Below are 69,623 nucleotides of genomic sequence, written 5' to 3'. Positions count from 1 at the left end.
GGGTCACAAGGAGTCTGACATGACTGAGTGACTGAGCAGGCACATGACGGGGAAAGATGCAGCACTAGGACGGTAGGACTCTAGTGCTTACAGGAACCTGGCCTCACAGCCAGTGTAGCTCTGAAGGGACTGAGGGACGGGTGATTTGATCTTCTGACAAGTTAAGGTTTCCCATCAGCTCCTATTTGTCCCTCAGACCAGGGATCACAGAGGCCACAAGACAGCTTTCCATCCAGCACTTGACACTTGGCTCCCTCCTGTCACTGGCGTTTCCCAAGGGGCTGAGACCAGCTCAGAAGAGACATGGAGGCTCCTGGGCAAAGACTGTGGTCTCTTCCCATCCTCCCTTTATAGACAGGGTCAGTGACCCAGGACACCTCTGCCAGACTAGAACCTGCCCTTCCCTTCTGTGTAATATTATAGTCAATATCATCTATCCTAAAAAGCTATATGGAAGCCAAGAGGAGACTCACTTGACTTTTAGATCCAGGGTTAAATGTTGTGACCTGTGGCTCTATTGGGATATGTATATTCTAGTATATTCTTTTAAGAACCAATGCATGGTGTCTGAACTTACGGACGGATACTAGAATAACACTTGTACATCCTATGCAGTAGAAATGTTCAACCTTTATGCCCAAAGGAATGAGGTGACCATCACTCATCACCCACCTGCCTTCCCAAGTTCATTCCACTTAATTTGAGAAAGAGGAACAGCACTTGTTACAATTGTGGCATCTCTTTGTCCACGTATTTTACTTACTGCTATAGCCCAACATCTAAACAACACCCAGCACAAGGTAGGCACTCAACAAATCTTCAGTGAGTGAATGAATCTGAAATCCTATGGGCATCATTCAGTCACATGAAGTCATAACCTAGTAAATGTGCTTCCACTTAACAGCCAAGAACACTGTAGATTCAAAAGGAGTATGGGGTAACTTGAATACCAGTCTATTGTCTCCACAGAGCCCTCCTGGGGAAAAGAGAGAAGAGCCTAGATGATTAGAATGGATCGCATCTCCTGTAAGTTACACCAGAACCACAGAACTGAGGGGGCTGGAATGCAGACCTGAAGTCCACTCTCTCATTGTACCGATGGTGAAACTGAGTTCCAGAGGCAGGGCTGACCCGCCCCAGGTCACACATCCAGGTTGCTTGGCTCCCAGGCCCACTGGTGCTTAATCCAACACCTTCTTGGTGCAGATGGGAAAAGAGGGAGAACAAGACGGATGGAGAGTGAGACAAATGGGGCAAACCAGACAGTCATGACAGAGTTTGTCCTGCTGGGGCTACACGACCACCACAACCTAGAGATGGTCCTGTTTGTGCTCTGCCTGGGCATCTACTCCGTGAACGTGCTGGGGAACGCCCTCCTCATCGGGCTGAACATGCTGGACCCCCGCCTGCACACCCCCATGTACTTCTTCCTCAGCAACCTCGCCCTCGTGGACATCTCTGGCACATCCTCCTTCGTGCCTCTCATGCTGGTCAACTTCCTGGAAACCCAAAGCACCATCTCCTTCCCTGGCTGTGCCCTGCAGATGTACCTGACCCAGGCACTGGGCTCCACAGAGTGTGTGCTCTTGGCCATGATGGCGTGTGACCGGTACGTGGCCATCTGCCAGCCGCTTCGCTACTCAGAGCTCATGAACCGGCAGACGTGCACGTGGATGGTGGCACTGAGCTGGGGGGCAGGCTTGGCCAACTCCCTTCTCAATTCCAAACTCACCTGGAGCCTCCCCTTCTGTGGCCACAATGTCATCAACCACTTCTTCTGTGAGATCTTGGCAGTGCTGAAACTAGCCTGTGGGGACATCTCTCTCAATGCACTGATATTAATGGTGGCTTCAGCTGTGGTGACACTGCCCCCACTGCTGCTCATCTTCCTGTCCTACGTGTTCATCCTCACTGCCATCCTGAGGGTGCCCTCTGCTGCCGGCCGGCACAAAGCCTTCTCTACTTGCTCTGCCCACCTCACAGTGGTGGTGATTTTCTATGGGACTATCTTCTTCATGTACTTCAAGCCCAAAGCCAAAGAACCCAACTTGGATAAGTTTATTGCATTGTTCTATGGGGTCATGACCCCCTCACTGAACCCCATCATCTATAGCCTAAGGAACGCAGAAGTGAAAGCTGCCACCATAGCTCTGCTGAGGGGAGATCTCCTCTCCAGGAAAATATCCCGCTTTCCTGTTGTTCTCTAAGTCAATCAGGCTGGTGTGTGTGTGCTGACTTGTTTTCAGTTCAGTTCAGTTACTGAGTCGTGTACTACTCTCTGCGACCCAATGAATTGCAGCACGCCAGGCCTCCCTCTCCATCACCAACTCCCGGAGTTCACTCAAACTCACTTCCATCGAGTCAGTGATGCCATTCAGCCATCTGATCCTCTGTTGTCCCCTTCTCCTCCTGCCCCCAATCCCTTTCAGCATTAGAGTCTTTTCCAATGTGTCAACTCTTCCCATGAGGTGGCCAAAGTATTGGAGTTTCAGCTTTAGCATCATTCCTTCCAAAGAACACCCAGGACTGATCTGCTTTAGAATGGACTAGTTGGATCTCCTTGCAGTCCAAGGGACTCTCAAGAGTCTTCTCCAACACCACAGTTCAAAAGCATCAATTCTTTGGCGCTCAGCCTTCTTCACAGTCCAACTCTCACATCCATAAGTGACTACTGGAAAAACCATAGCCTTCACTTGACAGACCTTTTTTGGCAGAGTAATGTCTCTGCTTTTCAATATGCTATCTAGGATGGTCATAACTTTCCTTCCAAGGAATAAGTGTCTTTTAATTTCATGGCTGCAATGACCATCTGCAGTGATTTTCAAGACCCAAAACACAAAGTCTGCCACTGTTTCCATTGTTTCCCCATCTATTTCCCATGAAGTGATGGGACCAGATGCCATGATCTTAGTTTTCTGAATGTTGAACTTTAAACCAACTTTTTCACTCTCCTCTTTCATTTTCATCAAGGGGCTTTGTAGTTCCTCTTCACTTTCTGCCATAAGGGTAGTGTCATCTGCATATCTGAGGTTATTGAGATTTCTCCCGGCAATTTTGATTCCAGCTTGTGCTTCCTCCAGCCCAGCGTTTCTCATGACGTACTCTGCATATAAGTCAAAGAAGCAGGGTGACAATATACAGCCTTGACATACTCCTGTTCCTATTTAAAACCAGTCAATTGTTCCCCGTCCAGTTCTAACTGTTGCTTCTTGACCTGCATATAGGTTTCTCAAGAGGCAGGTCAAGTGGTCTGGGATTTTTATCTCTTTCAGAATTTTCCACAGTTCATTGTGATTCACACAGTCAAAGGCTTTGGTATAGTCAATAAAGCAGAAATAGATGGTTTTCTGGAATTCACTTGCTTTTACAATGATCCAGCAGATGTTGCTTTAGCCCTGTCCAAATCTTTAGGAATCTATGGACTCTAGTCCGCCAGGCTTCTTTGTCCATGGCATTCTCCAGGCAAGAATACTCCAGAGGATATTCCTGACCCAGGTATCGAACCAGGATCTCTTATATCTCCTATATTGGCAGGTGGATTCTTTACCACTAGCACCACCTGAGGAACTGGTTATACTGTGGTGTGACTTCATAACTGCAGAGGCTTAAAAGCACCACCTGAGGAACTGGTTATACTGTGGTGTGACTTCATAACTGCAGAGGCTTAAAAACACAAAAGTTCTTTTTCTTGCTTATGCTGCAGGCCCATCAGTGATTGGATCGGGGATCTAATTCATCTTTTTCATCCTGTGGGCCTCAAGATGACAAAGCATCTGCCATATGGCACATGCTGGTCAAATGGCATAAGAAGAAGAGAAGATGCCAGAGCCTGTGTGGATTCTTGCAGCTTCCACTCAGAAATGACCTCTTCCTTCCACTTCCACTTCATTGCCCAATGTGAGGTACAGGCCAGCGCTAACACCAAGGGTTGGGGATGCCCACCTACCCCACATCTGGAAGGAGGGGGAGGACTGAGGAATTCCTGAAGACCCTGGTGACAATGTCACCACCCTACAGTCAACCCAGGAGCTACAAGAGATTTCTAGAGCTCCCATTCTCTGGCCAGCTGTGCCTCACTGGCTGCTTCCAGGTTAATCAACCCAGGAGGCACTGCTTAGCTGGCCTGTGTGAGTCTGGACTGGAGTATCCAGCTAGGTTTCCACCGGCCCTCCAAGAGCTTCCTTTGCTCTCAGATTCTGGATTCAGGTTGAGCAGGAGAGATCTGGAAGAGATGGAAAGGCAGAGGCAAGACCGCACGAAGGTGCTGGGGCCCTCACTTGCTGTCAGTGCAGCCCCTCGGGCTCCTGCCAGGCCACCTGCACCCGCTCTGAGGCCCGAGCAAAGGGAGCTCCAATGCAGAGAGTGCCAGCTCCTCCTGGGGTCACGATGTCACTGAGTCCGAGGCAGTGAGGGCCAGACACGGGTTCCAGCGTGTCCTCCTGGGTGCTGGTCTGTCCCCACCTGCCCCTTCACGCCACCCGAGAGCAGCTTCAGATGCGACACCAAGTGCAGAGGCCGAGCGTGGCACAGGCTTCTCCTGCAGCTCCCACAAATGAAAGCACTGTTCTCCACAACAAAGCCTTAATCACTCACACTGGTCCTGCCACTTTGTCCAGATCCTGGCTCATTCGCCACCAAAGAAACTATGTTTGCTCCCCATCATCAGAGCAGGAAGACCACATTCTTCAGCTGATTCTTCAAAACTCAAAAATCAGGCTCTCCACACTGTCAGCCCGATATTCCATTCACCTCTCACACAGTCGACCCCTCGCTAGTGTCTATAAGATGTCGTATCTTGGTTTGTTGCTCATGCTGTTCTCTGGGGAGACCTGGGACTTTCTTTCAAGGCACCTTCGACACCCTCTCTCTGATACAGCCTTTCCTGGCCCTTTATAGGGGTTCACTCCTTTGCGTCCCACAGCACTTTGTTGGAACCTTTCCCTTGGTATCTATCCCTGTCTCCTTTGCATCCATGATATTTCACAACAATGTGGGTACTACGAGGGCAGGACTCTGTGGGGTCCTGTCTCCTCAGCTCACACAGAGCTTTCCCGATAGAGGGTTACTGAACTGAACTGTCACTCAGAAGCCGTCACTTGTCACACCTGGGGACTGGATCCTGTGCTGCTCCAGACAGTCAGGCTCTTAGTCTGAACATGTGGATGGACACGAGTGGGGAGCAGCAGTATCTCCTGGCCACGCCCTGCCTTCCACGAAGTCACCGAGACAACTCAGGAAACAGCAAGGAACCATCATTTGTGGAGCCAGGAGACCAGGGTTCCAGACCTGGTCCAGCTGCTCTCCCTGCAAGGTCTTCCTGCTGGCCCTTCCCCTCCAGGAACCCCAAAGGCACCTCACACTTAAACTGCCCACAGCTGAACTCATCCCTCTGCCCCCAAAGGTCTGTCACCCTCTCAGGGAACAGCACCAGCACTCCCTAAGTCATCAAGCCAGACACCGGGCAGTCATCAGAGAGGTATGTATCTGACACTCACCACCCCACACATCCAATCCATCACCATGGCCCAGAGCATCCACCTCACAGCAGCTCCTGGTCAGTCCTCTCCTTCCTCTGATGCCACTATCACCTCCTCTCTCTCTCAGATAGTGCAACAGCTGTGCCAGACTCTAACATCCACCCTCTGCACTAACTAAAAAAAAAAAAGAAAAAACCTGTCTTAGAAAAGAAGACAAAAACCACACCAATCCAATATTACTACTCATCTGCTTAAATCCCTCAAATGTCACCATTGATCATCTCTCCTAGGATAAAAGCCAGATCCCATCTACCTGCCCAACCTCATCACTGGCTGCTTATCTCCACCCCACTCCACCCACACACACATTCCAGACACAGTTCCCTCATGAATATCAGTCTTTCCTATGCTTCTGTCACCCCCTTGCTGTTGCCTCTCATGTCCAAACACCTCTGGACCTTTAGGTAACATATACTGGACACTTATCACACACCAGGCTAGGCACTATGCCAGAGTTCTGAGAGCTTTCCCGGCTGGGGATCAGATGGGGTGATGGAAATCACAGGTGAGGAATGCAATATGGACACTGGGGACCACAGAGACCAGTCCCCCAGCATCGTAGCATTATGACCACACATTCAATCCTCACTCAATGCCTCCACCCCAGCCCCCTTCCAGAAAGCCCCTTCTGATCCTTCCTTCCTGGGTGGGGTCCCTCTTTCTCAGCTCTGTCTCCCTCTTCAGGTCCTTCTGTGCTCTGCTGACTGTGTCCTGAATCCCAGCTATTTAAATTATGGGTATGAATCAAGAGATTTTAAATTTCATACCTTTTGACCTGACACTTTTACTTCTAGGAGTTCTTTGAGAAAATTACTAGAGGTGCAAATTATGTAAAGCATATATATGGATGTTAATCACAGAGTTATTTGTGGTAACAAAAATTGGTAACTCTTAAAGGGCAACCATAGCGGAATGTTGAAATAAATCCTGATGGAGCCCAATGATAGACTGTGACACAGCTATTAGAAATCTTACTTTTTGAGGAATATTTGATAATTTGAAATGCTCACACTGTAATTAGTAGAAAAAAGTAGTACACGTAACTTTGTACTCAGTATAATCCTAATTTTAAAGGTATTTTTCTTAGGATATATGAATAAGTATGTATCTAGAAAACCAGGACAAAATATTAGCTGACAATTATTTCCTCTGGGAGATGGGATTACAGATAAATACTGTTTTGTTAATTATTCTTTCCAACATTGTTCAATACTTCTAAAAGAACATGACTTTGAACTTAAAAGATAGTATTATTTTTGAGAAGTGGAAGATCGTGTGGCTCCAGATAGAGCACAGAGGAGAAGGCCCCATGCCCAAGGGCAGGAAGTGAGGAAGCACGGATGGTGCCTGAGCCAGGTGGGCGGTCAGGCAGAGAGCATGGAGCTGAGGACATTGGGCTGATGGCAGAGATGGCTGAGGAAGGAGGAGACTGTGGTTTGGTACTTGAGCTTCTGGGTTGTTTGGGTGGATATCGCACCACCGTGAGAGACAGTCTGAGAGATGGGCAAGATGAGACAAGCAGGTTGGAGGAGGTGGGAGGACTGGAGAGAGCATGTTTGGGGCGTCCACAGGGTGGCAAGATGGCCCCAGTCCTGAGCACCTGGAGAATAAGTGGTGACAATCTTCCAATATTTTATTTTGACCTGTACTCTTGAAAAAGTATTCCAAGAGACAAATCATAGTATAATGGGGAAATTTGCAACTGCTGCTGTGTTGTTTAAGGCTATTTTTTAATCCCTGAGCTGTGTCAAGTTGTCATTGTTCCTTGTGAAGGAAAGAGAATGGCATGGGAAGAGAAACAGAAAAGCGGACCTGCAGAAACTCACACAACCAGCTAAAACCCTGACTCCATGTCTGTTGCAAGTGTCCAGGCCTCACCCTGTACAGCAATTCACTTTCCTTAACCTTCCCTGGTGGCTCAGTGGTAAAGAACCCGCCTGCCAATGCAGAAGACACAGATTCCATCCCTGGATAGGAAGATCCCCTGGAGAAGGAAGTGGCAACTCAATCCGGTATTTCTGTGGAGGAAATCCCATGGACAGAGTAGCCTGGTGGGCTACCGTCCATGGGTCCCATAAGAGTCAGACACAACTTAGCAACTAAACTATAACAACAACCTTTCATGAGTGCAGGTTCCCACAGAACTCTTGCGAGAACACACTCCATTTCAAAGTCCAGGACACCCACCTGAAGGACACAGGGTCACAGCCCCTGAGCCTCAGGTCCAAGGAGCAGGGCTGCAGTGAGATCTGGTCTTCAATTCCTGTCCAGGGTCTCTCCTGTGCCCACCTCACCCAGCCAGGCCCTTCTGGGGCACCACAAGTAACCTAGGGTCTCTGAAGCCCCATCATGCCAAGTCTGCAAACCTGTGTCATTGCAGAGTCTGAACTTTAAATTGGGCAGGGACTGCGAGGTCCCTGACGGCAGGGAGCAAGAGAGATGTCTTCGCGGCAGGGGACCAGGAGGCTGGGCCTCGGGGGCTCTAGGCCTCGATCCTGGCCCACCCCAGCACAGTGTGTCTGCTGGTAATGAACTCAGCACTCCCTCACTCTGCTCTCCCAAGCCTTGGGTCACCACACCTGTCATCTGCTCAGCCACCTGCTGATACCAAGGTCACTGGGCCAACAGGTAGGAGGCAAGGAGAATCCATCTAGCATGTTGACTATTCTCATAAAATCTTTTCTAAACATAGAGAAACCAGAATATCTGCTTGGAGAAGGCAACATAATGATACTATAATATCCACTAGTACTTACTGAACACTCACCCTGTGCTAAGCTCTGTGCTAAGACCTTTCACTGGATCCTCAAAATCATCCCGTAAGAAAATGCTACTCTTATTTCTACAGGTAAGGATACTGAGGCTGAGAAAGCCGTGGTAACTGGAAGATCTCAGACTTGGGCTTGGCAGTCTGACTCCAAAGTCCACACTCACTGGCTCTGCCATCACAGTGAGGAGGAGTGACATAGGAATCCAGATATGGGCACTTCTGGGACACAGTAACAGGAGCTTCTTCTTCTTGTGCCCCTCACCTTCCTTTTAAAATCATGTCTGAAGCTTAAAATTAGTATGAAATTGTTCAATATAGATTTACCAGCCAACAAACCTGATATGATATTTACCTGGGTTGAAGTTCCTAGAAAGATGAGGGAATGTTTTGGAGATGGTACAGAGTACCAGAGATCATATATATTGAATGGCTCCATATCACATAAGGAGAAACTGAACCAAGGTCAAACAGGAAAAAGGGAACAAGGGCAAGAATCAAACCTGGATCCTCACTCCCAGGCCGGGGCTCCTTCCATGGCATATCCTGCCTCTCAGGAGGAGTAAAACTGGGGAGAGAATTAGTGACTCTCAGAGACACTCAATATCCTATCACTCTGTAAACCGGATTATCCAGGAAATGATGGAGTGTAAGACCTGGCAGACAGATGCAAGAGTAGTTTCCTGAGTCTGGTGCAAAACACCATCGTGCCCAAACACCCTGCAGTATGTCTGGTCATCCTGGGCGTGCGGTAGGCTTACACAGGGCAGTGGGCTTTGGACAGATAGGATGCATCTTGCTTCTGGGTCGACGCGGTGATCTGCTGGTGTGAGATGTTCTGCTGTGTTCTTCCCCAGCTGTGAGAACTGGTGACGTCCCAGAGGGTGGAGCCAGGGTCTCTAAGGATGACAACCTGGAACAGAGCCCCCTGAAAACCTGCAGTGCTACAAAGTCTGAGAACTAAACCTCCGTCCTGGTAAGTCACTAAAATCATGAGGTTGTGTGTTACTCTAGGAAAACTCTGCCCATCTTTTTTTTTCTCCACTGTAAAATCTTTTTTATTTTCAGACCTTAAACTTCTGTATTGGGGTGTAGCCGATAAACAATACTGTGGTAGTTTCACGTGAACAGGGAAGTGACTCAGCCATAGATACACATGTAGCCATTCACCCCCAACCCCTTCCTGTTCTCCAGGCTGTCGCATAACATTGAGTAGAGTTCCATGTACTGTGCAATATGTCCTTGTTGGTTATCCGTTTTGAATATAGGCAAAACTCAGTTCATCTCAACTGATGGACTAAATGAACTAGAGCTGCTCTCTGTGGTCCCTGACTGAGCCCATGTTGCAGTCCAAGCTGTCAGTAACCTGGAAGCATGGTATTTCCTAAACACAGTATCTCATTTCTTTGGGGTCATAAGCCCATTGCCTCATGTGCTGTTCCTAATTTCTGATTGAATGCGTTCTGATAAGACTCTTAAATTGTAAGGAAACCCACTGCTCTCCTCATTCAGCTCTTCAGAGAAAAGTTCTTCCGTGCAGGAGATGGCACCCCCATGGCTGTGACCCTGGGACCTCCACATGGGCATCCTGGGCCCTGGAATGGAGTGTATCCTGGCAATAGTGCTGTGGGAACCTGCACTCATGAAAGGTTGTTGTTTTAGTCCTCCCAGCAATCACATCCTGCGTGTGCATGTGGGGAAAAGGAAAGGAGGGCAATTTTAAGGTAAGAAATCTGGGATCAGGATTTTAGCAGAAGGAAAGCCCGGGATCTCAAACAGCAGCTCCTGTGTGGGGCGCTGGAGAAGTTGGGGGTTAACTGGACTCAGTCCTTTGATTTCCGTGGCTCGCGGTCTATTGTGTGAGAGGGAACGACACACACAACAAACCAAATGTGCTAACGGCTGTGTGAGCGTCACGGTGTCAGGACGGCCAGTGCTGTGGAGACGTCTGAGAGGTCAGCGCCAGGGAGGAGGTGGGTGTAAAGCTGAGCCTTGGAAGATGGGTGGGGGAGAAAGGGTGCTCCAGCCAGAGGAAAGCAGGAGAAAAGGGAGGGGACAGGAGCCTGTGGGGTTTGTCCACCAGCAGGGAGTGGTCTGCTGAGGCTGGAGCAGGCCAGCACAAAGGGATGTGTAGGAGCTTAGGGCAGGCACAGGCCAGAGGCCGAGGACAAAGCCCTCTGATGACCATGCCATTCCCACCTGGTCTCTCCGATGGAGACAAGGGCGGGGAAGAGAAAAGCAGAGTCAGGTGGTATCCCACCTTTTATCTGCCTGAAAACTCTCCCCACACCTGTATCCAGGGTCACAATTGGAGGTTGCCAGTTCTTTCTGTCAGAGAAGGCAATGGCAACTCACTCCAGTACTCTTGCCTGGAAAAATCCCATGGACCAGGGAGCCTGGTGGGCTGGAGTCCATGGGGTCGCTAAGAGTCGGACACGACTGAGCGACTTCACTTTCACTTTTCACTTTCATGTATTGGAGAAGGATATGGCAACCCACTCCAGTGTTCTCTCTGGAGAATCCCAAGGCTGGTGGAGCCTGGTGGGCTGCTGTCTCTGGGGTCGCACAGAGTCAGACACGACTGAAGCGACTTAGCAGCAGCAGCAGCAGTTCTTTCTGTAGCAACACACCCAATAAACACCAAGTTCTTATAATGAAATCTTAAATTAAGCTGCAGGCTTAATCCAGCCACATGAAGTCATGACCTAGGAGAGATGCTTCCTTTTAACTTCTGCTTTCCTGACCTCAAGTTTTATTTTGTCTTTATATGCCAGATTCAAAGAAAATCTAGATGTTTCTAAAGCCCAGAGAGAGGGATATGACCAAGGTCACCAACAGACAAGGGGATGCCTGTAAACACAGGACTGTACACTTCCGAGGGTAGAAGGCACATCGGCCTCTTCTGTGTTCCCAGCACCCAGCACATAGTAGGTGCTCAATAATAATTTCCTGAAAGACTGAATGAATAAGCCATCACACTCAGGCAGTTATTTACCTTTCTGCCAAACTTCAGCAAGAGAATCCCTACCTTAAAATGTTTACACGGATTAGATTGATGGTTAATGACTGACCCAGGTTAATCAACTACCCTTGTATGTTTCATAAACTCCCTTAACAATGATCTTGATTTAGGTTGGAGAGGAAAAACCAGCACAGACTCTGGGCAGAAGGGCATCATGACAGATGTTGGAGGTCTTGTCTGGGAGGCGGGCAGATAGATCGGGCATGTGCCCATGGTTGAAGGTGTCGTCTCTGATCTGTAGCATTGCTAGGAGACTCATCAGACCTTTCCTCTGTGAGTCTCATCTGGACTACACAGAATCCCCATTTTTCAAAAGGAAACTGAGTCTCAAACCCAAGTGACTTGGTCAACATCACACATCTGGTTAGTGCTGATCCTGTTACGCAGTGCTGGGTTTTTGAAACATGTGTGGACTACCTGTTGAGGGACTGCCCTTGGCAGCACTCACTGTATGAGATGCTGGAAGGAACGTGACCGAGTCTGCTCTCAAGTGGGGCAGAGGAGACAGGTGTGCAGCACAGGAACAAAGATGATGGCCAAGGGCCGTGGGAGGAAGAAGGGAGAGGTGACTCGGCAGGGCTCAAGAGGGAGAGGAGAAGAGATGAACCGTGCTCTGAAGAAGAGAAGCAGCACCTCCACTGGGTAAGAGACCAAGGACCTGCCTACAGAAGGGAACTTCCTGGGCAAAGCTGTAGCTCTGGGAAAAGACATGGTTTATTCAGAAGAGGGAGAGCCCATCGGGCCCTACGATGATAGATGCAATTGAGCAAAAGGACAGGACCTGGAGTAGGAAATGGCAACCTGCTCCAGTATTCTTGCCTGGAAAATCCCATGGACAGAGAGCTTGCTGGGCTACAGCCCACGGGGTCACAAGGAGTCTGACACGACTGAGTGACTGAGCAGGTGCATGACGGGGAAAGATGCAGCACTAGGACGGTAGGACTCTAGTGCTTACAGGAACCTGGCCTCACAGCCAGTGTAGCTCTGAAGGGACTGAGGGACGGGTGATTTGATCTTCTGACAAGTTAAGGTTCCCCATCAGCTCCTATTTGTCCCTCAGACCAGGGATCACAGAGGCCACAAGACAGCTTTCCATCCAGCACTTGACACTTGGCTCCCTCCTGTCACTGGCATTTCCCAAGGAGCTGAGACCAGCTCAGAAGAGACATGGAGGCTCCTGGGCAAAGACTGTGGTCTCTTCCCACCCTCCCTTTATAGAGAGGGTCAGTGACCCAGGACACCTCTGCCAGACTAGAACCTGCCCTTCCCTTCTGTGTAATATTATAGTCAATATCATTTATCCTAAAAAGCTATATGGAAGCCAAGAGGAGACTCACTCGGCTTTTAGGACCAGGGTTAAATGTTGTGACCGTGGCTCTATTGGGATATGTATATTCTAGTATATTCTTTTAAAAATCAATGCATGGTGTCTGATCTTATGGAGGGATGCCAGAATAAGGCTTGTACATCCTATGCAGTAGAAATGTTCAACCTTTATGCCCAAAGGAATGAGGTGACCATCACTCATCACCCACCTGCCTTCCCAAGCTCATCCCACTTAATTTGAGAAACAGGAACAGCACTTGTTACAATTGTGGCATCTTTTTGTCCACGAATTTTACTTACAGCTATAGCCCAACATCTAAACAACACCCAGGACAAGGTAGGCACTCAACAAATCTTCAGTGAGTGAATGAATCTGAAATCCTATGAGCATCATTCAGTCACATGAAGTCATAACCTAGTAAACGTGCTTACTCTTAACACCTAAGAACACTGTAGATTCAAAAGGAGTATGGCGAACGTGAATCCCATTTTATTGTCTCCACAGAGCTCTCCTGGGGAAAAGAGAGAAGAGACTAGGTGATTAGAATGGACCACCATCTCCTGTAAGTTACACCAGAACCACAGAACTGAGGGGGCTGGCTTGCAGACCTGAAGTCCACTCTCTCATTGTACCGATGGTGAACCTGAGTTCCAGAGGCAGGGCTGACCCGCCCCAGGTCACACATCCAGGTTGCTTGGCTCCCAGGCCCACTGGTGCTTAATCCAACACCTTCATGGTGCAGAGGGGAAAAGAGGGAGAATGAGATGGATGGAGAGTGAGACGAATGGGGCAAACCAGACGGTCGTGACAGAGTTTGTCCTGCTGGGGCTACACGACCACCACAACCTAGAGATGGTCCTGTTTGTGCTCTGCCTGGGCATCTACTCTGTGAACGTGCTGGGGAACGCCCTCCTCATTGGGCTGAACATGCTGGACCCCCGCCTGCACACCCCCATGTACTTCTTCCTCAGCAACCTCGCCCTCATGGACATCTGTGGCACATCCTCCTTCGTGCCTCTCATGCTGGTCAACTTCCTGGAAACCCAAAGCACCATCTCCTTCCCTGGCTGTGCCCTACAGATGTACCTGACCCTGGCACTGGGCTCCACGGAGTGCGTGCTCCTGGCCATGATGGCGTGTGACCGGTACGTGGCCATCTGCCAGCCGCTTCGCTACTCAGAGCTCATGAGTTGGCACACGAGCATGTGGATGGTGGCGCTGAGCTGGGGGGCAGGCTTGGCCAACTCCCTTCTCCATTCCAATCTCACCTGGAGCCTCCCCTTCTGTGGCCACAATATCATCAATCACTTTTTCTGTGAGATCTTGGCAGTGCTAAAACTAGCCTGTGGGGACATCTCTCTCAATGCACTGATATTAATGGTGGCTTCAGCTGTCTTGACGCTGGCCCCACTGCTGCTCATCTTTCTGTCCTACGTGTTCATCCTCACTGCCATCCTGAGGGTGCCCTCTGCTGCCGGCCAGCACAAAGCCTTCTCTACCTGCTCTGCCCACCTCACAGTGGTAGTGATTTTCTATGGAACTCTCTCCTTCATGTACTTCAAGCCCAAAGCCAAGGAACTCAACTTGGATAAGCTTATTGCATTGTTCTATGGGATCGTGACCCCCTCGCTGAACCCCATCATCTACAGCCTAAGGAACGCAGAAGTGAAAGCTGCCACCATAGCTCTGCTGAGGGGAGATCTCCTCTCCAGGAAAATGTCTCGCTTTCCTGTTGTTCTCTAAGTCCATCAGGCAGGTGTGTGTGTGCTCAGTTGCTTTCAGTTCAATTCAGTCACTCAGTCATGTCCGACTCTTTGCGACCCAATGAATTGCAGCACACCAGGCCTCCCTGTCCAACACCAACTCCTGGAGTTCACTCAAACTAACGTCCATCGGGTCAGTGATGCCATTCAGCCATCTCATCCTCTGCTGTCCCCTTCTCCTTCTGCCCCCAATCCCTCCCAGCATCAGAGTCTTTTCCAATGGGTCAACTCTTCACATGAGGTGGCCTAAGTACTGGAGTTTCAGCTTTAGCATCATTCCTTCCAAAGAACACCCAGGACTGATCTCCTTTAGAATGGACTGTTTGGATCTCCCTGCAGTCCAATGGACTCTCAAGAGTCTCCTCCAAACCACAGTTCAAAAGCATCAATTCTTTGAACTCAGCTTTCTTTACAGTCCAACTCTCACATCCATACATGACTACTGGAAAACCATAGCCTTCTCTAGATGAACCTTTGTTGGCATAGTAATGTCCCTGCTTTTGAATATGCTATCTAGGTTGGTCATAACTTTCCTTCCAAGGAGTAAGCATCTTTTAATTTCATGGCTGCAATGACTGTCTGCAGTGACTTTCGAGCCCCCAAAAGCAAAGTCTGCCACATTTCCACTGTTTCCCCATCTATTTCCCATGAAGTGATGGGACCAGATGCCATGATCTTCGTTTTCTGAATGTTGAGCTTTAAGCCAACTTTCCCACTCTCCTCTTTCACTTTCATCAAGAGGCTTTTTAGTTCCTCTTCACTTTCTGCCATAAGGGTGGTGTCATCTGAATATCTGAGGTTATTGAGATTTCTCCCAGCAGTTTTGATTCCAGCTTGTGTTTCCTCCAGCCCAGCGTTTCTCATGACATACTCTGCATATAAGTCAAAGAAGCAGGGTGACAATATACAGCCTTGACGTACTCCTTTTCCTATTTGGAACCAGTCTGTTGTTCCATGTCCAGTTCTAACTGGTGCTTCCTGACCTGCATATAGGTTTCCCAAGAGGCAGGTCAAGTGGTCTAGGATTCCCATCTCTTTCAGAATTTTCCACAGTTTATTGTGATTCACACGGTCAAAGGCTTTGGCATAGTCAATGAAGCAGAAATAGATGTTTTTCTGGAACTCACTTGCTTTTACAATGATCCAGCAGATGTTGCTTTAGTCCTGTCCAAATCTTTGGGAACCTATGGACTCTAGTCCGCCAGGCTTCTTTGTCCATGGCATTCTCCAGGCAAGAATACTCCAGAGGATATTCCTGACCCAGGTATTGAACCAGGATCTCTTATGTCTCCTGTATTGGCAGGTGGATTCTTTACCACTAGCACCACCTGAGGAACTGGTTATACTGTGGTGTGACTTCATAACTGCAGAGGCTTAAAAACACAAAGGTTCTTTTTCTTGCTTATGCTGCAGGTCCATCAGAGATTGGATGGGGGATCTACTGCATCTTTATCATCCTGTGGGCCTCAAGATGACAAAGCATCTGCCATATGGCACATGCTGGTCAAATGGCAAAAGAAGAAGAGAAGATGACAGAGCCTGTGTGGATTCTTGCAGCTTCCACTCAGAAATGACCTCTTCCTTCCACTTCCACTTCATTGCCCAATGTGAGGTACAGGCCAGCGCTGACACCAAGGGTTGGGGATGCCCACCTACCCCACATCTGGAAGGAGGGGGAGGACTGAGGAATTCCTGAAGACCCTGGTGACAATGACACTACCCTACAGTCAACCCAGGAGCTACTAGAGGTTTCTAGAGCTTCCATTCTCTGGCCAGCTGTGCCTCACTGGCTGCTTCCAGGTTAATCAACCCAGGAGGCACTGGTTAGCTGGCCTGTGTGACTCTGGACTGGAGTATCCAGCTAGGTTTCCACCGGCCCTCCAAGAGCTTCCTTTGCTCTCAGGTTCTGGGTTCAGGTTGAGCAGGAGAGATCTGGAAGAGATGGAAAGGCAGAGGCAAGGCCGTACTGAGGTGGTGGAGCCCTCACTTGCTGTCAGTGCAGCCCCTCGGGCTCCTGCCAGGCCACCTGCACCCGCTCTGAGGCCCGAGCAAAGGGAGCTCCAATGCAGAGAGTGCCAGCTCCTCCTGGGGACATGATGTCACTGAGTCCGAGGCAGTGAGGGCCAGACATGGGTTCCAGCGTGTCCTCCTGGGTGGTGGTCTGTCCCCACCTGCCCCATCATGCCACCTGAGAGCAGCTTCAGACGCGACACCAAGTGCAGAGGCCGAGCGTGGCACAGGCTTCTCCTGCAGCTCCCACAAATGACAGCGCTGTTCTCCACAACAAAGTCTTAATCACTCACACTGGTCCTGACACTTTGTCCAGATCCTGGCTCATTCGCCACCAAAGAAACTATGTTTGCTCCCCATCATCAGAGCAGGAAGACCACATTCTTCAGCTGAGTCCTCAGAACTCGAAAACCAGGCTCTCCACACTGTCAGCCCGATATTCCATTCACCTCTCACACAGTCGACCCCTCGCTAGTGTCTATAAGGTGTCGTATCTTGGTTTGTTGCTCATGCTGTTCTCTGGGGAGACCTGGGACTTTCTTTCAAGGCACCTTCGACACCATCTCTCTGATACAGCCTTTCCTGGCCCTTTATAGGGGTTCACTCCTTTGCGTCCCACAGCACTTTGTTGGAACCTTTCCCTTGGTATCTATCCCTGTCTCCTTTGCATCCATGATATTTCACAACAATGTGGGTACTACGAGGGCAGGACTCTGTGGGGTCCTGTCTCCTCAGCTCACACAGAGCTTTCCCGATAGAGGGTTACTGAACTGAACTGTCACTCAGAAGCCGTCACTTGTCACACCTGGGGACTGGATCCTGTGCTGCTCCAGACAGTCAGGCTCTTAGTCTGAACATGTGGATGGACACGAGTGGGGAGCAGCAGTATCTCCTGGCCACGCCCTGCCTTCCACGAAGTCACCGAGACAAGTCAGGAGACAGCAAGGAACCACCATTTGTGGAGCCAGGAGACCAGGGTTCCAGACCTGGTCCAGCTGCTCTCCCCGAAAGGTCTTCCTGCTGGCCCTTCCCCTCCAGGAACCCCAAAGGCACCTCACACTTAAACTGCCCACAGCTGAACTCATCCCTCTGCCCCCAAAGGTCTGTCACCCTCTCAGGGAACAGCACCAGCACTCCTTAATCACACAGCCAGACACCGGGCAGTCATCAGAGAGGTATATATCTGACACTCACCACCCCACACATCCAATCCATCACCACGGCCCAGAGCATCCACCTCACAGCAGCTCCTGGTCAGTCCTCTCCTTCCTCTGATGCCACTATCACCTCTCTCTCTCAGATAGTGCAACAGCTGTGCCAGACTCTAACATCCACCCTCTGCACTAACTAAAATTGAGAAAAGAAGACAAAAAACCATACCAATCCAATATTACTACTCATCTGCTTAAATCCCTCAAATGTCACCATTGATCATCTCTCCTAGGATAAAAGCCAGATCCCATCTACCTGCCCAACCTCATCACTGGCTGCTTATCTCCACCCCACTCCACCCACACACACATTCCAGACACAGTTCCCTCATGAATATCAGTCTTTCCTATGCTTCTGTCACCCCCTTGCTGTTGCCTCTCATGTCCAAACACCTCTGGACCTTTAGGTAACATATACTGGACACTTATCACACACCAGGCTAGGCACTATGCCAGAGTTCTGAGAGCTTTCCCGGCTGGGGATCAGATGGGGTGATGGAAATCACAGGTGAGGAATGCAATATGGACACTGGGGACCACAGAGACCAGTCCCCCAGCATCGTAGCATTATGACCACACATTCAATCCTCACTCAATGCCTCCACCCCAGCCCCCTTCCAGAAAGCCCCTTCTGATCCTTCCTTCCTGGGTGGGGTCCCTCTTTCTCAGCTCTGTCTCCCTCTTCAGGTCCTTCTGTGCTCTGCTGACTGTGTCCTGAATCCCAGCTATTTAAATTATGGGTATGAATCAAGAGATTTTAAATTTCATACCTTTTGACCTGACACTTTTACTTCTAGGAGTTTTTTGAGAAAATTACTAGAGGTGCAAATTATGTAAAGCATATATATGGATGTTAATCACAGAGTTATTTGTGGTAACAAAAATTGGTAACTCTTAAAGGGCAACCATAGCGGAATGTTGAAATAAATCCTGATGGAGCCCAATGATAGACTGTGACACAGCTATTAGAAATCTTACTTTTTGAGGAATATTTGATAATTTGAAATGCTCACACTGTAATTAGTAGAAAAAAGTAGTACACGTAACTTTGTACTCAGTATAATCCTAATTTTAAAGGTATTTTTCTTAGGATATATGAATAAGTATGTATCTAGAAAACTAGGACAAAATATTAGCTGACAATTATTTCCTCTGGGAGATGGGATTACAGATAAATACTGTTTTCTTAATTATTCTTTCCAACATTGTTCAATAGTTCTAAAATGAACATGACTTTGAACTTAAAAGATAGTATTATTTTTAAGAAATGGAAGATCACATGGCTCCACATGGAGCACAGAGGAGAAGAGCCCATGCCCAAGGGCAGGAAGTGAGGAAGCACCCATGGAGCCTGACCCAGCTGTGCGGTCAGGCAGAGAGGTTGGAGCTGAGACCTCTTGGGGACATTGGGCTGATGGCAGAGATGGCTGAGGAAGGAGGAGACTGTGGTTTGGTGCTTGAGCTTCTGGGTTGTTTGGGTGGATATCGCACCACCGTGAGAGACAGTCTGAGAGATGGGCAAGATGAGACAAGCAGGTTGGAGGAGGTGGGAGGACTGGAGAGAGCATGTTTGGGGCATCCACAGGGTGGCAAGACGGCCCCAGTCCTGAGCACCTGGAGAATAAGTGGTGACAATCTTCCAATATTTTATTTTGACCTGTGCTCTTGAAAAATATTCCAAGAGACAAATCATAGTATAACAGGAAAATCTGCAACAGCTGCTGTGTTGTTTAAGGCTATTCTTTAGTCCCTGAGCTGTGTCAAGCTGTCATTGTTTCTTGTGAAGGAAAGAGAATGGCATGGGAAGGGAAACAGAAAAGTGGACCTGCAAAAACTCACACAACCAGCTAAAACCCTGACTCCATGTCTGTTGCAAGTGTCCAGGCCTCACCCTGTACAGCAATTCACTTTCCTTAACCTTCCCTGGTGGCTCAGTGGTACAGAACCCGCCTGCCAATGCAGAAGACACAGATTCCATCCCTGGATAGGAAGATCCCCTGGAGAAGGAAGTGGCAACTCAATCCAGTATTTCTGTGGAGGAAATCCCATGGACAGAGTAGCCTGGTGGGCTACCATCCATGGGTCCCATAAGAGTCAGACACAACTTAGCAACTAAACTATAACAACAACCTTTCATGAGTGCAGGTTCCCACAGTACTCTTTCGAGGACACACTCCATTTCAAAGTCCAGGACGCCCATCTGAAGGACACAGGGTCACAGCCCCTGAGCCTCAGGTCCAAGGAGCAGGGCTGCAGTGAGACCTGGTCTTCAGATTCCTGTCCAGGGTCTCTCCTGTGCCCACCTCACCCAGCCAGGCCCTTCTGGGGCACCACAAGTAACCTAGGGTCTCTGAAGCCCCATCATGCCAAGTCAGCAAACCTGTGTCATTGCAGAGTCTGAACTTTAAATTGGGCAGGGACTGCGAGGTCCCTGAGGGCAGGGAGCAGGAGAGATGTCTATGTGGCAGGGGACCAGGAGACTGGGCCTTGGGGGTTCGGGGCCACTATCCTGGCCCACCCCAGCACAGTGTGTCTGCTGGTAATGAACTCAGCACTCCCTCACTCTGCTCTCCCAAGCCTTGGGTCACCACACCTGTCATCTGCTCAGTCACCTGCTGATACCAAGGTCACTGGGCCAACAGGTAGGAGGCAAGGAGAATCCATCTAGCATGTTGACTATTCTCATAAAATCTTTTCTAAACATAGAGAAACCAGAATATCTGCTTGGAGAAGGCAACATAATGATACTATAATATCGACTGCTGCTGCTGCTGCTAAGTCGCTTCAGTTGTGTCTGACTCTGTGCGACCCCAGAGACGGCAGCCCAACAGGCTCCCCCATCCCTGGGATTACTGAACACTCACCCTGTGCTAAGCTCTGTGCTAAGACCTTTCACTGGATCCTCAAAATCATCCCATGAGAAAATGCTACTCTTATTTCTACAGGTAAGGAGGCTGAGGCTGTGAACACCATTAGCACATGGCAGAACTCAGACTTGGGCTTGGCAGTCTGACTCCAAAGCCCACACTCACCAGCTCTGCCATCACAGTGAGGAGGAGTGATGTAGGAATCACATATGGGCACTTCTGGGACATTGTAACAGGAGCTTATTCTTCTTGTGCCCCTCACCTTCCTTTTAAAATCATGTCTGAAGCTTAAAATTAGTATGAAATTGTTCAACATAGATTTACCAGCCAACAAACCTGACATGATATTTACCTGGGTTGGAAGTTCCTAGAAAGATGAGGGAATGTTTTGGAGATGGTACAGAGTACCAGAGATCATATATATTGAATGGCTCCATATCACATAAGGAGAAACTGAACCAAGGTCAAACAGGAAAAAGGGAACAAGGGCAAGAATCAAACCTGGATCCTCACTCCCAGGCCGGGGCTCCTTCCATGGCATATCCTGCCTCTCAGGAGGAGTAAAACTGGGGAGAGAATTAGTGACTCTCAGAGACACTCAATATCCTATCACTCTGTAAACCGGATTATCCAGGAAATGATGGAGTGTAAGACCTGGCAGACAGATGCAAGAGTAGTTTCCTGAGTCTAGTGCAAAGCACCATCGTGCCCAAATGCCCTGCAGTGTGTCTGGTCATCCTCTGGGCATATGGTAGGCTTACACAGGGCAGTGGGCTGTGGACAGACGGGACGCATCTCGCTTCTGGGTTGGCGCAGTGATCTGCTGGAGTGAGATGTTCTGCTGTGTTCTTCCCCAGCTGTGAGAACTGGTGACATCCCAGAGGGTGGAGCCAGGGTCTCTGAGGATGACAACCTGGAACAGAGCCCCCTGAAAACCTGCAATGGTACAAAGGCTGAGAACTAAACCTCCGTCCTGGTAAGTCACTAAAATCATGACGTTGTGTGTTACTCTAGGAAAACTCTGCCCATCTTTTTTTCCTCCACTGTAAAATCTTATTTTATTTTCAGACCTTAAACTTCTGTATTGGGGTGTAGCCTATAAACAATATTGTGGCAGTTTCAGGTGAACAGGGAAGTGACTCGGCCATACATATACATGTAGCCATTCACCCCCTTCCTGTCATCCAGGCTGTTGCATAACATTGAGTAGAGTTCCATGTACTGTGCAATATGTCCTTGTTGGTTATCCGTTTTGAATATAGGCAAAACTCAGTTCATCTCAACTGATGGACTAAATGAACTAGAGCTGCTCTCTGTGGTCCCTGACTGAGCCCATGTTGCCCAAGCTGTCAGTAACAAGGAAGCATGGTATTTCCTAAACAGAGTATCTTCTTTGGGGTCATAAGCCCAATACATCATGGGCTGTTCCTAATTTCTGAATGAATGTGTTCTGATAAGACTCTTAAATTGCAAGGAAACCCACAGCTCTCCTCTTTGAGCTCTTCAGAGAGGTGTTCTAGCATGCAGGAGATGGCACCCCCATGGCTGTGACCCTGGGACCTCCACATGGGCATCCTGGGCCGTGAAATGGAGTGTATCCTGGCAATCGTGCTGTGGGAACCTGCACTCATGAAAAGTTGTTGTTTTACTCCTCCCAGCAATCACATCCTGCGTGTGCATTTGGGGAAAAGGAAAGGAGGGTGATCTGAAGGTAAGAAATCTGGGATCAGGATTTTAGCAGAAGGAAAGCACGGGATCTCAAATGGCAGCTCCTGTGTTGGGGACTGGATAAGTTGGGGGTAAATAGGACACAGCCCTTTGATTTCCGTGGCTCACGGTCTATTGTGTGAGAGGGAACGACACACACAACAAACCAACTGTGCTAATGGCTGTGTGAGCGTCACGGTGTCAGGATGGCCAGTGCTGTGGAGACGTCTGAGAGGGCAGCACCACGGAGGAGGTGGGTGTGAGCTGAGCCTTGGAGGATGAGTATAGAGAGAAAGGTGCTCCAGCCTGAGGAAAGCAGGAGAAAAGGGAGGGGACAGGGGCCTGTGGGGTTTGTCCACCAGTGGGGAGTGGTCTGCTGAGGCTGGAGCAGGCCAGCACAAAGGGATGTGTAGGAGCTGAGTGCAGGCACAGGCCAGAGGCCGAGGACAAAGCCCTCTGATGTCCATGCCATTCCCACTGGTCTCTCTGATGGAGACAAGAGCAGGGAAGAGAAAAGCAGAGTCAGGTGGTATCCTGCCTTTTATCTGCCTGAAAACTCTCCCCACACCTGTATCCAGGGTCAAATTGGAAGTTGCCAGTTCTTTCTGTCAGAGAAGGCAATGGCAACTCACTCCAGTACTCTTGCCTGGAAAAATCCCATGGACCAGGGAGCCTGGTGAGCTGCAGTCCATGGGTTGCGGAGTCAGACACAACTGAGAGACTTCCCTTTCACTTTTCACTTTCATGTATTGGAGAAGGAAATGGCAACCCACTCCAGTGTTCTTCCCTGGAGAATCCCAGGGACGGAGGAGCCTGGTGGGCTGCGGTCTATGGGGTCACAGAGTTGGACAAAACTGAAATGACTTAGCAGCAGCAGCAGTTCTTTCTGTCGGAGAAGGCAATGGCAACCCACTCCAGTACTCTTGCCTGGAAAATCCCATGGACAGGGAAGCCTGGTGGGCTGCAGTCCATGGAGTCGATAAGAGTTGGACATGAGTGAGCGACTTCACTTTCACTTTTCATTTTCATGCACTGGAGAAGGAAATGGCAACCCACTCCAGTGTTCTTGCCTGGAGAATCTCAAGGATGGCGGAGCCTGGTGAGCTGCCGTCTCTGGGGTCGCACAGAGGCAGACACGACTGAAGCGACTTAGCAGCAGCAGCAGTTCTTTCTGTAGCAACACACTCAATAAACACCAAGTTCTTATAATGAAATCTTAAATTAAGCTGCAGGCTTAATCCAGCCACATGAAGTCATGACCTAGGAGAGATGCTTCCTTTTAACTTCTGCTTTCCTGACCTCAAGTTTTATTTTGTCTTTATATGCCAGATTCAAAGAAAATCTAGAAGTTTCTAAAGCACAGAGAGAGGGATATGACCAAGGTGACCAACAGACAAGGGGATGCCTGTAAACACTGAGGACTGTACACTTCCGAGGGAAGAAGGCACATCTGCCTCTTCTGTGTTCCCAACACCCAGCACATAGTAGGTGCTCAATAATAATTTCCCGAATGACTGAATTAATAAGCCATCACACTCGGGCAGTTATTTACCTTTTTGCCAAACTTCAGCAAAAGAATCCCTACCTTAAAATGTTTACACGGATTAGATTTATGGTCAATGACTGACCAAGATTAATCAACTACCCTGGTATGTTTCATAAACTCGCTTAACAAAGATCTCGATTTAGGTTGGAGAGGAAAAAACAGCACAGGCTCTGGGCAGAAGGGCGTCATGACAGATGTTGGAGGTCTTGTCTGGGAGGCAGGGAGACAGACCCAGCATGTGCCCATGGTTGAAGGTGTCGTCTCTGATCTCCAGCATTGCTAGGAGACTCATCAGACCTTTCCTCTGTGAGTCTCATCTGGACTACACAGAATCCCCATTTTTCAAAAGGAAACTGAGTCTCAAACCAAGTGACTTGGTAAACATCACACATCTGGTTAGTGCTGAACCTGTTATGCAATGCTGGGTTTTTGAATCATGTGTGGACTGTTGAGGGACTGCCCTTGGCAGCACTCACTGTATGAGATGCTGGAAGGAATGTGACTGAGTCTGTTCTCAAGTGTGGCAGAGGAGACAGGTGTGCAGCACAGAAACAAAGACGACAGCCAAGGGCTGTGGGAAAAGAAGGGAGAGGTAACTCGGCAGGGCTCAAGAGGGAGAGGAGAAGAGATGAACCGTGCTCTTAAGAGGAGAAGCAGCACCTCCACTGGGTAAGAGACGGAGGACCTGCCTACAGAAGGGAACTTTTTGGGCAAAGATGTAGCTCTGGGAAAAGACGTGGTTTATTCAGAAAAGGTGGAGCCCTTTGGCCCCTATGATGATAGATGCAATTGAACAAGAGGAATGAAGGACAGCTGGGTTAGGAAATGGCAACATGCTCCAGTATTCTTGCCTGGAAAATCCCATGGACAGAGGAGCTTGGTGGGCGACAGTCCATGGGGTCATGAGGAGTTGGACACGACTGAGTGACTGAGCAGGTGCATGACGGGGAAAGATGCAGCACTAGGACGGTAGGACTCTAGTGCTTACAGGAACCTGGCCTCACAGCCAGTGTAGCTCTGAAGGGACTGAGGGACGGGTGATTTGATCTTCTGACAAGTTAAGGTTTCCCATCAGCTCCTATTTGTCCCTCAGACCAGGGATCACAGAGGCCACAAGACAGCTTTCCATCCAGCACTTGACACTTGGCTCCCTCCTGTCACTGGCATTTCCCAAGGGGCTGAGACCAGCTCAGAAGAGACATGGAGGCCCCTGGGCAAAGACTGTGGTCTCTTCCCATCCTCCCTTTATAGAGAGGGTCAGTGACCCAGGACACCTCTGCCAGACTAGAACCTGCCCTTCCCTTCTGTGTAATATTATAGTCAATATCATTTATCCTAAAAAGCTATATGGAAGCCAAGAGGAGACTCACTCGGCTTTTAGGACCAGGGTTAAATGTTGTGACCTGTGGCTCTATTGGGATATGTATATTCTAGTATATTCTTTTAAAAATCAATGCATGGTGTCTGATCTTAAGGAGGGATACCAGAATAAGGCTTGTACATCCTATGCAGTAGAAATGTTCAACCTTTATGCCCAAAGGAATGAGGTGACCATCACTCATCATGCACCTGCGTTCCCAAGCTCATCCCACTTAATTTGAGAAAGAGGAACAGCACTTGTTACAATTGTGGCATCTTTTTTCCACGAATTTTTCTTACTGCTATAGCCCATGGAGAAGGCAATGGCACCCCACTACAGTACTTTGCCTGGAAAATCCCAGGGATGGAGGAGTTTGGTAGGCTGCAGTCCATGGGGTCGCTAAGAGTCGGACACGACTGAGTGACTTCCCTTTCACTTTTCACTTCCATGCATTGGAGAAGGAAATGGCAACCCACTCCAGTGTTCTTGCCTGGAGAATCACAGGGACGGGGGAGCCTGGTAGCTGCGGTCTGTGGGATCACACAGAGTCGGACACGACTTAAGGCACTTAGCAGCAGCAGCTATAGCCCAACATCTAAACAACACCCAACTCGAGGTAGGCACTCAACATATCTTCAGTGAGTGAATGAATCTGAAATCCTATGAGCATCATTCAGTCACATGAAGTCATAGCCCAGTAAATGTGCTTCCTCTTAACACCCAAGAACACTGTAGATTCAAAAGGAGTATGGGGAACTTGAATACAAGTCTATTGTCTCCACAGAGCCCTCCTGGGGAAAAGAGAGAAGAGACTAGGTGATTAGAATGGACCCCATCTCCTTTAAGTTACACCAGAACCACAGAACTGAGGGGGCTGGCTTGCAGACCTGACGTCCACTCTCTCATTGTAATGATGGGAAACTGAGTTCCAGAGGCAGGGCTGACCCGCCCCAGGTCACACATCCAGGTTGCTTGGCTCCCAGGCCCACTGGTGCTTAATCCAACACCTTCATGGTGCAGAGGGGAAAAGAGGGAGAATGAGATGGATGGAGAGTGAGACGAATGGGGCAAACCAGACGGTCGTGACAGAGTTTGTCCTGCTGGGGCTACACGACCACCACAACCTAGAGATGGTCCTGTTTGTGCTCTGCCTGGGCATCTACTCTGTGAACGTGCTGGGGAATGCCCTCCTCATTGGGCTGAACATGCTGGACCCCCGCCTGCACACCCCCATGTACTTCTTCCTCAGCAACCTCGCCCTCATGGACATCTGTGGCACATCCTCCTTCGTGCCTCTCATGCTGGCCAACTTCCTGGAAACCCAAAGCACCATCTCCTTCCCTGGCTGTGCCCTGCAGATGTACCTGACCCTGGCGCTGGGCTCCACAGAGTGCGTGCTCCTGGCCATGATGGCGTGTGACCGGTACGTGGCCATCTGCCAGCCGCTTCGCTACTCAGAGCTCATGAACCGGCAGACGTGCACGTGGATGGTGGCGCTGAGCTGGGGGGCAGCCTTGGCCAACTCCCTTCTCCAATCCATTCTCACCTGGAGCCTCCCCTTCTGTGGCCACAATATCATCAACCACTTCTTCTGTGAGATCTTAGCAGTGCTGAAACTAGCCTGTGGGGACATCTCTCTCAATGCACTGTTAATAATGGTGGCTTCATCTGTCCTGACGCTGGCCCCGCTGCTGCTCATCTTCCTGTCCTACGTGTTCATCCTCACTGCCATCCTGAGGGTGCCCTCTGCTGCCGGCCGGCACAAAGCCTTCTCTACCTGCTCTGCCCACCTCACAGTGGTGGTGATTTTCTATGGGACTATCTCCTTCATGTACTTCAAGCCCAAGGCCAAGGACCTCTACTTGGATAAGCTCCTTGCATTGTTCTACGGGGTCGTGACCCCCTCGCTGAACCCCATCATCTACAGCCTAAGGAACGCAGAGGTGAAAGCTGCCACTATAGCTCTGCTGAGGGGAGATCTCTCCAGGAAGATGGCCCCCTTTCCTGTTGTTCTCTAAGTCTGTCAGGCCGGACAGGCTAGTTACACTGTGGTCATGACTTCAAAATTTCCGTGGCTTTAAACCACAAATGTTTTTCTTCTCGCTTACGCTGCAGGTCCTCCAAGGTTGGTTGGGGGATCTGACTCATCTTCTTCATCCTCTGGGCCTTAGGGTGATAAAGTAGCTACCACATTACTGGTCCAAATGGCAAAAAGGAAGGGGAAAATGACAAAGCCTGTGAGGATTCTTAAAGCTTCCACTCAGAAGTGAGGTGTTACTTCCACTTCCACCGCATAGGCCAATGCAAGGCACAGGCCAGGGAGGATCACAAGGGAAGGGGATGCCCACCTGCCCCACATCTGGAAGGAGGGGGAGGACTGAGGAATTCCTGAAGGGGCTGGTGAGGACCCCAAACCCTACAGTTCACCCAGGAGCTACTATCGATTTCTACAGCTGCCATTTTCTGACCAGTTGTCCCTCACTGGCTGCTGTCAAGTTAATCACCCCAGAGAGTGCTGTTAAGCAGGCGCGTGGAGACTCTGGACTGGGGCATTCTAACTAAGTCAGATCCAGGCCTCACAGAGCTTTCTTTGCTCTCAGGTTCTGGGTTCGGGTTGAGCACGAGAGAATCTGGAAGAGATGGAAAGGCAGAGGCAAGGCCACGTTGAGGTGGTGGAGCCCTCACTTGCTGTCCGTGCAGCCCCTCGGGCTCCTGCCAGGCCACCTGCAGCTGCTCTGAGCCCTGGGCGAAGGGAGCTCCAATGCAGAGAGTGCCAGCTCCTCCCGCGGGTCACCAGTGTCACTGAGTCCAAGGCAGTGAGGGCCAGACACGGGTTCCAGTGTGTCCTCCTGGGCGCTGGTCTGTCCCCACCTGCCCCTTCACGTCACCCGAGAGCAGCTTCAGACGCGACACCAAGTACAGAGGCCGAGCGTGGCACAGGCTTCTCCTGCAGCTCCCACAAATGACAGCTCTGTTCTCTACAACAAAGCCTTACATCACTCACACTGGTCCTGCTACTTTGGCCAAATCCTGGCTGATTCACCACCCAAGAACCTATGATGCCTCCCCCTTACCACAGAAGGAAGACCACATTCTTCAGCTGAGTCCTCAGAACTCGAAAACCAGGTTCTCCACCCTGTCAGCCCGATATTCCATTCACCTCTCACACAGTCGACCCCTCGTAGTGTCTGTACTGTGTCGCATCTTGGTTTGTTGCTCATGCTGTTCTCTGGGGAGACCTAGGACTTTTTTTTCAAGGCAGCTTAGACACCATCTCTCTGACATACCTTTCCTGGCCCTTTAAAGGGGTTCTCTCCTTTGCGTCCCACAGCACTTTGTTGGAACCTTTCCCTTGGTATCTATTCCTGTCTCCTTTGCATCCATGATATTTCATATCATGGGAGCCTCAAGGGCAGGACTCTGTGGGGACCTGTCTCCTCAGCTCACACAGAGCTTTCCCAACAGAGGGTTACTGAACTGAACTGTCACTCAGAAGCCGTCACTTGTCACACCTGGGGACTGGATCCTGTGCTGCTCCAGGCCATCAGGAGCTTAGTCTGAACGTGTGGATGGACACGAGTGGAGAGCAGCAGTATCTCGTGGCCATGGCCCTGCCTTCCAGGAAGTCACCAAAACAAGTCAGGATACAGCAAACAATCCCCATTTGTGGAGCCAGGAGACCAGGGTTCCAGACCTGGTTCAACCGCTCTGTCCAGCAAGGTCTTCCTGCTGGCCCTTCCCCTCCCCAAAGGCACCTCACACTTAAACTACCCACAGCTGAACTCATCCCTCTGCCCCCAAAGGTCTGTCACCCTCTCAGGGAACAGCACCAACACCCCAAGTCACCCAGCCAGACACCAGACAGTCATCAGAGGTGTCCTCTCACCCTCACTGCCCCACACATCTGATCCATCACCACGGCCCAGAGCATCCACCTCACAGCTGCTCCCGGGTCAGTCCTCTCCTTCCTCTAACGCCACCATCACCTTCTCTCTCTGAGTGTGCAACAGTTGTGCCAAACTCTCTAAAATCCATCCTCTGCACTACTTTAAAAAAAAAAAAAAAAAACCTGTCTGAAAAAAGAAAACAGAAAACCACACCAATCTGATTATGCTACTCATTGGCTTAAACCCCTCCAATGATACCATTACCCATCTCTCCTAGGATAAAAGCCAGATCCCATCTACCTGCCCAACCTCATCACTGGCTGCTTATCTCCACCCCACTCCACCCACAGATACCTTCCAGACACAGTTCCCCATTAATATCAGTCTTTCTGCCCCTCTGTCTCCCCCTTGCTGTTGCCTCTCATGTCCAAACACCTCTGGATCTTTAGCTAACATATATTGGACACTTATCACACACCAGGCTAGGCACTATACTAGTGTTCTGAAAACTTTACTGGCTGGGGATCAGATGGGGGATGAAATCTCAGGGGATGTATGGGATATGGACACTTCTGACCAGAGAGGACACCCTTTCCACGTCTCAGCATTATACAAAACCCTTGGGACTTGGCTGTGACCTTTGTGGAAAGAGAAGAATATCCAAAATGACAAAAGATTACGTTTCTGGCACAGGGGCAAAATGGGGGTTGAAAAAGGAGCTACAGTCTTGTGATATATCTTGCACATCTGAGATTCGTACCAGCTCATCCCATCTCCTGAGCCCTCAGCTTCCTTCCCTGTTGGGTGTGGGCACCACAAAGGAGGTCTGTTTCACTGATTTGCATCATCTCATCAAGTACACACACACACACTCACAACTCTGTACTCCAAGCTGCTGCAGCCTGACCCAATAGGGCAAAAGCCTCAGGAAGCTGCTCCAGCAGCTCATGCCAGCTGGGCTGCGTCACCCATGCCCCTCTCCTCAGGGTCCATCTCTCCCTCCTCTTCCCCAGACCCTTGCCCACAGGAAAAAGGGCAGCACAGAATCAGGAAATTCTTCATTGGAGACACACCAGACTCCACCTGTATCACGCCAGGGTACTAGCACCCCCAGCCCAGTCCCCGCCCTGTCTGTCCTGCACCCCCTCGCAGTGCAGCACGGCCCTGACACTGCCCCCGGGAAGGAAGCCAAGGCCAGAGAGGCTGAGCTGCTGGGAGACAGGGGACTCAGCTTCCCCAAGATGGACTCCATCTCCTTAGGGACAAAGCTGTGTCCTGTTAGGGCTCTGTCTCCACATCCTCAGCAGGTTCCACACCCTGGGCAGGACCCCTCAGTCCTGAGGGGGCTTGGTGGCCCTGCACAGGCTCCAGTCCTGAAGATGCTGGAGGTCTCCTGGCCCTCAGGAAGTTGCCAGGTCCCCAGAAGAGTTCCATGTCCTTAAGAAAGACTCCATGTCCTCAAGAAACACAACTTGTCTCTTAGCCCTGAGAGGGCTCCATGCTCCCAGGAGGAACCCCAGGAAGGGCTCTGTGTCCTGAGGAAGGGTTCCAGTTCTCCCAGGGCCGGCCCTAAGCCCCTCTCAGCTGGCACAGATGCTGCTGACAGTGGCCCCTCCCGGGCCCACAAGGCCCAGCTCCTCCTGCTCATTGATGCACAGCTGGTACCCGCAGCCCCGAGCCCGGGCTCCAGAGGGGACCCGGCGGTCAGTCTTGGCACGAGGGGGCAGCAGGAAGCCCACACTGCCAGCGATGAGCATGTGCCAGATGCTGTGAATGTAGAAGTAGTTGTCTCGGGTCTCCACAAAAGCATACAGCAGGATGGCACTGCCTGCGATGAGGCTGCCCGGGCACAGGCAGAAGAGCCAGCGGCGCCATGTGGGCGGGTAGCAGTGCCGGCGGCGGACGCTGCGTACTGTCTGGGGGAGGCAGAGAAGTGGGGCTCAGGGACGACTCTGGAACCTAGGCCAGAGCCGGTCGCTCTCAGGTGTCCCCTGAGCCCTGGTGGTGACCCTCGGCGTCTGCCGAGACGAGTTCGGCTCTGTAAGCAGCAGAGTGATGACAACAAGGTCCGGGCCCACCTTAAACTGGAAAGTGGATACCCAAGTACCTGCACCCAAGTCCTGCTGGGACCTCCCCTCCCCCAGCCCTCCCAGCCTTACCCAGGCTGTGGCCAAGATCCCCAGAGCAAAGAGACTCGGTCCAAGCAGGTTCCAGAGTCCATGCCGGTCAAGCTGCAGAGCCATGGACAGCAGCATCGCCCCCAGCAAGTATAGCACCTAGAGAAAGAGGTCTCCAGGGGCTGGGCCAGGGTGGTGAGGGTGCTTGGCCATGCCCCCGGGAGAGGTCGGGAAGTGAATTTCAAATAGATTTGGGCAATGGTTGTCCCCCAGGGCCCTCTCCAGACTGACCTGCTTGACCACAGGCTGTAAGCGAGCCATGGCAATGACAGTGACCCACACGGACATTAAGGAGCCCAGGAAGTCACAGAACTGCAGCACATCATAGTCCATGATGCAGAAAACCACAATGCCAGGCTGGTCACAGGCATGGTAGAACTGGAGGAAGAAAGGACAAGCATTGAGAGAACTCAGGGCAGAGGGCCAGTCTACAAAGCTGGAGAAACAGGCCATGGGGTGGAATGCTGTTGTCAGAAAAGCAGAGGGCAGAGGGAACCAACTGAGCAGAACTGGGGAATGCCTGACTCCCCACCCCTGAGAGTATGGTAGAGGCCAGTCTGTGTCCTATTGCATGTACCCGACAGCCCTGAACCTCAGCCTCACCTTCCTAATCTTCCTGCTTCCGGAATGTCCTGTCAGAGCACCAGGCCTGGGGGAGGCCAGGACTCTCAAGCTCAGGCCAATCCTTGCCTATAGTTCCCTGTACTCACACAGGGTCCCACATGTAATCCTCAGCCTGACCCAAGCTCTGGGGCTGGACTCTGATCTCCTGGTCAATCCAAACCCCAAGCCTCATTTGATAGTTCAGACTCTTGAGTTATGTTTCACCTTCAGATCTTGGACTAACTGGTCCTCTGCATCCCTTCCCACCCAATAACATGGAGGCAGGAGGCAGTAATTAAAAAGGCAGTCTCTAAAGCCATGGAGAAGAGCATGGCACCTTGGGGAAGGGACAGTGTTCACCTACCCTACACTGTGGAAACACAGCAAAGAATAGAGTACTAAGGAGTTTAAGAAGGGAGCGTGCTGGGGACACAAGTAGAACTGGAATAAGCTCTCTAATATTCTATGACTGATCTACAACTGATCCAAGTATACTAAAAGGTCAAAGAGATTGTTTAAGTTGCAGATAACCCATAGGGGTAGAGTTAATTAAAGCTTCAGGGTGAGGTGAACAACATGATCTACATTTCACCAGTCCTGACCAGGCCACTGTCACCTCTCAATGTCCAAAATGCCATCAGTAAAGTCCATCACTGACTCCATCATGCAGCACAATTTGTTAGAGGAACCAGCCAATAACTTGTGGCAGCTCACTTCATTAAAACTCCTCAACCTGGAGGAGACAGCATCTTGTCATCATATATTCTACGCATATGTCTGTCTCTTCTACCTGCAGTGCTTCAGCCTGCTTTGTTATTCATGGAGCAGAATTCATTATCGATTGCCATGGCACCCATTCATTGCCATCTCTAACCAGAAGACACAATTTATAGTAAATACGGTTAAGCAAACTTCACTGGTGTAACCATTTACCCATAACCTAGAAGCAACTGGCTGTATCAAATACTGGAATGAGCTTCAACATTCCAAAAACTAAGATCATAGCATTGGTCCCATCGCTTCATGGCAAACATTGACAGACTTTATTGTCTTGGGCTCCAAAATCGCTGCAGCCATGAAATTAAAAGATGTTTGCTCCTTGGAAGAAAAGCTGTGACCAATTTAGACAGCATATTAAAAAGCAGAGACATTACTTTGCCAACAAAGTTCCATCTAGTCAAAGCTATGGTTTTCCAGTAGTCATGTATGGATGTGAGAGTTGAACCATAAAGATAGCTGAGTCCCGAAGAATTGATGCTTTTGAACTGTGGTGTTGGAGAAGACTCTTGAGAGTCCCTTGGACAGCAGGAGATCAAACCAGTCAATCCTAAAAATCAGTCCTGAATATTCGTGGGAAGAACTGATGCTGAAGCTGAAATGCCAATACTCTGGCCACCTGATGCGAAGAACTGATTCATTGGAAAAGACCCTGATGCTGGGAAAGACTGAAGGCAGGAGGAGAAAGGGACGACAGAGGATGAGGTGGTTTGATGGCATCACCGACTCGATGGACATGAGTTTGAGAAGCTCCGGGAGTTGGTGATGGACAGGGAAGCCTGGCATGCTGCAGTCCATGGGATCACAAAGAGTTGGACATGACTGAGCGACTGAACTGAACTGAAGGCTGGGTTATATATGGTGGCACCTGGGAGAGACTACCCTGAAAGTCTGGAATACTCTCCTATATGTTTGGCACACAGTATGTGCTCAATAAATGTTAGTCATCTTATACTTTATATCATGTATATTCATGGGATAATATCCCCACACTAACAGACTTTCCCCTACACAAAAAAATATCTATGTTTATATAGCACTACTGTTGTCTCACAGAAAATTGTGGACTAAATTTTAGGTTAATATTCCTTTTGCATTACCAATAAAAAGAAGTGGTAGAAATAACACGGAAAGACTGGGAGGTTTAAGAAAACAAATTCAGACTACAAACTGGCTTCCATTAGTATAATCTGACATCTTCCTCAATTTTGGCCATCTCTTTACTTATAAGGTAATTTTGGAAAATTATCCTAAATTGTTCTTCTCTGTGGATTTTTATATTTTTATAACATAACTATATAGCTCATCTAATGCTCCAAATAGAGTATCCTGGCACTACAGAATTTTAAATTGGAGATGCAAATATATTCATTCTGTACGAAGATGGGAATATTTATACTCAGGATAGACTGAAACTTACTGCTGTTCTCTTGTTTTCTGCTTCTGTTTCCTCTTGGAAACATCATGGCATTTTGCCAAGGGCCACTGAGAATGACTGTGCTGATGTGAGGAATAGAAGAGGAGGTGGAATAATGAGTAGGTGGGCTTGCAGCCAGGATCTCAGTAATCAGCAAGGAAGGCTGCCGGGGCCCCAGAATGCCAGCTCTGTCTGGGTCTTATGGGATCCAATTATGAGGTCTCTAGCACTGGGAAGGACATGTGGCTTGAGCTGTATGAGCAAGAGATGTACAACCTCCATGTCTGATACATTTTCCCTGTTCTTTCTAATATATGGCTTGTTTATAATTTCTGACCAAATTATAAGCCAAATTATAAGCCAAATTATTTTTGGCTGGCTCTCCTTTAAGAGTTTAAGAACTACTAACCTGAGGTCATTAGTATCCCCACATACTCCTGGGCTTCTGAGAAGCTAGATTCAGGTTGGGAATGTATGTACGCATGCTCATTGCCTGGGGCAAGGAGAGCCCTACAGCTCAGTGGTGACATGAGAGGGACCAAGAGGCAGGCTGAGTGATAAGTCCAGTTTCTCCACTCACCTCAGGCCTTAACCAGAGTATTTAAACTTTCCTCATCTGCAAAAAAGGGATGATAATAATAATAGCAGTACTTCTCCATTGTTACAGTGCTATGGGAAGGATTCAATGAGCAGTGTCTGACACACAGCATGTATCAGCAGATGTGTTTTTTCTGTTATCGTTATCTGAACTATCAGTTCAGTTCAGTCACTCAGTCATGTCCTACTCTTTGCGACCCCATGAACTGCAGCATGCCAGGCCTCCCTGTCCATCACCAACTCCCAGAGTCCACCCAAACCTATGTCCATCGAGTCAATGATGCCATCCAACCGTCTCATCCTCTGTCGTCCCCTTCTCCTCCTGCCCTCAATCTTTCCCAGCATCAGGACTATCAGCTACATACAAAATCAAGTGCTGGGTTTGTAGCCCGTTTTGTCTTTTTTTAAAATACATTTACATTTTGCACTTTAAACTCCTGGATAACAAAGCTACTGTCTGCTCCCAGGCCCTGGACAGGAATCAACACACTACTCCCAGGTGTAGACTGTCCTGGATTTAAGACAGGAGAAGACTGCCACCTCCGGTGCTGGTGCTGACACCTGCAGTAGGACCGATGGGTCCTTACATGGAGACTGCTGAGGAATGAATGAAGTCTACGCTGAATAAAGAACAAGAAAGAGGGACTAGAGGGATCCTGCCTGGGAAAACGGAATCACAAGTAGCTCTACACTTTGGCACACATGGGAAAAGAGCAGGAGTTAGAGCAGGACTTTAGGCAACCCCTCAGAGCCAGTATCTTCTCCGTGATCATTTGCTTACTGCCTTATTTACAAAAGTGGAGGCATTGTTCATGGGACCAGGCACTTTTGGCCCCCACAGTGTTCCTACTAGGGGAAGGTCTTTTCTTTTCAGGATGATATGCCATCAAACCCAGATGATGAGGAGTCATCTGGTACTAAACACCCTGGGGCCAATTTTCAGGATGCCTTGTGAAGTGCAGGAGACTGGATAAACTCTCCTCACATGCTCTAGGCTCCTGACTCACTTAGATGTTCTTACTAATTGTGAACCACATTATATCTGCACACAACTAAGAATATACTGGTGAAACTGCTGTTGCTGGAAGATTTGGTGAGCAACAATATAAAGGGCATCTGGCAATAAAGAAGAGAGAGGAGAATATTTAAAATAAAAGTATAATGGAGCATTGTCAGAACAGGTCTAAAAGGGGGGGCATTCAGACAAAACTGGGGTGTGCCATTCTCATGCAGCTTAAGAGGCCAAGGTCTCACTGCATGGCACAGTTACAACCACTGTTCCTCACCTATAGAGAAGTATCCAGGACCTTAGAACATGACCCCTCAGTCCCCACTTCCTCCTAAGATGACAGGTAGAATTTTTGTGATTTGGACAGAGGTCTGATCTATTAATACTGGACAACAGGGAGGCATGTACTGGTTTCTGTGATATCCTTGTTCCTAAGAAACATGGAAGCCTGAATCCATCTAAGACGTTTGCAGTGCTCATAGGTAGGCACTGTACATCACAAGATGCCAAGAGCCCACGGATGAGATGAACAGATCCCTAGATATAAGCATCTCAGGGGAATTGTGTAGACACAATTCCGTATTGTAGGTCTGAGCTTCTTGGCTAGCGTGTTGAGGTAAAGGTCCCCTCACCCCTTAGAGTGGACAGGTAGGGTGCGGGACGCTGAAGACCCCATGCTGCCTGTAGTGGCGTTATCTTAAGTCGCAAACAGCCTTGTTCATTTATTCCCATGTGTCTTATAAAAATTATCGTGTTCTATGATAGGAAGATATCATATCTATTATCGCATGCCATGATAGGAAGCGGTGGGGAAGCCCTGCTGTAGAGGACAGTGAAGAGAGACAGCTCCAAACCCCGGGAGGCCCATGGTGTAAATGTAGACCCTCATCCACCACCACCGCTAAGGACTCGGTGCAGACACTAATGGCACCGCATACCGTGGAGAAGAACATGGTGAAGGTGTAGACAGCCGCTTCCAGCACATATCGGCTCCGAATGGCCAGGACCACGGGTGGCAAAAACATGAGGTTGCTCAGGCAGAGCAGTAGTGTGGACAGCAGCTGGAACCCGTAGGTGAGCGCGTCCGCACTGTCCGTGCAGCCCCAGCCCCGCCATCCTGCAACGGGACAGGCACAGGGTGGAAGAGGTCAGAAGGCAGCCCAGGGTTCAGCAGACACTCCTGCTGGCCCTTCTGGTCAGGCCCTATGTCACTGCCAGGGAAGGGTACCCTGACCCCGTACCACCCTCTCCAAACCCTGCTACATAGGTTACCACCTCCCTCCCTCCCGCCCCAGGCGGGCTCCCTCACCAGCCCAGCCTGCTCACCGGCCTTGCACTCGCAGGCCGCGTACAGGTAGTTGTGCGTGCGCAGCAGCTTGCACTGGCCATAGGGCCCGCAGTCATCTACACACGGGGACAGGAAAGTTCGCAGCCGCACCTCCGCGGTCGCGTTTCGGCATCGCACGAACCTGCGCACAAACTCGCCGTCACCTGGCGCTCAGGCGCATCCTTCAGGGCCCCACCACCGAGGCCCCGCCCTGCTCACCGAGGCCCCACCCCACACAGGGAGCGCAAGGTAAGGAACCAGGTCCCCGTCTGCGGAAACGGGATTCTCAGCCTGGCCACTCTGGAGGCGGCACTGACCGTGAGCAGGAAGCCGGCCAGGGACTCTGAGGGGAGAAGGGAGAAGCCAGTGTGGGGTCAGGACCTAAAGAACCCTCACCCGCCTGCCCTCAGTTCCCAGACGCCCTAGCCCATCTTTCCTCCATACCCTACCCCTGCCCTGGTCTTCCAGCCCCTCTTCTTCCCCAGTTCCTCACCCTACCTTTGGAACAGGTCACTGCGGCATCCCCCAGGCTCAAGGGCACCTCATGAGTCAGGCATCCAAACACTGTCACATTTTCCTGGCGCAGGGAGCTCTGGGCAGGCAGATACAAACATGAGGCTGCCATATCCTCCAGGTCTTCCCACCACCACCCCCAGATTCCTCCACCTCTTAACCCTTCCCTAGAAACTCCTCCAGGCCCTCACCTAACACCCCTGGTCCTGTAGGTGCTCCCACAGGAAGCACACCCACCCCCTTCACTCTAACAACCAAAAAATGGGGAAACACCATCACCAGATCTTCCATAGCAGAGATCTTTCAAAGACTGATGAGAAGCCAAGGCCACTTCTAAACCCTTTCTTTGGACAGAATTGTTTAAATTCTGCCTAGGCAAGAGACAGCACCCACTTTTTCAGTCCTACCTAGCTTTTTTGGGGGGGTGGGGGGAGAAGAAGAGCACTGTTGCTGGATGTAGAAACTAGCTGTAAAAAAGCTCTGCAATTGTGCAGCTCATAAATCATCATCACATCTTCACATAAACCTGAAAGCAGGAAGTGTGTAAAGATACACACGATTCCTCAGGTGAAATGATTCTAGGTACTAGTGGTAAGAGAACACCTGTAGGACTAAATGTAGCAACCTGGCTGGGATTGAAAGAAACTGGATATCCACAGGACTAAATGAAAAGGGTTGTCTACAAGAATAAAGGTAACAGGATCTCATAAGCTCACCTCATTCAAGAAGGATTTGGGGCAGCTTATTAAATACAAATAACAGGCCAGAATAAATGCATGAGGGAAATTTATACATCAGGATAAGAAAAGAAAGTCTGTACCTAGATGTGAGCCATATATTTGACGCTGACTTTTAAGCAACCAAAGCAAGGAAATGTGAGTTCATCACTGCTCTCAGCCCAGTCTTGTTCAGTGCTGAAAATAATGACTAAGAGGTTTAGAAGTGTGTGAATTATACAAAGTAGTAAAGACCCACAGTTCAAACCAATGTTAGGCAATGCCTCAAAGATGAACATTTGAGTATGAAAATAAGGAATGTCTTGGGGTTGAAGAATCAGCTCTGTCCTAACCAGCAGGAGCACTAGAAATGTGAGTCCACGCGATAAGTTAATCAGGGTCTTGGGAGAAGCACTGCACCCAGAGGGATGGTTCTTAGTTAAATTCATATCAAAGAAGCACTGTGTGCTGCCCCGTCTCCAATGCTTAGCTGCAAGAGTGAACTTCATGCAACTTGCTCCTAACTTCCCTCAACGCAAGCCCAGAAGACACCAAAGTTTTATTCAGCAAAAGCCATTCTGGTGGGAACCAGAAAATGTCCTCTAGGTATGCAGTTCTCTGTTCCAAATGTCCAGTTCTTGATGCAAGGGAAAACATCAAAATGCTTGGAGGGAAAGATCAGAGTAGGTGTACCAATATACCTCTCAGAATAAATAGAACAGGTGCTCTGAGGTATGTAGTTGTGTCATGGCATGCAGATGATAGAATGTAAGCAGATGCCCTTTAGAGAAAATAAACAAGAATGCAGACAGTGACAGGGCAAGACAGTAGGGGAGGCAGGCCTCTCCTTTCCAGAAACAGAGGAAGAGAATGCGTGAGGCTGGGCTCTGACACAGGCTCTACAGTTTCAAGGTCAAATCGAGGCTTCACTGTCATTGCCTAAAGGCATGGCAATAAGCAAACACAAAATATGTACAGTCTTAGCCAGAACACCGTCAGAGAAAATTTGAGTATGAAAATAAGGAATGTCTTGGGGTTGAAGAATCAGCTCTGTCCTAACCAGCAGGATCACTAGAAAGTTCTGAGCCATGTCCCACAAAATACCACCTCAAGTCACAAACCAGGTATCAGATGGACTGATAGGAAAATGGTCCCTGCCCCAGAGCTGAGGAATAGTAAAGTTAAAATGATTAATGATTCTTGGCTCAGGGAACAGTAGATAAATAATTAGATCAATGCCAACCCAAGACAGTTGCCAAAGGCCTGAAAGGGCTCTGCTCTCAGCCCAGTCTTGTTCAGTGCTGAAAATAATGACTAAGAGGTTTAGAAGTGTGTGAATTACACAAAGTAGTAAAGACCCACAGTTCAAACCAATGTTAGGCAATGCCTCAAAGATGAACATAAATTCTTCCATTCAGGTTAAAAAGTGCACTGCAAAAATACAAGATAGGAATTGGCAGCTGTTCACATTAACCATGCTCAGAGCATGAAGATGTGTGTGGTCCTTGGTTACAACTAGATAAACACATCAGTTACTGTGGATAAGGACTAGGACATATAACCAAAAAGCTAAGCAGTTGTGTTATGGGGGATATCTTCCTCTATTTTCCAAAGCTTTTATATGTGATCCTATCATTTTTATAATAAAAAAGCAAATATATCTAATTGTTTTGAAGCAAAAAAAGGAAGTAAAGAAAAACGATCCAGAGGTCTTAGTCTACCACAAGCCTCAAGTGAGGCAGCAGCTGAAAGAGGTACCTTGATCTCAGGCTGCACAAACACTGCCTGCCACCCAGGTCAGACCACCTGGGATCACTTGTTTCAGAGGCATGATGACCAGAAGTATGACCAGAGGAGACAGCAGAGGAAGAGAAGTCTCAGATGCGGAGGTTGTTCAGCTTTGGCAAGGCTGAGAGGCATCTGAAAGACTGGACAGGGATGCAGCAAATGTACCACACTAACATAAAATGTAAGTAATAGGGGAAACTGCGTGGGGAAAGAGGAGGACTCAATTTACTTTCCTCAATTTTCCTGTAAGCCTACAACTACTCTGAAAAATAAAGTCTATTAATTTTTTTTTATAAAAGGACAGGAGTAGACTACTGGATATAACTTCTAGGACAAAACAAAGATCAGTGGGCAAAAATCCATGGAGACAAATTTTGATGGAATGCCAAGAATGCTTCTAGCAATCAGAGCTGTCTAAACATGGACTGCATGGCCTCAATAGGCGGTAAGCTCCCCATCACAAGAGATACGTGAGGAACAACGAACACCTGCCACGGAGAGAGGCCTTTAGTGAGTGGCAGGTAAGCCTACAAAACGGGAAATCTGGATCCCTCTGAGCTGCCCTGGCTGACCCAGCCCATTTGCAGTAAATGCTCAGAGCACATTTATTGACCAGAAGTGGGCTGAGGCATAGTCTCTAACCATAAACTGGAAGCAACCTGGACGGGCTTCCTGGAGGAGGTAAGGGCCCCTTCACCCCTGACATCTTCTCCTTCAGATTCCCCCACAGGACCACCTCCCTGCTCTCCACAAAGAGTACCACATTGAGCTGGAGCTCCAGGCTGAGCACACCTCCGCTGTCCAGCACTGGCAGCAGCCTCAGGGCAAACACGGCCGGGCGCTCGGGAGGGAGGGCCACGCTGGGGCCAAAGAAGATGTAGAAGTGGACGGAGAAGGTGTCCAGTTCATTGCGCAGCGTCGGGCGTACCGGCCAGCAGTGCTCAGGTGGGGATGTGGCCCCAGGCCCCTCGGCAGGGGTCCTGAGGGATGGTGGCTCTGGGGGCAGCGGCTGGTTGCCCAGTGACTGGGGCATGTTCATAGCAGCTCCAGGGACCAGGGCACGGGACAGGCTGGGCTGTGGGCACTCTGTGGGGCAGAGGAAATCTGAGCCGTGGCCTGCCGCCCTCCCAGTCCTGCAGCCCTACCACACACTGGATCTGAGCCACACAGGGTTTAAGAGAGGGTGGGGAGGGAGAGAACTCAAAGCAAATATCCCTGTGGCGTTTGGCATCTAAAGTCACAGGACTGGGTCCAGGCACTTTCTAGTGGTCACAGCTAGTGGCATGTCATGTTGGAGGGACTGAAGGTCATCTCTCCCTCCCCAGTGGCAGTGAGGGCAGTGCTGAAACGGATGATGGACCCTCTCACTGGCCTGCAAGGGCTCTGGCAAGAACCATGTCCCAAAGGTCCTAGCTGTCCCTGCCTGCCCCATTACACTGGGAGGTTAGATCAAGGAGAGTAAGTCCCTTAGTAAGCCTAAGTCAGGTACCAAAAGTGACCTGAAGGCCTTCTCATGACTTGAAGCTCCAAGTGGGAGGGCTTTGGGGAATAAGGGAGCTGGATGGTGCTGGGGAGGTCATAGGGACATGGCCGAGGACCAACGAGCACAGCCATCACGCCTGCCTCTTCCCAGCCACGATGTCAGCACAGGCCAGGTGGCTGGGGCAGGTGCAGGGCTTCTGACCTTGCAGCCACACGCACAGCTGGAAGCGGACGGTCCTGCCAGGGCCCCGGGATGGTGTCTCCACACGCACGTAGACCCAGTGCCCCCAGGGGGGCAGTGCCAGCTCCAGCTGGCATACGGAGGCTCCTCCACAGGCCACAGAGCTTGAGTTGTGCAGGGGTGGGGCCTTGGGACGTAGGCGCAGTGTCAGGGGGCAGGCGGATGCCCCACGGCCCCCCACACACACCAGCTGTGCTGAAACTCTGTAAGTGAAGCTGGGCACGAAGACCCTGGGCAGAGGGGAGGGTGGAGATGAGAAAAGACAGGGTACAGAGAGGTGAGAGGGACACAGGATGAGGGGAACACTGGGAAGAATGGAGAGGTGGAGGACAGGAGAACAGGAGGCCTTTTCTGGTCTTCCCCTCCATGCTAGGGGAGAGGGAGGGGTCAGACCCACCCTGGGGTTCTGGGTGGCCCAGCAGTCCAGGCTAGCCAGGGAGAGCGAAGGATCAGCAGGCAGACTGAGGCCAGGGAAGGAAGATGGGAAGGGCCCGGGTTGGGGGAGCACTCGACTTACTTGTACAGGGCTGAGCGATTGTGGGCGGAGAGGGTCTGCTCGGAGGGTCTCCCAGGCACCAGCACGGCCACGTCCAGCAGACGCCGGACAATCAGCTGTGGCTGGAGGAGGTACTGACACTCATCCTGGAGACCCTGAGGCACAAGCAGGGGTGGCAGGAGGGGAGAGACCGCAATGCACTACTAAAGCGAGGCCAAAGCCTGCGGAGGTGGGACAGACCTCTGGCCCTCCTGCTTCTGGGGCTGTGACTACGGTCTCTCTAAGCTCTGGGTCCTTCCTTGGTCTGCAGGGTCTTCTATGATCCTCAGGATTGGGGTTTTGAGGGCCTCAAACCCCACTGAGGTTTAGGGGCTCAAATCCAAGCCCCTCCTGACAGGCCCTGCCTGCCCTTCCTCTAGTAACCCCTCCTGCACACCCCCAGACAGCCCATCAAGGTCATTTCAAACCGCCCATTCACCTACCAAGCCCACAGGAATCAGCACTCTTTGGGTACTAGCATGCCCCCCAAATAAAGTTCCTTAAAGGCCTCCAGTCCAAACCTCCCCCCTTGCCCCATTTGAATCTCTCATTTCCTTTATTTTCTACCTGCCCTCCCCAAGTGTTAATACCTGTCCAGCCTCTGCTTTAACACCCCCAGGGAAGAGTCACCCTACCTCCGCAGGCAAATTCCAGACTACAGGTAACTTGAAAACAGAAACCTGGTCTTATTTTTGCTCCTCCAGACACAAAGCCTAATGTAAAGTGCACACCTCACAAATGAATGTTTGCCGGATAAATGAATAAGTGAATCAACCCAGCTGGGGCAGCTGTGACCTTTCTGAAGCCAAAGCCTATCTTCTGTCTCCCCATATCGTTCTGCCTCAGGGGCCCCAGATACATCCGCTCCTTCTGTCTAAGCCTGGGTTCCTTCTGTCACTGGAGGAGAACCACCACGTCTCCCCGAGCTGCTCTTCTGGATAAAATCACTAACACTTCTCTACTCAGGGGACACCACCCGGGCCCAGGCAGCTGCAGCATCTCCAGTGAGGACGGGCTCGTTAGTTCCAGCATTTGCACTTCTCTGGGCCCTCAGTCCTAGCAGTTCAGGGGAGCAGGGTGGCGGGGTGGGGGGGGCCTTATTAGGTTTCTCTCATCTTCTTGACAAACTGCCTTACACTAGCCCAATAAACTAGAGGCCACTGTTCACTTTTGTGGTTCTTCTGACCAAGACACACCATTAGCCTTGATCTGGGACAAGAATTCCAGGCTCTGACATCCTACTGAGTTCCCTGTCATGGAACAAGCCAGCCAAGGCTTGTTTGTTGACTTGTAGCAAAGATCCACAAGGCTGGAAAGGGGCCTTGATGGGTGCCAGTCCGGAACACCTTATTACCCTCTGCCTGGAATTTTCCTGTGCCTTTTTTATCACTGCATTCCCAACACCTATCACACCACCTGGCACATACTAGGTGCTAGAAAATACCTGCTGAGTTAAAGAACAAGCGTCAAAAGAGGTCCCTTCAGAAAGCTCCTGAACCCACCTTGTTGCTCAGAAACCTCCATCTCTGCTATACAAAGCAGATGTCCCTCATCTTTGGTGAGGACCAGAAATACTCTCATGAGTTATTTCACTGAGCCCACTTCCTAAGGTAGGAATCACCACCATAGTATCTTGCGGTTAATGACCCTGAGGGTGGGGACTCACACTTCAGGAGATAGCCCCCATCCTTACTAGACGGTCCAGAAGGAGGAAACACCTTGTTCCATGTCTTGCTTGCTGTTGGCCTAACAAAGGATCAGTGGACATGACCTCTCTGGTTAAGATGTGCTTCTTCCTGAAACTATATTGTGTGCATGTCTAACACCTCCCTTATTGTGGACGCAAGTGTTCAATCAGTGGAGACCAGGGAAGGTGCACGAACCTTCACCCTGACACAGAACCACAGAGAGGGCACCAGAAGTCAGGTCTCAAGAGCTGCCAAGACAAAAGTCAAGCGAGAGTATCCAAACTCAGTCAACAGCAGCAGTCATGGAGGGAGCAGGGCCAAAGTGAGGCAGGTTGAGAAACCAGGAGGGCCCAAAATGAGAAGTGGAGTGAGAAGTGATCTGAAAGAAGCTAGCGTGGAAGACCCTCAGCTGATTCCTAGATTGTAGTAGTACAGGTGGGCTAAGTTTCTACAGAAGCACCTGAGCTTCTGGGTGAGGCTTGCAGGCTGAAGATGCCCAAAGATCTTGGTCTCTGTGGCCATCTCTGTGGGAATACTCCAGCATTCAAGACAGCTCCAGCCCACAGTTAGCTGGCACCAATCAACATGGAAGCAAATGAGCGCTGGACAGATGGCAGGGGGCAGGAGTGGAAGCAAAGAGGCCACTTAGGAGGTTACTGTGACGGCCCAGCAGATGGCTGAGGGAAGGTGCTAAGAGTGAACAGAGAAGTAGATGTATCCAGGGCATGCTTTAGAAAGAGAGTCTCAAGACTTTTTCTTTATGGATTAGTTGTGTGGAAATAAGGGAAAAAGAAGAATCAAGTATGACCCCTAAATGTGGGGCTTTGAGCAACTGGTGACTAGCTGTGCCACTTACTGAGAAGATTAGAGAATGAAGAGGCTTAGACTTGGGAGAAGTGAATTAGGAATTAAAGAGATTCCTGACTTCAGGCTTTGTTTGGATATGTACTTGATAAGTTTGAGATAGGTCTTAGACATCGGAGATGTCAAGTAAGCCACTGAGTATAAAATCTGAGATACAAATAAATTAGGGCTCACTTAAAACTCTTGGAAGACATGAACTTATAGGTGGTATTTAAAACTACTGTGCTGGAGACACTTAGTAAGAGAATGGAGAAATAAAAAGGAGTTATCCCAGGACCAAGCTTTGGGTACCACAACACAAACAGATCAAGCAGAGGAGAAGCCAGGAAAGGAGACAGAGGAGGGGGTGGTGGGCAGGAAGAAAACCAGGATGGTTCTATAAAGTCACAAAGGACAAGAGAAGAAAATATTTCAAGAGGAAAGAGGTACTAGGTAATAGCTAGTTACTAGTTAACTCTGGAGAGGGAACGTGGAGACCGAAAGGGGATGAAGGGAAGAGGAAGACTTACTTTTCACTGTATGCCTTTTGTACCTTTTGAATGTTGTACCAGGTGCATATATTACCTATTTGAAATACAAATAAAATAATTTAGGAGGAGGAGGAAGAACAGAAGGAAGACGGTTAGCAGATCTGAACCCCTTCGGTTGAGATGCTGAGTGAGCCACACTTAAGTTCGAGCTGGTGGAGTCAACTGAATTTGCTCCTTTTCTTTCCTTATGGTTGTTTTCATTATTTTATCTGCTTTCATTTGCTTTCAAATCTTGGAGCTGGGAAGAGGAAGCATTCAAGGAGAACCGTGCCCCAAGCATTTGGAGAACTTCTCCTAATAAGGCATTTGGGTGCCAGATGTTACCCAAAACCCAAAGGCCAGCCTTTCAGGACAGACTGGCTGGACACCAGAGGATGAACACATGCTCCAACACAAGACAGGCAAGGAGATGGAAGGCAGAGGTTAAGACAGAAGAGGTTGACGGAAAGAAGGAGAAATGATACTGGTTTCGGAAACACGAGTTTGAGATGGCAGAAGGGCAACAAAAATTTGCCAAGCCCCTACTATGTGCCAGGCTCTGTGTTGGGTGCTAGGAACACAGTAACAAAGTAAAAATAACACACACAAAGGCCCACAGAAGTGTGGGACCAGAGTCCAGGAGAGTGGCCTGGACCAGGTAAGTCACCTTCCTTTTACAACATGTTAAGGCTCCCTATTGCTCTCAGGATAAAGCTCTAACTTCTAGACCCTTCCTGATCTGACCCCTGTTCACCACTCCAGCCCCCTCACTCACCCTCACACTGAACCACTTCAGCCCTCCCTTCTCACCTTCAGCCCATGCTACTCCCAGCACCTGGAATGACCCCTTCCCTGCTTTCTCAAAATCAGATCTCACTTCCTAACAGTTTCTTAAAACCTAAAACCACCTCTCCACCACACCACCCAGCTGAGTTATAAACCTCTCCTTTGTCCTCTTAAAATGACTTCCATATCTCACTAATATACATCTTATTTATCTGTATCTCTAGCACCCAACCCAAGGCCAGTGATAAAGCTGGTGTGCAAAGACTAAGGTCTAAAGGGAGCTCATCCCCAAAGCTGAGGAACACTGCTGCCTTCTTACTGCCGGCACCCTTCAGTCCCCACCCAGGGATATTCCTGAACCCACATAATTTCCTGGGGTTACTAAGCCTCATGGGAAGTCAGGACCATGGGACAAAGAGGAGGCAAGGCAAGAAGTTGGAGCTCTGCAGGAATGCCCTGGACAACCCTCCAATAGGCTTGCTTCTAGAGAATTAACCAGAGAACTTAAGAACCCTTACAGGCCCAGGACTTCCCTGGTGGTTCAATGGATAAGAATCCACCTGCCAATGCAGAGGACATGGGTTCAATCTGGTCCCAGAAGATTCCACATGCCTCAGAGCAACTAATCCTGTGTACAACTACTGAACCCAAAAGCCACAACTACTGAAGCCTGTGCTCTGCAACAAGATAAGCCACCACAATAAGAGAGGCCCATGCACAGCAAAAAAGTGTAGCCTCCACTCATCACAGCTAGAGAAAGCCCGTGTGCAGCAGTGAAGACCCAGCACAAGCAAAATAAATAAAAAATTTTAATACACTTTTAAAGAAAGAATCCTACAGGCCCATATGAGATTCCAAAAGATAATCAAATTTTTAGAGGAAACATAAAGAAGATCCTTGGCCCCCCTTCCCCCAGCCTCTAAAACAGGGCTGACTGGAGAGCTCCAGCTGTCATGGGGTCCACTCGCAGCTGCCACTCCCGGGTAAGGCGTAACTGTGCCCGTTCTCTCTCTCACCACACCCAGAGATCTCTCCTGGCTAGGACTCCGGCTTGCAGTACCAAGTTCCTCAGGCCCCACTAGCTGTCTCTAGATGCACGTGGGCACATCAGGCCTGGTTCTGATCTCGCCTAACCAGGCTTCAGCTCCCACAACTGCAGCCCAGGCCTAGGTGCCAGGTTCCTCTGGTTTAATCAGAAAGGTTGTTGGGTAACTACAGCATGGCTCCCAAAAGATTTTCTCATCTCACAAACAGAGTCAAGGATCACAGCTGGGATCACAAACAAGCTCTCTGGGATTTGGCCAAAGACCTAAGAAGATATTCCTCCTAATGTAAGAGACCTTGGATCTGACAGGAATCAAGAACCTAGAGCCCAGAGCCACTTCTGGGCAAGTTCCCAGCATGTTCTCACCCAGAGGGCTTCCAGGCCTGGAGAGGAAGTTCTCCCATCCTTCACTCACAGGAAAACCTATCACTGAGGGCTCAGCCTGAGTTCCCATCAGCCTGCATTCCCATCTCTGGCAACAGTAGGGCCAGCACACTTGTCCCTGTGTAATTCTCAGCTCATTCAAAAGCACTGTAACACCTCTGAACGCTGGGCCTCAGCGGGAGGGGAAGGGGAGTCTGACAGTCCAGAGCGCCTGTCCTCAAGGAACTCACCCTGGAGAGAGACAGCTGGTCGAATCCTCACCTGACTGGGGATTTCTGCTCCTCCCAGTTCTCAGAGGCCAAACCCCACTCACTTTCTTGTTCTCTGTGTCCTGTTCTTTAAATCCTGCTCAGCTCACGCTTGTGCTTCTGCCGTTACCGCTGGCACCACACACCTGGCCATCCCACTCTGACATGGCCACCGTGTCCCAATCTCCCTTCCTGCTAACAGACAGGAATAAGAAATCCTCTCCCTGTGATGAAGAGGGCCAGCCTGCCCAGTATCTGAGAGTGGCAGGAAAACTCAGCAGCATTTCCTTCCCTTCAAACCACAACAGAGAAGCGACCTGACCTTGACCCCACAATACTGGAGACTTTAAGAAGCTCTGATCTATGCAATCACTGATATTTGGGAGAAAGGAGGGCAACAGTCAGGTTGGACACCAGTTGCCCAAAGCCTCCTCTTAACAGGAAAAGGGCTTGCCTATCACTGAGTATTCTCTTACCCTCTTCATAAGGTTGTAGGGGCTGAAATTATGATAGAAAAGGAACACGTACTCCCAGAGGGACTAATGACTGGGCTGCAGCCTACAAGACTCTGCAGGGCTATCACCAACCAAGACGTAGAACAAGACTAGCCTTGGGTTTGTGCCGCAGCATCTGACCAGTCCCTGGCTGGCTTCTGACCACCGTGATTAACCCTGCATCTTCCAATAGGAAGGGACACCACTCCCCAGTACCAGGCTTCTGATGGCAGGCTCTGGACTTTCCCTCTAGCTTACCTGGACCCACGGTGTCTCCTAAGGCTCCCAAAGTGCCTCCTGCAGATCATGGCCTCTGGCCCACCAGGTGACCTGCTGACCTCTAGCTGTGCCCCACCCCAGCCACCCTTAGGCTGTTTTCACACTGGCACAAGGCTGGAATGCCAAGTAGCCCAGAGATGGAGAAGCAGCTCTGGCCCCTCCTGCCCTGGACAGCATCAACTCACCTTGACAGAGATGTGGCCATGGGCCTGGGGAAGGTGGGCAGCCAAGAACCAGTCCCCAGGTAAGGGGCTGCTGACGTTAAAGATGCCGGAGGTGCGGTTGGGCAGTGTCCAGCTGAGAGTCAGTGAGAAAACCCCAGGCACAGCTGTGTCCCCTGGGAAGTGTGTGTGTAGGGGATTGATGACAGGGGGTGCCCCAGACCGGAAATACCTGGGGGACCAGAATGAAGAGAAAGGGAAAGCAGGCAATGGGGTAAGAGATGGGAAATGGGGAAAAGAAAGAAATGTCACTCACCACCAGTAAAACAAATGGATTCCCTCTACTGACCCACACAATAAAATGGTTCCAGGTCAGGGGTCAGACATAAGGGGAAAAAGATCAGCTTGGGCATTCATGTAGTCATACAGAACTCAGGAATGGTCATCAGACAGAGGTCTTGGCCTTCAGCCAGTCACACTTCAATCTGGACGAAGGCCAGGGGTCGGGAGGGCAGCTTAGATACTCATAAGGTCTCATTTTAGGGTGGAGAGTGGCCTGGGGTTGGCACGGGATGGAGTCAGGCGGTTAACTCAGACACTCACACGGTCACACTTTGGTCTGGGCAGTGGTCCCCAAAGGTCCCTCCCTGCTCTTTGAAGATGATGAGATTCCACACAGCCAGGAACGTGTCTTCAGGCACATGGAAATGGAAGAGCTCGGTGCTGGCAAAGGAGCGGAAGGGACTCAGCTTGCGGGGTGAGCAGGTGGAGTAGTCAGTCAGGAAGAGGCCTCCTGGGGAGCAGACGGTAGAGAAAGGAGCAAAGTAGGACAGGCCATTCCCAGCCAACCCCAGGCCCAACAGGTTGCACCCCCCAAACACCCACTCAACAAACTGGGTCTCCTGCTGCCCTTGCCATCACCTGCTTTAACCCTTACACTGACCTTGGGGGAAATGACCTCTCTTTACAGGTAAGGAAATAGGCTCAAACCTAGACCAAACGGAGGACTCAAACCTTGATCTGTCTCAATCCAAAACCAGAACGCTTTTTATAATCCCCACAGTTGCCCCTCACTTAGAAGCCATTGTTCTCCTCTCACCAAGCCTAACAAAACAGGTGTGGATGGTGGGCACGAGTGCGTGCGTTATGCATGTGCGTGTGCCTGCACACAGTGGCACGGGTTCCCAGGCTACTGAGCAGCCTGGAACTCCACCTGTGGGCTTGGGAGTCAGCATGGGACTGTGAAACTTCCTTGTTATTTTCTTCCCCTTTCTGTTCCCCTGTGGTCAGGAGCAATAAAAACTCTCAGAAGCTTCACAAGAGCTGTCTGTACACTGGCTCAGGGCAGCAGTGGGGAGGGGAAAGTGTGGTGAGGCTGCAAGGGGCCTGCTTGGGTGGCAGAGGCAAGGACAGGAGCTGGCAGGCCACACAAGAGCCCCAGCAGAGGAGTAAAGGAGAAGACAGCAGGGCCTCCGGGATTCAGAAGGGAGGGCTGGGGACACTTCCTGGAGGTTGGCCCAGGGAAGCAGTCAAGTGGTGAGACAGTAGAATCTCAAACTGCTTGGGAACATTCATATCCAGCGAAGCCAGGGGTGGGAGGTGGGGAGGATGTGGTCCTCATAGCTGAAATGCCTAGATACCTGATCATGGCCATTAGGAGCAGAGTGCAACAGGTGAGCAGGACAGTCTGGTGTAAGAAACTGCCAGGCAAACACACAGGCACCAGGGCTGCTATCACAGTGAAAAGAACCCAGTGGCTCAGCTGGATAGAAAAGGGTCCAAATCAAAAAGGGCTCCAAAGGACAACAAGTTCTGGGGAACCTGACTGCTCTGCAGACTGAACACCAGCCCCAGCAAAGCCCAGAAGGATGCCCTCAGGACAGATGAGAAGGTCAGGGACTTTAGCAACTTTAGAACAAAAGTAAGGGCAGTGGGTAAGGGAGACCCTGAATGGATTTTTCAGCCACGGAGGAAATACCCATGGGCCTTGCCTATGCTGACAGTCTCTCCCTCTGGAGATGGGAGATATAACTCCAAAATGAGGCATGTGAAGTATCAGAGAAAGAAGCATCTGGAAAGGGAGGCTGCTGATGGAGGGAGCGAGCACAGGTCAAGGTTGGCCCTACTGAATTTCAACAACCTCAAGTCACCCTGCAGACAGCCATCCTCTGTAGGTGGAGGTCACTGGCCCTAGATGGGCCTGTGCTCTTCAAAAGTCGCAGTCACACCCAAGGCTAGTCTGTGCAGTTCAGATCACATAATTGCTCTCAACTGTCAGCAAGAAAGACCTGCCACCTTGCAAGCTGAGCACTGCCCAGGAACTGAAGAGGCTCACAGAGCAGCAGTGATGTATTCAAAAGGGATGAAGGGAAATGAAACAAGTGATGGGAAAGAAAGGTTTCCTAGGAGCCCTGGCAGTGACAACGGTGAGGCAGAAAGTCAAGAGCTGAATAGCCTGGATACTATTATTACAGGAAAGCAGAGTACTGAGCACCCCCTGCTGGAATTAGGAAAGGGCTCCTCCTTCTCCTTCTCAAGGCTGGTACTAGGGATGGGTCGTTGGATGGGCCATTGCCAATGTTAGAAAAAATGGTGGCCAGGCCCCCCAGTGCAGGTTCTCAGAGAGCTGATGGTGAAAGTAGCTAGTGACCTTTAGGAAATAATGGACAGATATGCACAAAGAGCCCTGTGATTAAAGGAACAATGGCATGGCCTGCAAAACTGAGGAACTAATTAAGCCACCCGCAAGTGGCTAGGGCCTACAGAGGTCACAGAATAGGCTGGTGGGAAAGGGGAGTAAAAGCAGCTGGGGATGCCAGGAGGAAACGAGAAGTTCTGAGGGCAGATGTTTGAGAAAGCACCTGGAGCCCTGTTCACTGCAGGCTTTGGTTTGGGGTGTCACTAGGCCTACAGCTCTGTGTCCCAGAGGAAGCAGGCGGAAGGCCCTCACCAAGCTCAGATGAACCTGTCCTGGATGCACCAGCGCTTCCAAATGAGGCTAGGGTGATTTTCCATCACCACCTGAAACACACAGACACACACCCGTGGGCTCAGGCTGGCCCTGCTAGTGACACAAAAAGGTCTTTTCCTGTAATGGCAAGGCGTGCCTGGGTTATGCAACTGCAGTCAGACAAGTCCAAGGTAAAGATCCAAGGGTGTGCTGAGACTGACAGTGCCGTCGCAGTCCCGTGACACTGCCGGTCCCTGCTCAGGGAAACCTCTCCCCATCACCAGGTCACAGAGCACCCCTGCAGGCCAGTGACCATTAACTGTACTCAGGGCGGCCCTGCCTGCTGTGCGGCCTAGTCAGTGCTCTTTTTCAGCCTCATTACAATCCTCCCGAAGCACTGGAACCTGCTTCTGGGCAATCATGTTTTAATCCACATCTTTCAACTTTCTATAGCTCTGTGACTGATAATCACCTTCCTCTCCTAATGGGCTCATGAACAAAGAACCTGGGGTGGCAGGGATAGAAACTATGAACTGGGCTCAACAGAGTGGACTTCCCCTCACCCAAACTGAAAAACTGACCTGGCTTTTGTCTCGGCTGAGTGCCCACTCTGCCAGCAGCAGTAATCAACACTGAGCAGTTACCAGCACTGAGCCCTTTAAGGAATCTGACTGGGGGCAGATGGGTTACTTATATATATTGTGGGAGGCACCCAACACTGCCTCCAACCAAGGAGCTATCCACTTGGAGGTGACACTTCAGTCATCTGTCTGCAGGAGGAGCAAGAAGAGCTGAAGAGGAATGTGCATGGGCCACAACACATACCTTTCCCTCCCACAATAACACAGACACTAAGGACACACAGGCTCACACCACACAACAAACGTATGCCTATGCTTACCAACACACAAGTGTGTACACACTACATATGCCCAGCATTCCCACAGATCCCACAGGTACACACACAGACACATAAGCACCCAGATACCTGTGAGAATCCACACAGAGCTTACACCTCTGCAGGAGCAGTGACCTCTGGCATGCATTGGTCTCCTCGAGATTATACTCTGAATGCAGCCCGCTACCTCCAGCTGCTCTGCTAGCTGTTATTGCCAAAGACTTCCTCAGGCACCTCCTCATCCCCTCTAGAGTGCTACCCACCAGAGACGGCTGGGGGCTGGGGCCATGAAGACTCTTTATTACGGAGCCATCCTTATGGCACATGTCCTACAGCCGGGACCCCCTCCTCTACCCACCTTCCACCCATTAGGAAGCTGGTTATCTCCTTCTCCTGTCCCAGTCACTTCCCCTGGGCTGACAACTGGCAGATGAGGAAAGTTTGTGGATGAAGCCCCCTTGTGGGCAGACAGGGGAGAAGACAGGTTGTGCTTACAGCCTTTTTGCACTTGGATCTGTTTTCCTATTGGGCATATATTACAGTAAAAAACAACACTAGGACAGGGTCGGAATCAGGAAGCCGTTTTCTAGCCCCACACTGTCACTGTCAACACATATGACCTCAGGTCAATTGATCCCTTGCTGTGCCTCAGTTTCCCTATCTGTAAAACAGTCTCCAAATTTCAACCCTGCTCTGAAAGTGTCAGAAATAATTCCTAAGCAAATCAAACTTATTTGGAGCGAGTTTCACTACAAGAAGAAAACTCATTATAATGGCAACTAACCCGTGGCCATCTGTTTGCTACACATTATTTTCAAAACTGCTTTCTTAACCCTGCTTCAATGTATGCCCAGTACGTCAAAGGTTTAGGCCAGATCTTCCCACACTTGACTAGAAGTTCTCTGTTGGGGGACACTCACCCCCATCAAACTTCACGAGCCGGTACAAAGCACTCAAGGCTTCCTTGGAAGAGTCAAAGTGGAGTCCAGATAGACCCCCAGAAAGAAAACCATGCAGTCTCTGTCAGCCACCTGCTGAGCTCAAGCCCACAGCTGCCACTATTCTGACCCTGCCAATTCCTCTCAGTTATGTAAGACTTCTCTCCTCCTCCCTATTTCTCTCTGCTTCTTCCCCAGCCATCTGGTTGCCAACGTCCCACCTCTCCTGAATCCCTCCAGTCCACCCCTCCCTGCCAGAACCCCATCCCTGCCTCGTTCTTTCCTGCTCTGCACTCACCAGCCCCTGGGCCAAGGACAGACAACAGCAACAGCAGCAGTAAGGCTGACGGCAGCTGGAGCCCAGACCTGAGTCGAGGCTGGTAGAGGGGCGGGGTATGAGAGTGAGAGGTGGGCAGTGGGAGAGACTTGGGTAAACACAGAGATGAGGGCACAGACGGGGATAAAGAGTTGGGCTGGGCTGGACACAGGGACTTATGCAAGGGTAGGGGGTGTGATGGAAGGAGGGGCTGTGATGGGGACTCGAACAAGGGCAGGCGTTGGGACCCGGGCTTAAGCAAATTTTGAGAATGGGGTTGGCACAGGGGCCGGGCTGGGATATGGGGAAAGAGGTGAAACAGGGCCAGGGACTGGGATGGGGCCCAGGTCAGGGACTGGAGGGGGCGCCTGAACTGGAACCTGGATCTGGGCATTCGCTGGGACCCAGGCGGGAACTGGAACCGATTTGGGAAGCGGGGCGAGGGCGGGGTCGGGGGCCAAGGCCCAGAACGGGATAGGACAAGGGGCCGGGACAAGGGCTGAGCCATGGCCCGGGGCGGGGGCGGGGCCGGACAGGCCAGCGCGGGCGCTCGCTGAGCTGACCCGCGGCTCCGCTCCCACCCCCCGGGGGTGGCCTCCGGTGTCCTCGCGGGCCTAGGGCCGGAGTCGAGCCGGCTGGGGCCAGGCCGGGGACTGGGTAGGAGTTCAGGCCTGGGCGACTCCGGGCTGCGCTGGACAGGCGATAACCAGGCCCCGCGGCTGCGGCCTCCGCCTGACGTTGTACGACGCTCCGCCCTCCGATTAGGTCGATTGGTCCTTCTCACTAAAGCCCGCCCCCGGCCCTATTCTATTGGTCTCCTACTTGGCCCCCGCTGGGCTCGAGGACAGACTCCGCCCCAATCCCTGCTACCCGAGTCCCCGCCTTTCTCACCCCAGCCACTGAGTCCAGACACCCCCATGAGGTCCTCACAACCCTCACTGACCAACTCACAGACATCTCATAGGAACCCTACAGAGACCTTCACAAACCCAGACACCCACGGACGTCCCCACAGATATCCGCAGACCCTACTCAGAGACTCTCAGAGTCTCACAAAGATCCCGCAAAAAACCACGCACAGAAATCCGGCAAAGCCCCCTTAACAGAAGTGAACCCTCTAGGTTTGTCCCCTCCAGATCAACGCAGCCCCTTAGAAGACCTCACTCACCGAGGAGGTGACCAGACTGCTGTTGCCACGGTGACTACTAAACGTTCCGGTTGCCCTAGTGACGGATCCTCCACTCCGGGGCAGGGTTCCAGAGGCTTCAGTCAAGCCTCTCCCTCATTCGGCCCTGCACCGCCTCGTCCCTTCCCCTCCCCCACTTCCTCAGAACCGGCCCGAACTCCCTCACGAATTTCTGCAGGTGTCCAAGTCCCTTCCTCAAGCTGTAACTTGTAGGCAAGGGCTCAGCACACAACGCCTGCTGCCAGGGCTAGTCCACAACCAAGCGCCTTCTCTCCCTCGGGGCCAACACCTCCCCGTCCCGCTTCAGACAAGATCCTGACCTAAAGACTTGTAACAGAAGAGACAAAGCCTAGAGGTATGTAGTCTCTCAAGTGGCCCTCCTCCAAATCCGCATCCCACTTCCTCCTAATACCTTCCTGTCCCTTCCCACCTGACTCCAACCCCCTCCCATCCTCTGCTTTTCATTCTTATCCTCTCCCTCCCCCACTTTTCTCTACTCAGGTCCCTCCTCCCCCTTTTTCCCTTTCTGTTCCTCCCATCCTGTGGTTATTCACTCTCAGGACCCCTTTCTCGTTTTGCTGAATGTCTGGCTACCTTCCACTCCATCATCCTACTTCTCCCCCTACTTTCTGACACAAACTTCCTCTTTGGAAAGGCCCTGATGAGTTTAGTTCAGTTCAGTTCTGTTCAGTCCAGTTTCGTCGCTCAGTCGTGTCCGACTCTTTGCGACCCCATGAATCGCAGCACGCCAGGCCTCTCTGTCCATCACCAACTCCCGGAGTTCACTCAGACTCATGTCAATCGAGTCAGTGATGCCATCCAGCCATCTCATCCTCTGCCGTCCCCTTCTCCTTCTGCCCCTAATTCCTCCCAGCATCAGAGTCTTTTCCAATGAGTCAACTCTTCCCAGGAGGTGGCCAAAGTACTGGAGTTTCAGCTTTAGCATCATTCCTTCCAAAGAAATCCCGAGGCTGATCTCCTTCAGAATGGACTGGTTGGATCTCCTTGCAGTCCAAGGGACTCTCAAGAGTCTTCTCCAACACCACAGTTCAAAAGCATCAATTCTTCGGCACTCAGCTTTCTTCACAGTCCAACTCTGGCATCCATACATGACCACTGGAAAAACCATAGCCTTGACTAGACGGACCTTTGTTGGCAGAGTAATGTCTCTGCTTTTGAATATGCTATCTAGGTTGGACACAACTTTCCTTCCAAGGAGTAAGCGTCTTTTAATTTCATGGCTGCAGTCACCATCTGCAGTGATTTTGGAGCCCCAAAAAATAAAGTCTGTCACTGTTTCCACTGTTTCCCCATCTATTTCCCATGAAGTGATGGGACCAGATGCCATGATCTTAGTTTTCTGAATGTTGAGCTTTAAGCCAACTTTTTCAGTCTCCACTTTCACTTTCATCAAGAGGCTTTTTAGTTCCTCTTCACTTTCTGCCATAAGGATGGTGTCATCTGCATATCTGAGGTTATTGAGATTTCTCCCAGAAATCTTGATTCCAGCTTGTGTATCTTCCAGCCCAGCATTTCTCATGATGTAATCTGCATATAAGTTAAAGAAGCAGGGTGACAATATACAGCCTTGACCTACTCCTTTTCCTATTTGGAACCAGTCTGTTCCATGTCCAGTTCTAACTGTTGCTTCCTGACCTGCATATAAGGTTTCTCAAGAGGCAGGTCAGGTGGTCTGATATTCCCATCTCTTGAAGAATTTTCCACAGTTTATTGTGATCCACACAGTCAAAGGCTTTGGCATAGTCAATAAAGCAGAAATAGATGTTTTTCTGGAACTCTCTTGCTTTTTCCATGATCCAGCAGATGTTGGCAATTTGATCTCTGGTTCCTCTGCCTTTTCTAAAACCAGCTTGAGCATCAGGAAGTTCACGGTTCACGTATTGCTGAAGCCTGGCTTGGAGAATTTTGAGCATTACTTTACTAGTGTGTGAAATGAGTGCAATTGTGCAGTAGTTTGAGCATTCTTTGGCATTGCCTTTCTTTGGGATCGGAATGAAAACTGACCTTTTCCAATCCTGTGGCCACTGCTGAGTTTTCCAAATTTGCTGGCATATTGAGTGCAGCACTTCCACAGCATCATCTTTCAGGATTTGAAATAGCTCAACTGGAATTCCATCACCTCCACTAGCTTTGTTCGTAGTGCTGCTTTCTAAGGCCCACTTGACTTCACATTCCAGGATGTCTGGCTCTAGGTCAGTGATCACACCATCGTGATTATCTGGGTCGTGAAGATCTTTTTTGTACAGTTCTTCTGTGTATTCCTGCCACATCTTAATATCTTCTGCTTCTGTTAGGTCCATACCATTTCTGTCCTTTTTCGAGCCTATCTTTGCATGAAATGTTCCTTTGGTATCTCTGATTTTCTTGAAGAGATCTCTAGTCTTCCCCATTCTGTTGTTTTCTTCTATTTCTTTGCATTGGTTGCTGAGGAAGGCTTTCTTATCTCTTCTTGCTATTCTTTGGAACTCTGCATTCAGATGCTTATATCTTTCCTTTTCTCCTTTGCTTTTCACTTCTCTTCTTTTCACAGCTATTTGTAAGGCCTCCTCAGACAGCCATTTTGCTTTTTTGCATTTCTTTTCCATGGGGATGGTCTTGATCCCTGTCTCCTGTACAATGTCATGAACCCCAGTCCATAGTTCATCAGGCACTCTATCTATCAGATCTAGGCCCTTAAATCTATTTCTCACCTCCACTGTATAATCATAAGGGATTTGATTTAGGTCATACCTGAATGGTCTAGTGGTTTTCCCTACTTTCTTCAATTTAAGTCTGAATTTGGCAATAAGGAGTTCGTGATCTGAGCCACAGTCAGCTCCTGGTTTTGTTTTTGCTGACTTATATAGAGCTTCTCCATCTTTGGCTGCAAAGAATACAATCAATCTGATTTCGGTGTTGACCATCTGGTGATGTCCATGCGTAGAGTTTTCTCTTGTGTTGTTGGAAGAGGGTGTTTGCTATGACCAGTGCATTTTCTTGGCAAAATGCTATTAGTCTTTGCCCTGCTTCATTCCATATTCCAAGGCCAAATTTGCCTGTTACTTCAGGTGTTTCTTGACTTCCTACTTTTGCATTCCAGTCCCTTATAATGAAAAGGACATCTTTTGGGGGTGTTAGTTCTAAAAGGTCTTGTAGGTCTTCATAGAACCGTTCAACTTCAGCTTCTTCACCATTACTGGTTGGGGCATAGACTTGGATTACTGTGATCTTGAATGGTTTGCCTTGGAAACGAACAGAGATCATTCTGTCATTTTTGAGATTGCATCCAAGTACTGCATTTCGGACTCTTTTGTTGACCATGATGGCCACTCCATTTCTTCTAAGGGATTCTTGCCCGCAGTAGTAGATATAATGGTCATCTGAGTTAAATTCACCCAGTCTGATGAGTTTAAGAAATGATAAATGTAGTATTTGGGGAACATGGACCAAAGTAGAGAGCAGGAGAAGGTAAGGCTGGAATCCTTAGGCAGTGCTTCAAATGATGACAGGCCTTGAATGTCAGGGCCAAGAAATTTGGACCTAATCCTTAGGCTGAGTCATTTGATTGTTTTTAGGCAAAGGAATGCCATTTCAGAAAGGTCTCACACCTGGGTCATTAAGAAGGACTGACACCCTTTGTACCTGGGCTTCCCAGGTGGTACTAGTGGAAAAGAACCCACTTGCTGATGCAGGTAGACATGGGAGATGTGGGTTCGATCCCTGGGTTGGGAAGATCCCCTGGAGGAGGGCATGGCAACCCACTCCAGTATTCTTGTCTGAAGAATCCCATAGACAGAGGAGCCTGGCAGTCTGTAGGGTCACATAGAGTCAGACACAACTGAAGTGACTTAGCATGCATGACCCCGTTTGGACATCCTTCCAAGATAAATTAGGCACACCCCAGTCTCCACAGCATCCTGGGCTTACCCCAGCACAACACCAACTCATTTGTATTGTCATTTTGGTTAACTGGTCTCCTTTCTAGATTCTTTCAGCTGAGTCCAGTGCCTGAGTAAAAGTATTAAGATTAGGCTCTTTAAAAGCATAAGTTACATAAATCAATGAAAGAATGGACGATTAGATTAATATGCTAGGAAAGGCAGCAGAGGAGCAAGGGTATTACATAATCCAGGTAGAAAACAATGAGAATTTGAACAAAATGGGAGGGAAAGGAGAGGAGAGAATGGACTTGTGGGATATTTAGAAGATAGGAAATATAGTCTTTGGTGCCCATTCTAAGATGTGGGCTGAGAGGAAAGGAGAAGACCATGATAATTTCCAGAGTTCAGTTTTGATGACCTGTGGGACATCAATTTAGCAATGTCTAGCAGACAGTTGGGTATGACTGTGAAGTTCAGGGTCTGAGCTGGAAATATGGATTTAGGGGTCATCAACATATAACTGGAAGTAGCTGAAGCACTGAACATGAATGACATTACCAAGGGCAGGGAGGGGTCCTTGGACAAGACTAGACTGTGGTCACTGCATCCTGCACTCTTGGGAGCAAACCCCCACTTTGCCTTGGTCTTCCCAGTCTCTAGAACTTCACAGCCTGACCTCTATGATCCTAAATTACACCCAGAACCCTGCTCTCGGACTAGCCAAGATGCTATGTTCAGGATCCCTTCTCTGCTACCATCTACTGATGGGATTCTGACTGCTTCAGACTTTCAGTACGCAGTTTGGGTCTAGGCACATGGGTGAACCTCCTAGCACCAAGCCCTGGCCCAGAGCTCATCTGGCTTCCCCCAAGTCATATCTCAGGTGCATTAAAAGCTTTATCTTAATTCCATAGCCCCCTGTGAATCCTGACTTGCAGACCCTCTAATCCTAACCTAATGAAACATGTACCCTGTTCTACCGCTAGATGGAAGCAGACAAGGTCACAGAAGAGCCTCATACCACCTTGGATGCAGAAGAGAGCCTTTCTTCAAAGGACCCCTCTCCTGAGGACTCACAGGAGCCCCCTATCCCTGAAAGCCCCTTAGAGCCCGCCGTCTCTGAAACCCTGTTAGAGTCCCTTGCCTCTGAATCTCCTGTGTTGCCCTCCACTTCCCAGACCCCTTTAGACATCCACACCTCTGAAGCCCCTGTAGAGCCTTCCGCCTCTACCACCCCTTTAGAACACTCTGCCTCTGAGGTCCCTTTGGAGACCCTTACCCCTGAGACCCAGTTGGAAACCCACATCCCCAAAGTCCTAGATCAACAACTTGCTTTTCAGACTTCGTCACTAGGCCATGCCTCCCCTGATAATCCAGAGGAAGATTTCTCTGAGTCTTCCTCCAGCGAGAGCTCATGGGCAAAGAGGTCCATCCACACCTCTGAATTTGAAGGCTTTCCAAAGCACTCCCTTTCAGGCTGTCCATCCCAGGTCTACTTGGACACATCTACAAAAGTGAAGGAAGAGGAAGAAGAGGGCGAGAAAGAGATGGATGTCGCTGACAGTAATACTCACGCAGCTCAGCCTGAACACCGGCTGGGCAAGAAGGGGAAGAAAGGAGTCAGCCGTAATTGCTCCTGCTCATTCCCCTTTTCTCAGCACTGTCTTTGACCTGCCTCAGGAGGAGGAGATTGGGTTACTCTGTGACCTGGCCCCTTCTCTTAGATTTGGGGCCTCCTCACTTCGCCTTAGTTACTTAGCCTTTCCCTCCCCAGGTTACACCATCCACCCAGTGGTCCCTGCTAAACAGGCAGACCTGGTGGGTGTGGCTAAGGCAATGCACAGAGAGAAGTTTGGTACGCAAGTGAATTATCTTTTCCAATGGGAGAAGGATGCAGCCCTGAATGCCATCCAAACAGGTGAGCTCAGGCAGCCTTTCAGGGAACTGTGAGAGGCCCATGGCCATCCCTCTGTCCAACAGGATCTAGGAACCTGCTCCTTCAGTGGATAGCCCTTGTGGAAAATGGCACCACCACCTTCCTGGAATCTGGGAGGGGAGCAGATGGGTAGGCCAAAGTAGATGAGGGTGGATGCAGACAAAAAGTGAGGATATTCATATAAAGCCAAGCAGGAACAGGTGGCTGAACTAGGGCTCAGGTAACCTGCACCAAACAGATCCTAAAGCAGAGATGGCCCAGGACCCTGGACAGTTTCCAGGTGACTTGTTGCTCTAACAAGGCAAAAGGCCTTAGTCCCCTTGGTGGAAATGTATTAAAAGGCTGTCATGGGGACTTCCCTGGCAGTCCAGTGGTTAAGACTCTGCACTTCCACTGCAGGGGGTGCAGGTTTGACCCCTGACACTGATGTGGGGGAACAAGGATCCCACCACATGGTGCAGCTAAAAGTTAAAAAAAAAAAAAAAAAAAGGCCATGATCCCTGAATGCCAGACCCATGATCACCTGGAAATCCAAAGCTCTAAGTCTTCTCACCAAAGAGAGCCATGTCTTCTAGTCCCATTAACTCCAAGTCTCAGCCCAGAAGTAGTATTCTAGATGGTCCTGTTAATGGCATGCCAGGCTTCACTATGTCTGTATATAAAGGGTGTGCATGTGAACCATGTGAGCACACACCATTCTGTGTGTGAACACGTGCATCTGTGTCACTGAACTTCACGTCTGTAGGAATTCGGTAAGAAGGTCACCTGACCTGTTATGAGGATTCTGGGATTTCTCAACTGAATTCAATAGGTATCACTGCATTTGGGGGAAGGGGGTTTATTTCCCTATTGATTGGAATAGAGTTATGTTCTAACCATAAGAGATGTTATCATGCAAATGAGACTGTGTGATCATGGAAATGAATGTATTGTGCAGTCAAAATGGCATCCCCTATAATGTCTCCTCCCCAGTCCTCGTCCAATTATAACAGGAAGAGGGTTTGGAATCAAGGCAGAGTAGAAGGCCCTACTCTGGAATGCACAGCCCACTCTATATTGTCCCACATTAAGGGGATTATAGAGTCTGAGGTATAATTGCCATTCCTCTAGCTCAAACTTCAGTCTTCTTCATCTGAAAGATGAGCAATGACTCCGACAACAGTGCTTGAACTTGACTCTCCCAGGCCCTCAGGCCAGGCCTTGATCTATGGGGCACTGCACAATTGCACTCATCTCACACGCTAGTAAAGTAATGCTCAAAATTCTCCAAGCCAGGCTTCAGCAATATGTGAACCGTGAACCTCCAGGTGTTCAAGCTGGTTTTAGAAAAGGCAGAGGAACCAGAGATCAAATTGCCAACATCTGCTGGATCATGGAAAAAGCAAGATAGTTCCAGAAAAACGTCTATTTCTGCTTTATTGACTATGCCAAAGCCTTTGTCTATGTGGATCACAATAAACTGTGGAAAATTCTGAAAGAGATGGGAATACCAGACCACCTGACCTGCCTCTTGAGAAACCTATTTGCAGGTCAGGAAGCAACAGTTAGAACTGGACATGGAACAACAGACTGGTTCCAAGTAGGAAAAGGAGTAGGTCAAGGCTGTATATTGTCACTGTGCTTATTTAACTTATATGCAGAGTACATAATGAGAAACACTGGGCTGGAAGAAGCACAAGCTGGAATCAAGATTTCTGGGAGAAATCTCAATAACCTCAGATATGCAGATGACACCACCCTCATGGCAGAAAGTGAAGAGGAACTAAAAAGCCTCTTGATGAAAGTGAAAGAGGAGAGTGAAAAAGTTGGCTTAAAGCTCAACATTCAGAAAACGAAGATCATGGCATCTGGTCCCATCACTTCATGGGAAATAGATGGGGAAACAGTGGAAATAGTGGCAGACTTTATTATTTTGGGCTCCAAAATCATGGCAGATGGTGACTGCCGTGATTTTAAATTAAAAGACGCTTTAATAAATTAATTTCATTTAATTAAATGAAATTAAAAGATGCTTACTCCTTGGAAGAAAAGTTATGTCCAATCTAGATAGCATATTGAAAAGCAGAGACATTACTTTGCCAATAAAGGTCCGTCTAGTCAAGGCTATGGTTTGTCCAGTGGTCATGTATGACCATGGATGGTTACGGATGTGAGAGTTGGACTGTGAAGAAAGCTGAGCGCCGAAGAATTGATGCTTTTGAACTGTGGTATTGGAGAAGACTCTTGAGAGTCCCTTGGACTGCAAGGAGATCCAACCAGTCCATTCTAAAGGAGATTGGTCCTGGGTGTTCATTGGAAGGACTGATGCTAAAGCTGAAACTCCAATACTTTGGCCACCTCACGTGAAGAGTTGACTTATTGGAAAAGACTCTGATGCTGGGAGGGATTGGGGACAGGAGGAGAAGGGGACGACAGAGGATGAGATGGCTGGATGGCATCACCGACTCGACGAACGTGAGTTTGAGTGAACTCTAGGAGTTGGTGATGGACAGGAAGGCCTGGCGTGCTGCGGTTCATGGAGTCGCAAAGAGTTGGACACGACTGAGCGACTGAGCTGAACTGAACCCTTGTTCAACTCTGCACCTCACCTGTTCATGCACTGGATCCTGCTATTGTAAACAGAGTTCAGAATTCCTCCAGTGGAATGCCAGCCTCCACCCAACCTCATTGTGACTCGGTCTAAACTCTGCCCCCTTTCAACCAAGCTTCCCTGGTGTGATGGGGCACTAATACAACGGGCTGGTGGTGTAAGTCAGAAGCATCAAAGCCAAAAGCCACATCTGGACAGGCTTCAGATGCTAAGAGACCATGGGTAAGACAAGAAAACCTAGTTTGACAGGCACAGAATTGTGGATTGTGGTCCTGGCCAGAGTCAAAGAGCAGAGGACACTTGACTCTTTCTCATTCTCCTTATGGAACTTCAGGGTTTTACCTGAAATACTGGGTCTCTCTTCCCTCCTAAAGGAATTTGCTCAATCGCTTATTCAGTCAAGCTTCTATGTTCTCAGAGCACCTGTTTTGTACCAGGTCCTGTGTGAGGACTCAAAACAGCGATGAAAAGACTGACCCTGCCTTAGAGGAACTCACAGTCGAAGGAGAATACAAGTGAACAGTCCACTAGAAGGCACTGTGCTGTGACAAGGGTAGCACAAGAGTCATGGAAGGCAGGAGGAGAGGGACTCCTAGACAGAAGGGGAAATCAGGGACAACTTTTTGATGGAGATTGCAGTTCACTGGAGCTTTTAAATAGGATTAAGAGTCCTAGAGCTGAAGGCCCCACTCCTGGGGGGTTGAGGGGGAGACCCAGGATTGTTGACTTCAAGTTGGGATACTCTCAGCTCTCACAGAGGATGAGAAAACCTGAGTGGGAAAGGCTCTGGATCTCCTCCCACATTTACTCAGCACCACCCTTGCCTTGTGGTGAGACTAATTGTGAAGCCAGACCGTTTCTCATCTCAAGGGCAGCAGCCTCTGGCCAGTGCCTGCTCTCAGGGATACAGCTTAGGCTCTTCTTCCTTCCCATGCCTCCTTTCTTAGCCTCACAAGACTCTATTTTTGCTGTTCACCCCACTCATGACTTCTGGCCTCCCCTTTTCTCCTGAACCTTGGAGAACCATAGGCAGCCCTTCTCAGGTTCACAGAGGGCATTAGTTCAGTAACCTCAGGAATGTAGAAGGGACATATGACAGTGCCAGCCTGAAGAAGTGAGGGAAGCCCGCCTCCTTCCTCGTGGCACTGGGGCTGCCCCACCTCCTCCTCTTCAGGTCCCTTCACCACCATGCTCCTTAGGAGCCAATCTCCACCACCTACTCTGCACCTGGCCCATCATCTTCCTTTGCCCTCACCTTAGACACTTCAAGGAAACCAAGCAAAGGTGGGCTCTAGCGTTGGGAGGGGAGGAGATGAGAATCCCACAGTCACAGAGAACACAGCAAGATACATGTGCATCATCACACAGAAGCTCATTTATAATAATCTTCCTGCTCAGAAATGAAGGCTGTCTTCAGTCACCTCTGACAGGCCGACACAGGTGGAATGGATCCTCGGGTGGGACAGGCTCTGAAGACACTCGTAGGGTGATGAGAAAACCTTGAACAAAAAGTCTAAAGGGGCAGGGAGGAGGATGTGTGGGTGGTGATAGAGACACCTGGAGGGAGAGGTAAGAACACTTTGGGCGGAGCTTAGGCTATTTTTCCCTCTTCAGATCAGATCAGTCGCTCAGTCGTGTCCGACTCTTTGCGACCCCATGAATCGCAGCACACCAGGCCTCCCTGTCCATCACCAACTCCCGGAGTTCACTCAGACTCATGTCAATCGAGTCAGTGATGCCATCCAGCCATCTCATCCTCTGTCGTCCCCTTCTCCTCTTGCCCCCAATCCCTCCCAGCATCAGAGTCTTTTCCAATGAGTCAACTCTTCACAGGAGGTGGCCAAAGTACTGGAGTTTCAGCTTTAGCATCATTCCCTCCAAAGAAATCCCAGGGCTGCTCTCCTTCAGAATGGACTGGTTGGATCTCCTTGCAGTCCAAGGGACTCTCAAGAGTCTTCTCCAACACCACAGTTCAAAAGCATCAATTCTTCGGCGCTCAGCTTTCTTCACAGTCCAACTCTCACATCCATACATGACCACTGGAAAAACCATAGCCTTGACTAGACGAACCTTTGTTGGCCAAGTAATGTCTCTGCTTTTGAATATGCTATCTAGGTTGGTCATAACTTTCCTTCCAAGGTGTAAGTAAGTGTTTTCTAATTTCATGGCTGCAGTCACCATCTGAAGTGATTTTGGAGCCCAAAAAAATAAAGTCTGACACTGTTTCCACTGTTTCCCCATCTATTTCCCGTGAAGTGATGGGACCAGATGCCATGATCTTCGTTTTCTGAATGTTGAGCTTTAAGCCAACTTTTTCACTCTCCACTTTCACCTTCATCAAGAGGCTTTTTAGTTCCTCTTCACTTTCTGCCATAAGGATGGTGTCATCTGCACATCTGAGGTTATTGATATTTCTCCTGGCAATCTTGATTCCAGCTTGTGTTTCTCCAAGTCCAGCGTTTCTCATGATGTACTCTGCATATAAGTTCAAGAAGCACAGTGACAATATACAGCCTTGATGTACTCCTTTTCCTATTTGGAACCAGTCTGTTGTTCCATGTCCAGTTCTAACTGTTGCTTCCTGACATGCATACAAATTTCTCAAGAGGCAGATCAGGTGGTCTGATATTCCCATCTCTTGAAGAATTTTCCACAGTTTATTGTGATCCACACAGTCAGAGGCTTTGGCATAGTCAATAAAGCAGAAATAGATGTTTTCCTGGAACTCTCTTGCTTTTTCCATGATCCAGCAGATGTTGGCAATTTGATCTCTGGTTCCTCTACCTTTTCTAAAACCAGCTTGAATATCTGGAAGTTCACGGTTCACATATTGCTGAAGCCTGGCTTGGAGAATTTTAAGCATTACTTTACTAGCGTGTGAGGTGACTGCAACTGTGCAGTGGTTTGAGCATTCTTTGGCATTGCCTTTCTTTGGGATCAGAATGAAAACTGACCTTTTCCAGTCCTGTGGCCACTGCTGAGTTTTCCAAATTTGCTGGCATATTGAGTGCAGCACTTTCACAGCATCATCTTTCAGGATTTGGAATAGCTCAACTGGAATTCCATCACCTCCACTAGCTTTGTTCGTAGTGATGCTTTCTAAGGCCCACTTGACTTCACATTCCAGGATGTCTGGCTCTAGGTCAGTGATCACACCATCGTGATTATCTGGGTTGTGAAGATCTTTTTTGTACAGTTCTTCTGTGTATTCTTGCTATCTCTTCTTAATATCTTCTGCTTCTATTAGGTCCATACCATTTCTGTCCTTTATCAAGCCTATCTTTGCATGAAATGTTCCTTTGATATCTCTGATTTTCTTGAAGAGATCTCTAGTCTTTCCCATTCTGTTGTTTTCCTGTATTCTTTGCATTGACTGGTGATAGAAACAAGGTCCAATGCTGAAAAGAGCAATATTGCATAGGAACCTGGAATGTCAGGTCCATGAATTAAGGCAAATTGGAAGTGGTCAAACAAGAGATGGCAAGAGTGAATGTCGATATTCTAGGAATCAGCGAACTGAAATGGACTGGAATGGGTGAATTTAACTCAGATGACCATTATATCTACTACTGCGGGCAGGAATCCCTCAGAAGAAATGGAGTAGCCATCATGGTCAACAAAAGAGTCCGAAATGCAGTACTTGGATGCAATCTCAAAAACGACAGAATGATCTCTGTTCGTTTCCAAGGCAAACCATTCAATATCACAGTAATCCAAGTCTATGCCCCAACCAGTAATGCTGAAGAAGCTGAAGTTGAATGGTTCTATGAAGACCTACAAGACCTTTTAGAACTAACACCCAAAAAAGATGTCCTTTTCATTATAGGGGACTGGAATGCAAAAGTAGGAAGTCAAGAAACACCTGAAGTAACAGGCAAATTTGGCCTTGGAATATGGAATGAAGCAGGGCAAAGACTAATAGCGTTTTGCCCAGAAAATGCACTGGTCATAACAAACACCCTCTTCCAACAACACAAGAGAAGACTATACACATGGACATCACCAGATGGTCAACACCGAAATCAGATTGATTATATTCTTTGCAGCCAAAGATGGAGAAGCTTTCTTTGCAGCCAAAGATGGAGAAGCTCTATACAGTCAGCAAAAACAAGACCAGGAGCTGACTGTGGCTCAGACCATGAACTCCTTATTGCCAAATTCAGACTTAAATTGAAGAAAGTAGGGAAAACCACTAGACCATTCAGGTATGACCTAAATCAAATCCCTTATGATTATACAGTGAAAGTGAGAAATAAATTTAAGGGCCTAGATCTGATAGATAGAGTGCCTGATGAGCTATGGAATGAGGTTCATGACATTGTACAGGAGACAGGGATCAAGACCATCCCCATGGAAAAGAAATGCAAAAAAGCAAAATGGCTGTCTGGGGAGGCCTTACAAATAGCTGTGAAAAGAAGAGAAGCGAAAAGCAAAGGAGAAAAGGAAAGATATAAACATCTGAATGCAGAGTTCCAAAGAATAGCAAGAAGAGATTTTTCCTTGTTACTTTCCCTTATTACTCAATCCCTCCATACCCAGGTCTCTATATTGGCTGGCGCTGCCCCCATTATCTATGGGACTGTTTCCGAATTGGGGATGAGTCCAAGTGCTTTTGTGGACACTTGCTGAGAGAGCACCAGATCATCTCAGGTGTGAAGGGTAACTGTCTTCTGTCGTGTGTTGAGATGTGTGACAGCGTGTGAGAGCGTGTGTGTGTGTGTGTGTGTGTGTGTGTGTGTGTGTGTTGGTTTGGGGGAGACGTTGACATGGGAAGACCAAGCCCTGTCAAGTGCTGGTCTAACCCTCTTCACAGACATATCCGTGCCCTGCAACATGGGCCAGTGCCGCTGCCTCATGTTCTGCTTCATCCCATCACGCCCAGAGGAGGTGGGTGAGTTCTGGCTCAAGAGACGGGCCACTTTTGACCCCAGGTCTTGGAGGGCCCAATGTCGCTGCAAACACAGCCATGAAGACCACACAGCTACTGGGTCCCATTCCTGCAGGGTCAAAGGTACTTTCTTAAGCAAGGGGAGTGCAGGGGTGGGCATGGGTTGGGATAGGCTGCAAGTAGTTTGGGGATGCAGATGGGGAACTGGGAGGAGAGATTTGGGCATGCAGTTGGTGAGGAAGATGTGAGGATGTGGTCAGCCCCTAGGGAAGCCCGAATTCCCTGCACTCTCCTTGGCTGCCCCCTTGCCTTAGGCTGTTGCTGCAGCTGCTTTGAGTCTAATTTCCTCTGTGCGGCCTGTGACCGGCGCTGGGAGGAACATGAGACTTTCTTTGAGACTGAGGAGACCCGGCGGCGAGGAGGGAGGCCACACGGTGAGAGGGCAACCTGGGCTCAGGGCCCACTCAAGGGTCTATAATCAGCCAAGCTGAAGGCACTCCTGCCCTAAGCCATCCCACCCAGGACTACTTTGCCCCTCCTTCCTGCAGCCCACACCCACACTGATTTATACCCCCAGGAGCAGACTATGTGCCTTTTGCAGAGATGCCTACCCTCCAAGAAGCCATCATCAACCACTCTGACTTCGAGGCCCTCCAGAAGCAGGGGCTCTCTGGCCATCCCAGCTCTTACCCTAGTCCCCCAGGGCTCCCTAGCCCACGCGATGTCCAGCCTGGCCCTCCATCTAAGCCCCGTATCTGACCCTTTCACCTCTGCTCTTCCGTTCTCCAGGGACAGACACTGTCGACACCTGGCGCAGGCCTCTGTGAGCCTGGCCCAGATCAGCAATAAAGAGAAAACCACTGGAATCTGACTGACTCTGTATGAGGCAGAGAGAGCCCAGCCTGGGGCAGACACCCTAGGACCTTGGAGTTAGCACCTCCAGGGGGGCAAGAGACAGGGTAGATCCAACCATCTGCCTCCACCGCACGTGCATTCAAAAGGCTATTTCTGGCATCAGGAAGAGAGAATGGCTTCAAGGGAGGGATTTCAAGAAGGAGCACTGATGTCAGATATAGCTGGGGGCTCCAGGAAGATAAAGACTGAAAGTGTCCATCAGATCTGCAATTAGAAAGCCTTTGGTGACTTCAGAAAGTGCAGTTTTGGTGGTGCAGTGGAAAGCGGAACCAAACAATAGTAAGTGTTAAGGCATTTCTGTAAGAAGCTTAGATGAAAAGAGCAGGGAAGAAGTCAGACAATATCTACAGGGGGATGTGGAATCAAGAAAGCAATTTTTAGTTAGGAAAAAAGCATTCTTTTTAGTTAGGAGAGACCAGTAGAGAAAAAGACCTTGAAGGATACAGTAGAAAAAGAGAAATGCCTAGGGAAGACAGATCCC

The 69,623-nt window shown here is 49.6% G+C and overlaps 5 protein-coding genes across 11 annotated transcripts; 4 read left to right on the top strand and 1 right to left on the bottom strand.

Annotated features, from left to right (window-relative positions):
* Nucleotides 1–1,214: 1,214 nt before the first annotated feature.
* Nucleotides 1,215–2,207, top strand: LOC133253476 (olfactory receptor 2S2-like). Its single transcript, XM_061427077.1, has one exon. It carries the CDS (start codon nt 1,233–1,235, stop codon nt 2,205–2,207), a length of 975 nt encoding a protein of 324 aa, XP_061283061.1. The 5' UTR covers nt 1,215–1,232.
* Nucleotides 2,208–13,230: 11,023 nt separating this feature from the next.
* Nucleotides 13,231–14,644, top strand: LOC133253421 (olfactory receptor 2S2-like). The gene has a single exon (XM_061427048.1). It carries the CDS (start codon nt 13,413–13,415, stop codon nt 14,394–14,396), a length of 984 nt encoding a protein of 327 aa, XP_061283032.1. The 5' UTR covers nt 13,231–13,412; the 3' UTR covers nt 14,397–14,644.
* Nucleotides 14,645–26,073: 11,429 nt separating this feature from the next.
* On the top strand, nt 26,074–28,247 carry LOC133253306 (olfactory receptor 13C7-like). The gene has a single exon (XM_061426900.1). The coding sequence runs from the start codon at nt 26,155–26,157 to the stop codon at nt 27,133–27,135; it is 981 nt and encodes a 326-aa protein (XP_061282884.1). The 5' UTR covers nt 26,074–26,154; the 3' UTR covers nt 27,136–28,247.
* A 1,252-nt stretch (nt 28,248–29,499) lies between these two features.
* TMEM8B (transmembrane protein 8B) lies at nt 29,500–54,451 on the bottom strand. Of its 5 annotated transcripts, none has more exons than XM_061426876.1 (13): nt 53,729–54,449; nt 49,248–49,437; nt 48,669–48,876; nt 42,169–42,302; nt 41,613–41,881; nt 40,689–41,014; nt 37,410–37,503; nt 37,131–37,254; nt 36,911–37,053; nt 36,523–36,701; nt 31,413–31,559; nt 31,164–31,280; nt 29,500–30,920 (listed from the first exon to the last, which is right to left on the bottom strand). In XM_061426876.1, exons 1-13 carry the CDS (start codon nt 54,252–54,254, stop codon nt 30,585–30,587), a joined length of 2,793 nt encoding a protein of 930 aa, XP_061282860.1. In that variant the 5' UTR covers nt 54,255–54,449; the 3' UTR covers nt 29,500–30,584. The 5 variants fall into 5 exon arrangements, with proteins under 5 accessions (XP_061282860.1, XP_061282858.1, XP_061282859.1 ...); XM_061426874.1 differs by having other exon boundaries at nt 29,500–31,042; nt 53,729–54,448; XM_061426875.1 differs by having other exon boundaries at nt 29,500–30,916; nt 53,729–54,446.
* Nucleotides 54,452–54,902: 451 nt separating this feature from the next.
* On the top strand, nt 54,903–69,093 carry FAM221B (family with sequence similarity 221 member B). Of its 3 annotated transcripts, none has more exons than XM_061426891.1 (7): nt 54,903–55,287; nt 59,800–60,439; nt 60,588–60,731; nt 67,879–67,989; nt 68,153–68,350; nt 68,542–68,661; nt 69,017–69,093. In XM_061426891.1, exons 2-7 carry the CDS (start codon nt 59,800–59,802, stop codon nt 69,052–69,054), a joined length of 1,251 nt encoding a protein of 416 aa, XP_061282875.1. In that variant the 5' UTR covers nt 54,903–55,287; the 3' UTR covers nt 69,055–69,093. The 3 variants fall into 3 exon arrangements, with proteins under 3 accessions (XP_061282875.1, XP_061282873.1, XP_061282874.1); XM_061426889.1 differs by having other exon boundaries at nt 68,805–69,093; XM_061426890.1 differs by lacking the exon at nt 67,879–67,989 and having other exon boundaries at nt 68,805–69,093.
* The last annotated feature ends 530 nt before the right edge of the window (nt 69,094–69,623 follow it).

This window comes from Bos javanicus, chromosome 8 (genome assembly GCF_032452875.1).
Source record: "Bos javanicus breed banteng chromosome 8, ARS-OSU_banteng_1.0, whole genome shotgun sequence".
In the NCBI taxonomy this organism is placed as follows: Eukaryota; Metazoa; Chordata; class Mammalia; order Artiodactyla; family Bovidae; genus Bos; species Bos javanicus.
Note: the sequence above shows the minus strand (reverse complement) of the source record. Positions and strands in the feature narration are given on the sequence as shown.

What these genes read in the sequence shown, in the direction of transcription:
- LOC133253306 (XM_061426900.1), top strand. Translation starts at nt 26,155, where the DNA reads ATGAGATGGATGGAGAGTGAGACGAATGGGGCAAACCAGACGGTCGTG.
- TMEM8B (XM_061426874.1), bottom strand. Translation starts at nt 54,254, where the DNA reads ATGGCTCAGCCCTTGTCCCGGCCCCTTGTCCTATCCCGTTCTGGGCCT. An exon ending in ATGGCCACATCTCTGTCAAG is followed by an intron (nt 42,303 to 48,668) that starts GTGAGTTGATGC and finishes CTTGTGCCTCAG; the next exon opens with GGTCTCCAGGATGAGTGTCA. An exon ending in TACAGCCTGTGGTCAAGCAG is followed by an intron (nt 31,281 to 31,412) that starts GTCAGTCTGGAG and finishes CTCTTTCTCTAG; the next exon opens with GTGCTATACTTGCTGGGGGC.
- LOC133253476 (XM_061427077.1), top strand. Translation starts at nt 1,233, where the DNA reads ATGGAGAGTGAGACAAATGGGGCAAACCAGACAGTCATGACAGAGTTT.
- FAM221B (XM_061426889.1), top strand. Translation starts at nt 59,800, where the DNA reads ATGGAAGCAGACAAGGTCACAGAAGAGCCTCATACCACCTTGGATGCA. An exon ending in GGGGAAGAAAGGAGTCAGCC is followed by an intron (nt 60,440 to 60,587) that starts GTAATTGCTCCT and finishes TTCCCTCCCCAG; the next exon opens with GTTACACCATCCACCCAGTG. An exon ending in GCGAGGAGGGAGGCCACACG is followed by an intron (nt 68,662 to 68,804) that starts GTGAGAGGGCAA and finishes TTATACCCCCAG; the next exon opens with GAGCAGACTATGTGCCTTTT.
- LOC133253421 (XM_061427048.1), top strand. Translation starts at nt 13,413, where the DNA reads ATGAGATGGATGGAGAGTGAGACGAATGGGGCAAACCAGACGGTCGTG.